We start from the raw sequence: 61,174 nt of genomic DNA on the forward strand, positions 1-61,174 counted from the left end.
AAAGTTTTTGCAGTAAAAGGCAATACAAGAATCTCTGTATTTTTAAAGTGAACTAGTTGTTTGATACCCTTGAATATTACAGCAATGTTTATATGACATAATTTATGGTAAAGTGAACAAGTGGATAGGAATGAATTTTTTTAGATTTTTTAAGTTTTTTAGTGCTTGCCTATAATACAAAAACATTGACAGTTAAGGGCCATAATTCAAATAAAATCTTTGACAGAATTACCTTCTCCTGGACATGTTTGGGAATCATGATTGTAAACAAGTATTCCAACTTTCAAATTAATATCTCAAACAGTTCAGTCAAAAAGTGGACTGGTACTAAAAACTTAACCAAGATTCTAAGTCGATAAAAGGCCTTAATTTTTTAAACAAATCCTTGACAGAGTTACCTTCTCTTGCGTACAGATGGGGGTAATGATGTGAAATAGCATTAAAAGTTTCAAAGCAATATCTCAAAGGGTTAAGGCAATAAGTGGATTTTACCCATATTCAATGTATTTTCTAAGTCAAAAAGGGGCATAATTCTGTCAAAAACCTTGACAGAGTTATGTCCTCTTGTCTGTTGATGAAGGTCGTGATGGTAAACAAGTATGGTCAGTTTCAAAGCAATACCTCCAATGGTTTTGAAATAAAGTGAGGTGGTACAAAAAACTTAACCAAGCTCAATACACTTTCTAAGTCAAAAAAGGGCCATAATTCTGTCAAAAACCTTGACAGAGTTATGTACTCTTGTCTGTAGATGGAGGTTATGATGGTGAACAAGTATGGTAAGTTTCAAAGCCATACTTGTAATACTTCTGAAATAAAGTGGGGTGGTACGAAAAACTTAACCAAGGTGTGACGCCAACGCCGACGCCGACGCCGACGCCGGGGCGAGTAGGATAGCTCCCCTTTTCATAGTAAAGTCGAGCTAAAAAGGAGATAACGATATAGGTTGTGTTGTCGCTATCGACAACGCAGTGCGCAGTGTACCAAATCAGCCACCATAGATGAGTCACTTTTCATTCTCTCTCATAGACAGTTCCAGTTAAATCGAGAAAACAATAAGAAAGATGGTTCGACTGAAGCAAATTCAAGTACTAGTTATACCATACAGTTGATACATATGAATAGTACACATACCTTTCTGTCCGCATCCAAGTCTGACTTGTTTCCGACAACAATGAAGGGAAATTGCTTAGATTTGCCGGACGTGATTTGCTCAATAAAGTCATTTCTTAATTTATCTAAAGCAATTAATGAGCCTGGTTGTGTTATATCAAACACAAGTATACACGCATCGGCTCCTCTGTAGAAGTCAGTTCCTAAACTTCTCCTTGCCTGTCGTATCCCATATCTAAAAATATTTCAAAATTTCATCAGTTAGAGATTATATTTTGACAAGCCGTTGCGTCAATAACATTATTCACATTGAGTGAATTCCATGTAAATAAATTTGAGTACTTTTGTAATAAAAAGCCTTTAGACATTGATTTCTGATTCTACCGGTGCAAATCAGACGTTCATTCATGATTCATTATGTAGTATTTGGTATAACCCCTATTTGTTCATTCAATATTCTTAACTTTATAATAGCAGATATACACCCATACGCGTACATTTAATATTCATTATTTTATAGTAGTCGGTATACACTCCTGCCTGTTCATTCAGTATTCATAATTTTATAGTACTTGGTTTACACACCTACGTGTTCATTCACTATTCATAATTTTTATAGTAGTTGGTATACACACCTACGTGTTCATTCAGTATTCATTATTTTTATAGTAGTTGGTATATTACGTGTTCATTCAGTATTCATAACTTTTATAGTAGTTGGTATTCACCCCTACGTGCATTTAGTATTCATAACTTTTATAGTATCATTATTTTTCACATCAAAATAAAGTAAATGTAGTCAATATTTACCAATACCTGTCCTTTAAGCACTAATTGGCAAATTGATTAAAAAGGGGTCAGTACTCTCGATGCCTGAAAGGGCGGATGGAGCCAAGATTACACACACACATTGATTATAAAACAGTACCTGTTGTGTGACGACTGTACTATCTTCCATTTCAACTCTTTTAGTGAGAGAAAATCTGCTCCAATGGTAGATTTGTAGACTTGAATAAACTTAGAACATACATACTGATTCAAAAGTGCTGTCTAAACAAATCCATATTGATCGAAATTTATTCTTTAATATTTCTTTCATACTGTTTTTTCATCTTTTTTAAAACATTCTACACTGTCAAATAACTTTATAGCGGCGACCCACTTCACTTATGTCCTCGAATATCCACCATGATATCAGCCACTAATCAACTATCACACTGCCGTCTTACTTGTACTTCCTTCGACTCTTTTACAACCGTTTACCATACCTACTATCACAAACAAAGCATACTATATAAAGACCTGCTTACATTCATATTTCTAAATTTGTTGCTTACATTGTCTGGTGATATACATCAAAATCCTGGTCCAGTTCTTTCTAACGATCACTTTCTGACTCCTCTTCCCAACAAATCACCAGTTGTTGTCTTAGCCTTATGCATTTAAATGTTCAAAGTCTTAAGCCAAAGTTAGATATTATTGAGATCGAGGCCCAACAATATGACATTCTTGTATTTATGGAAACCTGGCTTTCTCCTAATACTCCCGACGAAGACCTCAGAATTGCGAGCTTTATCCTCCCATATCGTTGTGATAGAACTGCAAGAGTGGGCGGGGGCGTCGCAATATATGTTCGAGATGGGATAAACGTTGAATTTCGAGAGGATCACCATATTAACAGGCTTGAGGCAGTTTGGGTTGAAATTATTATTCACTCTAAAAAACTTCTTGTCGGCGGTATTTATCGACCACCTGACTCAAACAATGAATACTGGCAACTCCTGGAAGAAAGTGTCGACCGCGCTTTCTCCGTACAGACATATGACACAATAGTTGCAGATGATTTCAATATCAATACTCAGACATCATCCTCAAATAAGATGACTAGACTTATTGATTCCTATAATGCAGAACAACTTATAACCTCTCCAACGCACTTCACTGAACATTCTTCTTCCTTGACAGACCTCATATTTGTTAAGTACCACCAAAATGTTATCACTAACTTTGTAGCCGATCCATTTATTCCTGATCCCACACGTTTTTATTGTCCTGTTGTAGCAGTTCTTAAATTAAGTAAACCAAAGCAGAATAATTTTAAGAGACGTATTTGGCTATATGATAAAGGGGATTACGACACTTTCAGAGATAAACTAAGGTCATCAGACTTGCATTCTCTTTTATCTAATGACAACGTAGATGAGTCAGCGGACATTTTATCTAAAACAATTATCCAAGTAGCATCCGAAACTATTCCTAACAAAGAAGTAACAATAAGACCTGGTGACATCCCTTGGATGAATAACGATATCCGTAAATTAATCAGAAAACGAGCCAAACTTCACAAAAAGCCAAACAAAACAATACCGATTTTCATTGGTCAAAATTTAGAAAAATTAGAAACGATGTCACTACACTAATACGAAAATCTAAATTAATGTATCAAAATAAACTAATTGAAAAAATCAACTCAAATAATGTAAATCCTAAAGAATGGTACAAATGTAGTAAAAAATTAACAAAGAAGCAATCCTCAAATTCAATACCTTCACTAAATTTCAACAATATCATTGCATCATCCGATCAAGAGAAGGTAGAAATTCTAAACGATTTCTTTAGTTCGCAATCAAAGGTAGATGATAAGGACTCAATACTTCCACCCCTTACTGAAACAAACATTCCTAGCCTATCAAACATTAACATTACGCAGCAGGATGTGCTTGACTCATTATCCTTAATAGATCCCTCAAAAGCATATGGCCCAGACCTTGTAAGCCCTAAATTACTACGAGAAGCCGCGCCTGTTATAACCAGTCCACTCGCAACGTTTTTTAACAAGCTTATTTGTTCTTCTTCCTTTCCTACACCCTGGAAACTTGCTAATGTAACTCCTATTTTTAAAAAATCTGATCCAACACGTCCCGAAAATAACCGCAACATTTTTGTATCTTTATCTTGAAAATTACTTTTACTGGAGAGGAATTGATATAAGTATTGTTATACTTGTTTTCCAATCCAGTCTGAATTACATTGTTGTGCAATGTTTGTAAATGTCATTTATGTACAATTTATTGAATAAATAAAGTTTAAACTAAAGTGCTGTCTTACCAACCCTGTAATAAACGAGTGAGACTAAATACAGTGTTGGAGCACCACACTAAATATCGTATTCTGGTATATACCAGACAAGGCGCTTGAATGAGTAAATGCTAAAATCTCACCTTTTCACACACCGAAACGCACTTTAAAATGTCTATAATTTATCTTTTACACCGATTTACGTACGACAATGAATGAAAAAATGTAAGAATTAACGTAAAAAGCTATATTTTTCCACTTTGTGATCATGATTTCTGCACGTGTACAATATTTCAATGTAAATAACATTATGTAGGAAATAAGTGTTTTGACGCATGTGTTTAAGTCCTAAAAATTCTTAGAAAAATGTGATGTTTTTTACTTAAATTCTTTACCATCAGAAAATACAAACAAGAGGGGCATGATGGCCCTGAGGTCGCTCACCTGTATAAAGGCACCCAGAGCGGGGCCAGTTTAAACCCCAGGGCTTTTATTTGAACAAACTTGGAAGCCACCCATTAGAAGATGTTTCACGATGTTAAGTTTTTGCTACACACATATAATGAAAAACAACGATCTACCCCCTCCTTCCGCCCCCCGGAGCAGGGCCAATTTTAACCAATGACACCCCTGGGGCGGGGCCAATTTTGACCCCAGGGCTTTTATTTGAACAAACTTTGTAGACAATTACTAGAACATTTTTCATGCTTAATATCTTAACTCTAGCTATTTGGGTTTTTTCAAAGAAGATTTTTAAGTTTTTGCTATACAAATATAAAGAAAATCAATAACACCCGGGGCGGGGCCAATTTTGACTCCATGGCTTTTATTTGAACCAACTTTGTAGACACTCACTAGAAGATGTTTCATGCTTAATATCTAAACTCCAGCTATTTGAGTTTTTTCAAAGAAGATTTTTTAAGTTTTTGCTATATACATATAAGCAAAATCAATGACCCCCGGGGCGGGGCCAATTTTGACCCCAAGGCTTTTATTTGAACAAACTTGGTAGACACCAACTAGAAGATGTTTCATGCTTAATATCTTAGCTCTAGCTCTTTGAGTTCTTTGAAAGAAGATTTTTTAAGTTTTTACTATATGCATAAAGGGAAAATCAATGACACCCCTGGGACGGGGCCAATTTTGACCCCAGGGCTTTTATTTGAACAAACTTAGTAGACACTCATTAGAAGATGTTTTATGCTAAATATCTTAGCTCTAGCTCTTTGGGTTCTTTAAAAGAAGATTTTTTTTAAGTTTTTACTATATGCATATAGGGATAATCAAAGACCCCCTGGGGCGGGGCTAATTTTGACCCAAGGGCTTTTATTTGAACAAAACTTGGTAGACACCCATTAGAACATGTTTCATGCTTAATATCTAAACTCTAGCTATTTGGGTTTAATCAAAGAAGATTTTTAAAGTTTTTGCTATACACATATAAGGAAAATCAATGACACCCGGGGCGGGGCCAATTTTGACCCCAGGGCTTTTATTTGAACAAACTAGGTAGACACAAATTAGAACATGATTCGTGCGAAATATCTTAGCTCTAGGTCTATGAGTTCTTTAAAAGAAGATTTTTAAAGTTTTTACTATATGCATATAGGGAAAATCAATGACCCCCTTGGGCGGGTCCAATTTTGACCCCAGGGCTTTTATTTGAACAAACTTGGTAGACACTCATTAGAAGATGTTTGATGCCAAATATCTAAGCTCTAGCTCTTTGGGTTTTTTAAAAGAAGATATTTAAAGTTTTTTCTTTCGGTTGCCATGGCAACCAGAGTTCTGCATGGAATGGAATTCTTTGAACAATTTTGTTAAGGCTTCACACAAGGAACATCCCTGTGAAGTTTCATTATGATCTGCCTTATGGTTTCAGAGGAGATGTCGTTTTAAAAGTGTGAACGGACAACGGACGACGTACGACGGACGACAGACGACGGACGAAGAGTGATCCTAATAGCTCACCCTGTGCATATGCTCAGGTGAGCTAAAAACAAGTTTAAGGTTCAATTCTCTATTTATTTTCTCAATAATAGTCTTAATTTTAAGTTTCATAATAATACATGTGTAATAATAATAATAATAATAATAATAACAAATAATTTCCTTATTTACTTTTTCGAGTGTCTGTGACCAATCGGCTAAAATGGTGATTTTAGTCTTACTACGGAAATTAATGAAAATTCTATGGATAAAATAAATACACATCGAGAGTAATTACAAAAGTAGTAGATACTTAAACGAAGACTGTCTGATTTACTATGTAAACAATATAGTTAACCTAAAGAAAATGAAATACAACACTTCTTAAAATACCCTTGATTGTCAAAATGACTGTGATTTATAATGATGCATGCATGAATGGCTTTTACATGCAAATATATAGTACCGTTCTGTAAAATAATTTACTACAATGTACCATATTATGTCTTAGACTAAAATAAAGAGTAGCAAAAGATAGAAATGTTATTCCTGTCACAATAGAACTATGTATCAAAAATTGCACATTTTCTTGAAAATTCACCAGACTCTCATTTATTAAACAAATTTTATTTTATTTTCATCGGGAAAGTCATACATCCATCTTTAGGGAATAGTCATATCTTTTTAAAATTCAAACTTAGAACTCCAGGTGAAAATACTCATTTAATACAACCTAGAATTATTATAAAGTATATAGTTGTACATTAATTAAATTAACTATAAATACAACAATGATAATAAGCTTCCTCACTTTAATCAATCCATTGCCTCTGGTGGGTTTCTAACCTGTGAGGGTGAGTCTTACCACTCGACCATGGACGCCAAAAATTTATACAAATTACAACAATACGCAAGAGAAATGGAAGAAACTCATTCTTCCTTCTTAAATGAACGTGTATGCAATGACATGGTACATTATTTAGCAACAGTTATCCGTCAAAATCGATATCAGAAATAAAATTAAAAATTATAAAACCATGGATATTCAATCATATCTCCAAACCTTGTATTTCTTTCTATCTACCATGTAAGTTAAATTTGACATTGAGGTTAAATACACTCGTATTATTTGAAGTACAAGGCAGACTCACCGTTCTGGCCTTAAGTATTTTAGACATCTTATCAGTGTATTCTGCATTCAATACGTACAAATACACTAAATTATCATCTATTTAGTTAAGTCCGTAACATTTTCACATGATAAAATAAATAAACGTTTAAGTTATTACACTTTCATTTGAAAAGATGTGTTTTCTATAAAGCATATTTATACGCAGCACAATGATAGTCAATATTTTATTCTCCGATTAATCGAAATATACACTCGATAGTCACGATATTGCTGTTAGTGTACATGTTTGTATACATCAAATGTATATTAACCATCATAGAATAACTTTAAATGAACTCCACTGAGATTAAACTAAATTAAAAGATAAAATTAGAAGTTCTTACATAGATCAGCCTGAGGAACTTAACACTGAAAGATACGCAAAGTTGATTAATAGAAACAAAATTGAAAATCGTATTTTTTTTTTCTACTTCAGCTGATTTTAAATGAAAAGCATTACCAAATATTTGATAGTTTACTGTACGAAAGACCGGCGAGGACATTTTTACATCAAGAATTTGAATTTGACAATGAAGCTTAGATCGTGAATTTGTACAATTTTGTTCTTGAAGTTGAATATCGGTGTAATAAGTTAAAACCGTTAATTAATGCATGTAATTGAAATCGTGACGGTTTAAACGTTAATATATAAAGGTGAATACACGCTAATAGTTTTGTAATATAGTGTATACAATTCATTTCCGTGCTGGTCTTTCGGAAGCATTGATTTTAATCCATTTAGATTAATGAATTGGTTAAATTCGAGCCGGAGGCGGTTGAAGGGGGGGATACAAATGCCTAAGTACAACCGTGTAAGAAACGTTCACCATTTTATTCACATTCTTCGAGTCTCAGGGTTTACTATTTAGTTCATGTTAATTGTTAGGTGTAATTTTACCATTGTTCTTATAATAATTGAGTACCATTAAAATTCCATGACAAAAGAATGTTCAGTATAGATGATCTTAAGTCACGGAATCAATTTTAATGTAGCAAAACTGAATTTGTTAAAGAAACTGTGTGTTGTATTTTCGTAACAGAATGTACATCTACGTGCGATATTTTATGGTTTATTCATTTAAACTCATTTAAACTATTGATGGGTTAAAAGAGTTGATTTGTTTGCTTTGACTGATTTGCAAACACTGACACGTTGTTGTGCTCATAAAAACATACAAACAATGCTCGGATTTATTTTTCTTCAAAGTTTACTTATAAAACAATAATCGAGCTCAAAATATACAGTTATTCACATTTATCATCATTATAGAAGAAGAATTAGTGAATATGTTGTTGATGTCCATGTTTATGTGTTCTGGTGTGTTCTGGTATGATGTTTTGATGTGTTGATTCATTCATACAAGAATTGTCCGGTAACCGTATGAGAGGGGTCGTCAGGAAAATCTGTGAAAAAATAAAACCGTACAGAATTCCTGAATTTTTAATTAAATCAAACAAAAAACATTAACAAACAAACAAACAAAAACGAAGCATGTAAACCTCATGCTTTATGTTTACAAAGAGGATATGCTAAGACTATTTTTTATTATTAAAGCCACAACAAAATGATTTAGTTTGACCAGTCACGCGGATGTCAGACTTTCAAATTGCAACATAGCGGTCTAAGATTTAAAAATGTATCGCAATGCGGATGAGTGCTACAGTTCTACACATGACAAATGCCAATCAGATTTCTTTATATACCATAGCGTTTAATTACGAAAATGTTATCATTAGTCTAGAATACCGTGAGAGTAAGTAATAGAAAGAGCATCGAAACACGAGGTTATCTGATTTGTACGAGGGGGCATAGCCCCCGAGTATTTATCAGATTGCCGAGTGTTTTGATGTTCTTTCTCTTTTGCATCTTAATCAAACATAAAAACACGTTCCCCGTTGTCACAATATGAAACCCCAGAAATGAGTAACCAATGAACGAGCATCTGAATACGATATTTCTTTTGCTATCTCTTTCTCTGCCGTCACAATAAGTAAACCTCACCAAAATGAGCCAACCAATGGGCATGCTCTGGAGTGTGAGTAACTGATACCTGCACTCCAGAAAACGCACTGTGCAGGTATATGTACGAGTATACGATTTAACTCGGACACGTTTTCAAAAGAAAGGTTCCCAAACTTTGATACAATTTCTGATATCTAAGCTCCGTATGCAGAAAACTAATATGCATATATTTGGCGATATATGCTGGTAGAATGAGCTTATGATGCGGAGTAGACGAGAAATCGGAGAAGTGGAATCTGGTTGTGATTTTAACGATCTGTCTTGAGTGACAAAGGAAGTCGCATTGTGCTGTTGTTTCAACCAAAGCAAAGACAATGTTTTTGACATAAGCAGACATAAAATATACCCTGTTTTACTTACCAAATCTTTTAAGCTTTTTCACAAAAGTAATTTATTGATTTTGGGCATTCTTGTGTTTGCCAAAGGCCGATCGGGTTTATTAAAACACACTTTCCAGATGAACCTGGTTCTTCTATAGCCCAGTTAGTGTAGGTTAGGTGCCTGGTTCGAGTCTTTCCATGTATATGTATTGTTTCGCCTTCGTCAGATAGTCCAATCCATGCACCCGATATAAACCAGTTGATTATATTTTAGATAACTGATTACATTGTATTTTTATCAGTCAAATATTCACTACATAATGTCGAAAATATAAAATGTGTCCAGTATTAGTTATTATCTGATAAGAGAAAATATTTGAGCTATTACATGTTATACAGAATAAATAAAAATGATTAATCAATCTGTACATATCAAAGGACATTAATCTAATATTAACATTAAATTGACTACAAAATAAAGGTCTAAAATTCTGTAACACAAATGCTTGCTGTAAATCTACGTTAACTTTACTAATAACAGGAAAGTTTCGTATACATGCACATTCTAAAAACATATCAAGAATTATGTTTAAGCTTGAAGGTTTGCGTATAAACTATGTGACTGAAAACCCTTATTGTGACAAATATATAATTACGTGTAAATATATGTGCATCATTCAGTTATACTCAGCCAACGTTTTAATTAATATGATCGTTATAGATATGTTCTAATTAATATATTTAACACAATGTGATGGGTATATATCTTCATTTAAGATCTTGTAACACAATTTGTTATGGTTTTAAATCATAAATATGATGCTCAAATTAAGATTTATCAATATTGTAGGTTCCAAAAAGCATTATTTAAAGATATTTTCGAATTTAATATTTCATGTAAATAAAGGGAGGTAATAAAAAAATTATTTTCTATAAAGTTTAAGTCAAATTTTACAATAAGAAATGACTGCATATATTTAAATGATTACATATAATATGCACAAATATTTGCAGTACATATTTTACATATTCTTCAATGGTTGAAAATTGTTTTATTTGCATAATTATGTACATATATATAATTTCACTTAAGTGTGGTTAACCACTTTGATCACAACATACAGGATCTTTAACCTATCGTTATAACGTTTTATCTGTTAATTCCACAATTTAGATATACATGTGTGTTGTTTTTATTACCTAATATAATAAAGTTACAAAAAGCATTATTTGTAAAGATATTACCGAATTTACATTTCAGGCTAATAAAGGGAGGTAATTAGAAATTTATTTGCTATAAAGTCTAAGTCAATTTTTTCAATAAGAAATGAATGCATAGATTTGAATGATTGCCTATAATGTGGACAAATATTTGCAGTTAATATTTTAAATATTTTTCGGTGTTTGACAATTGTTTAAGAAGCATAATTATATGAACAGAACAGAAGATGTTGGAATAAGTCACGTGATAAGTAATGGACGTGTTTTTTGTCGCTCTGAAGAAAAAATAGAAAAAATTGATTTTAAGTAGTTTTTATCATTGTGATTTGGATTAATACCTTGATAACCGATGTGTAATATGAATCTGGATATAAAATGACGAAAAAGAAATCTAAACGTAAAAAAGGAAGTGGTACTGACGATGAGTTTTTCAGTTTGAGCAAAGTGTTTAGAACAGGAGGCCCATCAGATGTCAAAAGGGATGAGAACATTAACGATTGTGAAACAGTAGTAAGTAAAGTTTTAAACGAAACAAATACAGTGTTATATGATCAGTCATTTCCCGTGTTTGAGAACTCTTTACAAAACCAGATTCTTTTGTCGATTTAGTAGGTATATCGAGCTCTGTAATCAATTCAGAAACTTTAACATCAAATAACATGGCTTCATCTTCCAAAACTGTAGACGTTAACTTGGATTCCGATATAAATATCCGGTCCACTCAACAAAACGATGTGATATTGACATTTCTAAAGAAAATTGATAGTCGGCTAGAAAATGTAGAACAGAAACTTAACAAATTAGATGTATTAGATCTAAAAGTGGATCAATTTGAAAAAGAACTTAAATCATTGTGGTGCATGGTGCAAGATAATGCCAAAGTTGCATGCAATAAAATCAGTAATATGGAAGATCGTGTGGATCATATTGAATTGTCTGAGACTGAAACTGTGTCCAAGATCCAGCAACTTGAACGTGAAAATGCCAGCTTAAAGGACTCTTTGTTGTATGTTCAATCCCAAAGTATGAGGAATAACCTGGTATTTGGTGGCATCAGTGAGTCGGCCAATGAGAAGCCTACAGAAACCGAAGCTTCATTGAGGGCGTTTATGGTAAATAACCTTAAGTTAGCCCAGGATATTGTAGACAATATAAAGATCGAACGTGCGCACAGGATGGGTACCCAAAGGGAAGGTGAGAGGCATGTTGGTCGTAATATAGTGTGCAAATTTACGTTCTTCAAGGACCGTGAACTCGTTCGAACAAGCGCTCCGAGCTCAAAGGTACACGCTTTTATGTGCACGAACAATTTCCACCAGATGTAATGACCAAGCGTCGTCGGTTAGTTCCCCTGATGAAGAAGGCTAAGGAGGATGGCAAAACCGCTTGGATTTCATATGATACGCTGTACATCAATGGCAAGCCGGCAGAGGTCTAGGAATTACCAGAGAGTGGACCAAAGGTTTTGGTGTGGAATTGCAATGGTCTTACTGATGGAAAATTAAAAGATATTGACTTTGTTGCTAAAATCAGAGATAACGATATAATTTTTTTTTGTCTGAATCTTGGACTGATGAAAATTCGATTATTGAATTGAATGGTTTTACTTGTTATAATTTTTACAGGAAGTTTAGGCATAGAAGGGCCAAAAGAAATAGTGGGGGTATTGTTTTGTATATTAGAAATGCAATGAAACAAGGAATATCAATAGTAAAAAATCATTTTGACACACTCTTATGGCTGAAATTAGATAATGACTTTTTTATCTTCAACGTGATATATATTTGTGTGGTTTATATTTGTGGTCTGACGATTCTCCGGCTGCCAATGTAATTGATGAAGACTCATTTAATATTCTTGCACAGGATATTTTTCACTTTGAGCAACATGGTAGTGTAATAATTGCTGGAGACTGGAACTGTCGTGTAGGAAACAAACCTGATTTTGTTGAATGTGACCGAAATGTTAATGATATTGACTATAATGATTATATTCCCGATGTGTCATTATGCAGGGCCTCTCAAGATTCTTTGTGTAATGCAAGGGGGGGGGGGTAAGAATGCTTGATTTTTGTAAAAGTACAAATATGCGCATAGCTAACGGTTTACTAGGATCAGATTATAATTGTGGTTCATTTACTTATAATAGTCGCAGTGCAAATAGTACAATAGACTACCTTCTTTTGAACGAAAATGATTTTCATTTGATATGCTGCTTTGAAATTGGTCAATTTAAATCATACAGCGACCACGCGCCGTTACTTTTTACATTAAATGCACGTAATCCCGTTGATCCGAGCGAGCATAGTGATGATAGCTCACATACATATCACAAATGGAAACCGGAGTTAAACGATCAATTTTAACGGGGTATTATCGGCCGGTTAACAAATTTTAATACCGTTATTTACGATGCAGTTTCGTTGTCACATGACTGTATTGAAAATATGATTTGTAATTTTTCAAACATTATTTGTGATGTGGCTGATCCTTTGTTCAAGCATACTTATAACAACAAGCATAAGTCGAATATAGATAATAAGTGGTTTAACGCTGAATGTGTTAATGCGAAGCATTTATATAAACAAGCACTTTATCATTTTAACTGTAATAAATCATACGAAAATCGAATAACTTTGTGCGACCGTAAAAAAACATATAAATATATTGTTCGCAAAACTAAGCGTGCCTTTATTTGGAAACAGTCACAGGAATTGATTAATCTACGTAAATCAAAACCTAGAGATTTTTGGAAACACTTTAAAAAGAATAAGTCAACAGTTGCGGGAGCCATTCCGTTAAATGATTTTAAAGACTATTTCTCAGAAATGTTTAACGATATAAGAGGCACATTAATTGATGATGTGGAATCTTTTAACGAAGAAAGTAATTTAAACATCGATAACCCAACATTTGAAGAATTAAATATACCAATATCACAGACTGAAGTTAGGAACGCCATAAAGAACTTAAATAGAAACAAAGCCTCGTGTCCAAGTGATAATCTTTTGAATGAGTATTTTATTGAATCTCTTGACATTCTTGTTGGCCATATTACCGATATGTTTAATAAAGTTTTCGATGCCGGATATTTTCCTGAAATTTGGTCTTCAGGTTTTATAGTACCTTTACATAAGAAAGGGGATCGTAACGACCCAAACAATTACAGGGGAATAACTTTACTTAGTAATTTTGGGAAAATATATACAAGTATTCTGACGGCTAGGGTAGATAAGTGGGCGGAAGATTACAGTCCCCCTAGATCATTGCAAACTGTTGCAAAGTGACAAAATGAAAGAAACGAACATAAACATTTCAAATTGTTTGATTTGTTGTAAGCGACTTTGGATGCCGACTTTTTCACAATACTTTTACTTAAAGTACAAACATTTATAGAATACAAGACAAGCGTTATCCTCTTCATTTCCAACAGCATTAACAACATAAACATATGTAATACAAAAATCTTATTAACTTGGCGCAACTTCATATCTTACAATTAGCTAGATATTAAAATTAGAATTTTCTTCACTCATTATCGTCGGCTGTCCTAGCGCTGAATGAACACGTTGTACATTATACCCGAGAAACTCGTGCGCTGCACAACGCCACCTATTGCAAACAATTACAACGAAACAGGGGGAAATAATTATCTTCTAATTCACTGCGTTCAAACGCAGAAAATTATATTCCCCCTAGATCATTGCAAACTGTTGCAAAGTGACAAAATGAAAGAAACGAACATAAACATTTCAAATTGTTTAATTTGTTGTAAGCGACTTTGGATGCCGGCTGACCTCAAAGAACGGGCAAAGAAGAGAAACTAATTGCGCCAAGTTAAACGTTGCGACATCAATTTTACAATATATACATAAACTAATAGCATTAATACTATTATAAACCTAAACTTTGAGATACTAACAATCTTTCCTCCATATTGTCTTTGATATAACCGTCTTTAGCGTTTTCACTAGACCAACGACCGTGTCTTTTAAACATTCGGTCTTTAATGCCGCGGTTAGCTGCGGCTGAAGCTCCGCCTGAGCGCAGGGAATGTAAACAGAACTTAGAAACATCTTTGACATGTGGAGCTTAAGCTTTATGAAACAAATCTCTCAAAGAAGAATAAGAAATGTGTTTATCAACAAGTTTAGGTTTATGCCCTATTAAAGTTGCACTTAAACCACAGAAAATATAAGAACTTGAATCAGTGGAAAAATTAGCCCATGAAAAATATTTTTCCAAATTTCCAACTGGGCACAACTCTGTACCAGTTCTTGCTATAACAAGCCAAGCACCGTCCCTATATCGGTCAGTTTTGCTTGATTCTATGAAAATATCCATATGAGTATTATGTAAAACAACATCATTATAATGTAAATTCAAAGGTTCCGAACTCCTTAAAAAACCGGAGAACGATAAAAGTAATGCACAAATAGTTCTCTGTGTAAAAACATTTCCTTCTTCGAACAAACTGTGATACATAGACTGTAATAATTCAACTGTAATCGGTTCTTTTTTATTAACAGGTTTAGCTAAAATGCGTTTAGCTGCCTCTAATATGTTAAGAACAATTTTAGAATTAGTTGGAGAACTAAAGTTATTAATGTCATGAAACCACTTAATGCTGTAAAATGCCGTTATAATAGGCCTACAAGAATTAGCACTTTGTATCAATGACGTAAGATATAAAGCCACCGGAAAATCCCTTGCGGGCAAAATGTCCCCACTACCAAGACCGTTAGCTAAAGCCCAAACCCTCCATCTGTTGAAAGCATTTGTATAGTTTTTGCGCGTGCTGTCAGCTCTAGACTGGAGGAGTATATCCGGCAGTAGAGTCACTTTGTCCACCAGGATCTCCGGCAGGCTATCTATCTCGTCACGATGGCTCTGGAAAAATAAATGTATAATCATACTTTTAAATTACATGAAAACTTGATTGCGTGTAAAATTCATTATATATAAAATTTAGAAAACATCTCCTGAAACTTATGCTTAAGTGACGCAAATTAACCGTTTTTAAAATACCAAAACAATAATTCGAGAGACGAAAGTGTCTCTCTATTTATATACTCGTATAAACGTCTTAACTACAAAAAATATCAAAAAAACTAAATGAACAAAAATATTCTTAACGTATGTATGTCACGATAAGATAAATACCAATAAAATGCTAAACTTTATAAAAAATTAACGTCGTGTATGTTAAGCCTTAAAGGAAACAATTTCACAGTTAATTAATCTTAAAATTAATGGCTGCTATAAGCCTCATTAAACTATTCTCATGGCTGCTAAGCCACATTAAGCTATTCTCATGGCTGCTAATCCTCATTAAGCTATTCTCATGGCTGCTAAGCCTCATTAAGCTATTCTCATGGCCGCTAAGCCTAATTATAAGCTATAATATCATGGCTGCTAAGCCTAACTAAACTATTCTCATGGCTGCTTAGAGCCTCATAAAGCTATTATCATGTCTGCTAAACCTCATTAAAGTATAACCGTTAGCAATTCTCATGGCTGCTATGCCTCGTCAAAATATTCTTATGCCTTGCTACTAAGTATAAAAACTATTCTCATGGCTGCTAAGCCTGTTAAAAATCTAATCATTTCAAAATCTTATTTATGCTCACATAGGTCTAGATTTAATGTGATATTGAGTAACTGCGTGACGTTAGGTGCTTGTTTACTCTAGAAAACAATTTTTAGAGCAAGCATATCGAAAGATAAATCTTGATTGCCAAAAATACCCCTTCCGTTCGAACATTTTGTGTAATATTGCTTTTCGCGAGGTAAGATAATAAAATCTACTACTTCTTTACAAAATCTACCATCGGGACATAAAATAGGCCAAAAAGGCGCTGAGAACCATTTGGGAACAACAAGAATTCCTTGTGCTCTGTCTTGTTTCATTTTATGTAGGACCTTTATCGCCAAAGATATTGGCGGTACAAAAAGTCCAAATTTCCCTGACCATTCTTCTGAAAAAGAATCGACTCCTGAACAATTTTCGTTCCAAAAACGTGACCAAAATACGGGCAATTTAGCGTTATGATTAGAAGCGAATCAGTCTTCATCTAATAGTCCCCATTTTGACTGTAAAGTATCTAAAATAGTGAAATTGATTCCCCAATCATCATAATCGATAATTTTTGATATGTTATCGCTTTTCTGATTCTGAGACCTCGGAATCCATTCTACATCTATAGAAATCGAATTTTGTAAACAAAATCTGTATATACTAACAGCAACTTGCTGTAAATCACGTACCATGGACCCTTTTGGTATTATTTTACTGACTGCTTGATTGTCAGTAAACCATTTAATACGGTTGCCTCTAAGCAAATGCGCTATAGATTTTAAAACCCTGAAAACTGCGGTTAATTCTCTCCAAGTAGAGGAAAGTAGCATTTCCTCGGGAGACCAAATACCGTAAGTAACGCTTTGAATAGTTGTTATTTCGTAACCACCGTAAGCGTAACTACTTGAGTCAGAATATACTATTTTAGAGTATGAGGGGTTAATATACATGTCCCTAGCGCTTAAATTAAGTATTTCGTTTCGCCAAAACTCTAATTGTTCCCTACTTTCATGAGAAACTCGGACATAATAATTCCAGTGAGGAGCAACTAATATATCCATACTTATATATTTAGTCATGATAAGGGAAATATTTCCGAATACGATAGACATTGATATGATTTGACCTACGAAACTAGCTAATAAACGTACACAAACACGACTGTGTTTCTTTATAGCACTTTCGATCATTTCAAGTGTGTTTAAACACTTTGAAATTCTCGCTTCCGGTACGGAAATTATACCAGATTCAGAATTTAAGTTTAAACCTAAAAAATCCATGATACGCGTAGGTTCCCATATACATTTCTCTAATTTGGGAACAAAACCTGAAGAAATCAGATCTTGCTTAATCTCTGCAGCTACAGTGCTTATTTTATCATGGGTTTCGTCTGTAGCGAAACCATCATCAAGAAAACATAAAGTCTTTTTGCCCTCGCCCCGCCATTTTACAATTAAAGGGCGAAACACCTTACTGAAAACATATGCGCTCGTAGATAAGCCAAAAGGGAGAACTAAAAACTTATAAAAAGTTGAAACGCCTTGTAAATTTGTCCAGGAAAACCCCAAAAATGTAGTATGTGGCGGGAAAATCTCAATAAAATGATAGGCGGAATGAATATCAAATTTTATCATCCATGAACCTTTTTTGAGAAATTCAAGAGCAATTTTGATATCGTCATATTTAAAATACTGTTTCCATAAATGCTTGTTAACTGCACGTAAATCTAGAATAAGCCTACGTTTGTCATTGGAACGAACAGAAACAGTCAAAGGATTTACAATAAATGGTATTTCTTGGCAAATTTCTATCAAGCCCCTGTCTAACAATTCTTGAATAGCTTGAATAACAAAAGCTTTGTTTTCTAAAGCAGACTTATTATTGGGCAAATGGCATGATTCGGGTTTAGAGAAAAAAGGAATTTTATAACCCTGCAAAATCGTATCAATAACAAAATTATTTGTTGTAATCGATTTCCAAAAAATTAAATTTTGTCTTAATCTACCCCTTACAATTATTTCTTTCTGACCAGACTCATATTCAAAATAATCCTGTGTTAAAAACTTAATTTTATCTGTCATTAAATTTTCTGAGTCATTACATAAATACTCATCTTCTAAATCAACTGTATCCGAAATGTTACTTCTTGATTGGCTTGAAGCTGGTTGCTGAACTGTCTGCGACAAGAGGGCATGAGCGCCGGAAGTGGTCGAAAGATCCACACATGAAACAGGAACCGTAGGCGGTAGATCGTTGTTGATATGGGCTGGAGCCTCGAAAAAACCCAGTGCGTCGTGCTTGTGAGATCGGAAATGGTGCTGGTGATGCTGCTGCGCTTGGGAAGCGAAAAGTAGGAGGAATAGAAAGCGCAGTAACCGTAGCAGATGGTTGCCTGCGTGTTGTCTGAGAACGTTTGGCTGACTTAGACTTTCGACGTTTAGCTGCTTGATTTTCAGCCCTTCGGAGCTTTGCTTCATCGTCGGAATCACTAGCGAGAGGGTTTGATGTATAACAATCAACAGTATCCCACCCGAATTCGGACTGGTCAGCGACTTGAATTAGTTTCTGTCTGCGAGAGACTAAATCTACTGATTCTTGCAGGATTTCGCTGCAGTACTCGTACTTTTTGTTTTTAAGAGCCCAGTCCAATTGATTTAAATGTTCTAGTATATTACGGTTAAATTCATGCTGAATTTTATTACCTTTTCTCTTCCAGTCAAAGTCCAAATCTGCTTTTAACTTTTTAACTTCCTTCCCTACAGAAATATTATTACCCCGTACTTCTTCACGTAAAGAATTAACATCGTCGTTGTGCCTTTGTAACTGCTGTGTTATTTGCAATAACTGCTGTTGGATTAAATCTGAAGTACTGTTAGAATTTTCTTCACTCATTATCGTCGGCTGTCCTAGCGCTGAATGAACACGTTGTACATTATACCCGAGAAACTCGTGCGCTGCACAGCGCCACCTATTGCAAACAATTACAACGAAACAGGGGGAAATAATTATCTTCTAATTCACTGCGTTCAAACGCAGAAAATTATATTTTTTTATCTGATGCACAGTTTGGCTTTCGTAAAGGACGAAGTACAATAGATGCTATTTTTGTTTTACATAATCTTATAAATGATATATTGTCTCGTAATTTAAGATTATACTGTGCCTTTGTAGATCTTAAGAAAGCCTTTGATTCGGTGTATAGAAACGCTTTATGGTATAAACTTTTTCACATGGGTCTAGATGGCAAAATTCTCAAATCGTTTAAATCTATGTACTCTGTTGTTAAATCATGTATCAAACATTGTAATAATCTGTCTGACTTTTTTGAAATTTCTATTGGTCTAAGGCAGGGGCAAAATAATTCTCCGGCATTTTTTGCTTTATTTTTAGAAGACCTTGAATTATTCTTACAAGGTGAGATAAATAGTGGAATAACTTTGTACGATTTAAGTATAATTATCCTTTTATTTGCCGATGACATGGTTTTAATTGGTAAAACCCGAGAAGATCTCCAAAATAGTCTTAATTCTTTACACGAATATTGTTGTTATTGGGGTCTCGAGGTAAATACCATTAAAACAAAAATTGTTGTTTTTCGGAAAAGGGGACCGATAAAAATGTGGGAGAAATGGAATTATGACAATGAGCCCTTAGAGGTTGTAAACGATTTTAATTATTTAGGAGTTGTTTTAAATCATACAGGTACATTTGTTTTAAATAATCACTGTATTGCAGGCAAATTGTTAAAAGCTATGCAAGTTTTAGTAAATAATATAAATAAATATGATGTTAATCCATTTATTTCGCTCCAACTATTTGATTCTTTTGTTGGATCTATTTTGAATTACGCATGTCCAATATGGGGTTTCTCTAAATCTAAAGACCTTGAGAGAATTCATATTAAGTTTTGTAAAATTATACTAGGAGTAAAACAGAGCGCATGTAATTCTGCAATATATGGTGAGCTTGGGCGCTATCCATTATATGTTAACAGATATGTTCATATCATTAAGTATTGGTTTAAGTTAATGAATACAGATAATATTATTTTAAAAGGTATTTATCAAAATGCGCTAGAACAGTGTAATTTAAATGGTACAAAAAACTGGGCATACCTTGTTAAAAATTTGCTAAATGAATATGGATTTTCTGATGTTTGGAATTGTCCACAAAGATTTGAAGTAAAAACATTTATACCGATTTTCAAACAAAGGGTTGTAGATTGTTTTAAACAAAAATGGTTTGCTGATATAGCTGTCAATAATGTTTTGAATACTTTATATGCATATGTTAAAACTAGCTTCGGTATGGAAAATTACCTTAATTTATTATCTTGTAAATCTTCAAGAATTTGTCTCACGAAATTACGTATATCTGCTCATAAGTTAAGAATTGAATCTGTCAGGTATGGCCGGAATAGGTTGGAAAGACAGGAACGTATCTGCCAAGTATGTGATATCAACGAAATTGAAGATGAATTTCATTTTGTACTTAAATGTAAAGCTTATAAAGTATTGCGAACTAAATATATCAAACGTTATTATTATGTTCATACTAGTATGTTTAAATTTCTAGAATTGCTACAGTCAAATAATAAAGGCGTTCTGATCAATCTGAGAAAATACATAAGCTCAGCCAATAAAATTAGAAATGATTTAATGCAAAGAATTTAATAAATGTTTGAAATAAAAAAGTTTTCTAGACTAGACAGTATTATTTGAAATCGTATATGCATCAAGATTCTTACTTTTTTTTCCTTAAGTGAGTATTATCTTGACATGTTTACATCGAAGTTATGCTTTTCAATATGTTATATTTATGTTATATTTAAATATATGAAATTACCACATACGATTGTCAGAACGCGCTGGTTCTTTAAACACCAACTTTGAAGTTATTTCAATTATGATAATTTGTTCATTCTCTGTGAAACACTGAAAACATGTTTGCTTATCACGTGCTTATCATTGTATGTATTTAATTTGATGTTGTATTAACAAGATACATGTATTGTATACGTTAATAAAAAATCTGTTCTGTTCATAATTATATGCATACATGTATATAGAATTGCACATAAGTGTGATTACAACCTTAATTACAACATACAGTATCTTTAAGTTAAAAACAGTGTCTAAGTGTACCTTAATTCTGGATATTCTAAACATTGTTCTTAAATAACTTTATTGATTATTATCATCACCTTCAAGACAAGAAAGATATACGGCAAAAGAGGAATCATTGGCCTTATTTGAGCGGTCATTCTTAATTTAAAATAAGTAGAGAAAAACGGAATTCTTCAAAAATAACTCAAAAAGACAAAATTGAAAATGTTACAGACTCGGTTTGATTGAGCCTGTTCGTGGCCGATAGTGGTAAGTGCAAGTTACCGTTCATGTCCCCTAGTAACAGCTTAAGCAGAATTTAAAAATTAAACACGAATATGGTGAAATTTTGAATTTAGAAACATCCGCAATTGTGTTCATACGGCTGATATCATGGAACATTCAATGTGGCATTTCCGTCTTCCGTGCCATTTCACTACAAGAGCGATTATACAGTATACAAGTAGGAATACTGGAACCACCCAATTTGAAAAAGGTCAACTGGAAAATAACTCAAATACCACAAACATGTTCACTCAATAATAATGTCGTGCTGGATGATCTTCAAAGATCGAATGTATAACAACTTTTATAACAACATTGTTATATGTACAGGGCGACTTAACTTTGTAATTTCATTCATTTTAAGGGCGCGTTGTCCTGTCGTCGCTAGCGACAAAACAACAAAGTGCCAAACGGCGCGTTGTCGCGCTGTCCCCTGTCGTCCTGTCTCTAGCGCGGCACGCCAAACGTCGCGATGTCGTTGTAGCGATGTTCCACTGTCGCTTGGCTTATAAGCCAATCCTTCAATTTGAACCGAGCGACAATGTGACATCGCGACAACACGCCGCATTACAACACGCCGTTTGGCGTGCCGCCCTAGAGACAGAACGACAAGACGACAGCGCGACAACGTGCCGTTTGGCGCTTTGTCGTGTTTTCGCTAGCGCCAACGCGACGCACAAAAGCGTACCAAATCAGCCACCATAGGTTCATAGCGTCTGATTTTGAAAACGCTTCTTAATAGAAACAGTTAGGATCATAATGTGCCGAACCAGCTGAACAAGTATCTTGAAAATACAGAAAAAATGTTTGAAAGTGTAAGTTTAAAGTTGCAACAATATTACTAGCACAAAAGGCCGTTAGCAACGTGAACGATTAAGTGATAATCACTAATCAATGAAGTTCAAAGCATATATTTAAGAATGTACAAAAGAAACATTAGCCATTTAATGATTTAATATAAATATAAGGATCTTAGACGCGCTTTCCTTCTGACCTAATTTCAATGAATGTTTAAATAGTAAGTTGTCACAGAATTATCGTCTATGTAAGAAATATATCTAAAATATTGAAATGTGTGAATTATTTAATCATGCGACAATTATCTCGAATTTTAGTTTGAAAATGGCATTTAATAAATGACGAAAGCATTTCAATTGAAAAGAATAGTTTATGCAAAAAAAATTCTTTGACTTTCCTTCTTAAAGTATAACAATTTTCTTTTTAAAGGAGACCTTGATTTAAACAATGGTCTGTCTCGTTACTTAACTGGTGAAAATGAAACATAAATATTGAATGTAAGTATATTAAATTTAGTTTTGTGATAAAATATATAACAAGAACTGTAACCTATAGAAACGATAAAGTTTGATTGATATATGTACATGTATATGTTATCAGCGCTTAAATTCACCTGAAATAGGAAACAGGATTTCTTCTTATTCAGTACGTAATTAGGAGTGAGTAAACTCTTAAATCGAATAATTTTTTTCCGAAATAATTAGTTTATTTGCTTTTCCCTTCATGAAAGCGGTGTTTTCCTATAATTAGGAATGTTTAAAACTTTTAATCAAGGATAAATGTTACAAAATAATGAATACTAACCATGGATAGTGCATGTTCCTGTCTCCGATTCTTCTGACAGGAAATAAAATGCAAATCATAGAACTTCGTATTTATAATAACAATGTTATTTTTAATTTAACAGTTAAGTATTTTATACACTGTATTGACAAGCCCGTCGCGTGACTATAGTGGGTAAACAAACACAAACAATACTGTTGTTGAAAGTTAAAGAAAAAGAAAGGACTCATGATTTACTCTAAAGGTCACATTTGTTTCTACAAATGTACAGTTGCAGCATTTACTTGTAAATACAAATGTAAAGTGAAAAAGGGGCAATGAATAGGGAATGAATGTAAGAAAATACACTGATTGCCTCTCAATTTTGGAAAAGTCATGTTGAAGTATTTTCTTCCACAAAAGGTCTGTCAACGTTCACTGTAATATCACATTTACAGGGTAGATCTTGCATCTTACACATAAAAAAAAAGATTACAAGATAGGCAAGACATATAGTAGCCATGTACAAAACAGGTTTAATGATGAAATCCTTTTTGTGGTTATATTTATAAAATGAGCCGCTTCATGACAAAACCAACATAATGGGTTTGCGACAGCATGGATCCAGACCAGCCTGTGCATCCGCACAGTCTGATCAGGATCCATGCTGTTCGCTATCAGTTTCTCTACTTGTTATAGACTTTGTAAGCGAACAGCATGGATCCTGATCAGACTGCGCGGATGCACAGGCTGGTCTGGATCCATGCTGGTCGCAAACCCATTATATTGGTTTTGTCATGACACGGCTCATTTGTGAAAATCAAGGGTGTTAAGAAGTGATGAGGGGAGACAACTGCGTTCCAGTCTGGGCTTCTATTCGTCAACCGACTACATATCTTTCATAAACCGTCACGTACTCGTACTAAATAAATTAGCAAATTAGATCAACGCCTGAACCGCAGGCTAAGCTTTTAAATATAAGTTTTCTTTTTCATCTATAGGTCTCATTATGATATTTAAGCGCTTTGTCGTGGAACGGAAGTTTATTGTTGTTGTTTTAATATATTTTAGAATAATGCTCCTGGTAGGCTGAACATTATTGCCGTTCTTTTAAATCTAAAACGTATCGGCATGCGTCGAATTTCGTTAAAAAACAACAGTTGTGGGTCTAATAAAATCACGTGTACTGTAAAAAAAAACATTGTGTCGGTGCCCCCATTATATTTTTAGTCATTTAAACTGAGTATACATTTTGAAGGACGTTTAAAGAAAAAAAATATTTCAGTAATTTTTAAATATGCCGAAAATTGTAGCTATACTAAACGTCAAATTTTACATAAAATTGCCAATTTTCTTTCTAATTTTCAAACATTTTCCGGCGTAAATAGATAAATTTTATATCTCAGCATAAAGGAAAAATATTTTCTGTCGATTACTGTAGAATCTAAGATATTTTGTTTGCCGATGTAATTGTAATACCAGAACAGTTGCCAAGGATACACAACGACGTCATGTTCCAAAACGGGCTTTGGTGGTCAACTTTGACCTCATGTGCACAAAAATGACTAAAACTATTTGAATTAAATCAGCGGAATATAATTTGAAATATGGTCAACTTTTTACATGCCAATTTTCAAGACGCTACTCGAAAGTTCGCAATGTCAAATTATCGAAATTTGCCATAAGTGACATTATGCTCAATTTTTTTGGATCATTGATTATACTTTTCATGGTTAAATATATGATTTACAAAATTATGACAAAATGTAAAGTTTTTCTATAACCTGTTCACTGATCATTTACACTTGCATGGATATAATGTCATAATGTTTTATTTCCTGTACGGATTTGATTTATACTTAGAAGAAAGAACACATATGATTAAACTGGCTTATTGAATTATTCTGATTTGACCTGAAACTTTATTTCACCTAAATCTACAAATCAAATTTTTGAAACTTGCTTAAAATGTCACAACTTTGTTATTTATTCACAGATTTGATTTATCCTTGAACAAAAGAGCAAATATGACACAACCTACATGTTAGAATATTCTGATATGACGACCTTCATGGTCAAGTTATTGTCGTCACTTTGTAATTTATCTATAAATTGTGTTCATTCTTTGTCAAAAGAACATTTATTACAAAGCTGGCAATGATGATTAATTCAAATAATACATTGACTGTCAATATCCAAGATGAAATTTGAACTGTAATTTGTTGAACACAGTTATGATTTCTAGGAATATTCATTGCTGCTATATTTTTCTTTCTTCAGAGTAATAAGAAAACGTTTCAAACGTGGTTGTCCTCTGCCGATTCATTTTGCTCAAAAGTGATACAGTGTAAGTGGTTTAATGCAGCTATCAAATATTCAAGAACATTTAAAAATGTTAAAAGAAAAAATGATCAAAGAATTATAACATCTGAAATTGCAATCATCGTGCTACATATGTCGAAGGTTTGTTTTAATGATCCAAAATATTTGATGTTGTACGATAGACCGGTGATATGAGGACATTTTAACCTTTACAGCATGAGCATATTGTGAAAATAGGCTGTTTTCATTGAAAAGCCTCCTGTTACAAGTTCAAACTGCTATGAAATTTTTTTAAAAATGCTTCAGTACTCAACAAACTTGCCACAAATGTTGACTGGATCATAGCCTTTGTTACAGCATGCTCAATTCTAAATTTCCTCTTACCACCATGTCAACGGGGGACATCTCTAAATTGCCAAAAATCACTATTTTGCGTTGTTTTCTTTTATCAAAACTGATTTTAAAGTGCTGCATCTGCTCAATGGATTTCGATAGAGTCAAAGGCTTTTCAGCGTTGGTTACACGTTACGTTAAGATCGACCTTAAGTCATTTTAACCTCTCACAACTCCAAACTTTTCTTGGTGATCGGGGGGGGGAGGGTCTGCTAACCCCCTTTAAATCTAAAAGCTGAAGGGACACATCCCCCTCTGACACCCCCTTGGTGTACCTATTTTATTAAGGGTGGCGCCAAAAAAAGTGATCACATTTTTTACATTTCTCAAAACACAAACAAGTGTTTGGGGCAAAAATATGGCATTTTATCACTATTTGAGGCCTCAAAAGGAGCTAGGTGGCTTAAAAGTCGTCTAACACGTCGATAGGATATTAAAGGTTAAGTTCAAGAATTAATGCCTTACATTATGAAGTTGAGATCACAAGTTCGTGAATTGTATATATAATGTTTAAAATGTAATTTATAAGTTTTTGTGTAGTTAAATGTACCAAGATTAAATGTCCAATAATGTCACACAATTCATTTTCTTTCTTTCTTGTCTTTCGGAAGCATTGTCTCTAATCCAGTTAGTTTATTCGGGGAGGTTGCGGGGTTATGATGACTCATTACAAACTGTGTACGAATGTCCTTTTATTGACATTCTGAGTGGCATATTTTCTGTTTGGTGTAATTTTACCATTGACCTTCTAATAACTTAGTGCTTTTAAAATTACTCTGGTACTATGACAAGAAAATATTCAATAAAAATGATCTGAAGTCACGGAATCAATTATAATGTAGCAAAATTGAATCAGCTGTTGTACCCCCGTACACATAATGTACATGAACGATATTTTATGGTTTATTCACTTAAAATATTGTTGGGGGTTAAGAGCCTATTTGTTTGCATTGGTTGATTTCAAACAATAATCTTTTGTTGTTGTGGGGTTTTTTTAGTCTCATAAAAACAAACAAGCCATAAAATAATGCTCTGTAAATTTATTCATATTTTCCAATTAAACAATAATAACTGAGATAAATAATCAAGTTCAAGATTTACATTTACTCACTCTTATCATGATTAAAGAAGATTAAGAATTAGTGAAGAAATACAGTTTCAGAAGAAACAGAGATAATGTTGTTGTTGTTGTCGCCATTCATGTGTTCTGGTTAGATATTTAATGGGTTTGTGGTTTTGATGTGTTGACTCATGGATTGTCCGGTACAGGTATTAGCGGGGTCGTCGTAAAAATCTGCAAAATATAAAGCCGTACAAATTTTTGCTTTCTTTAAAAAAAAAACAAAAAAAAAACAGACAAACCAACAAAAGTGAAGCACAGAATTCATAAAATATTGCTTGCTTTATGATTACCAAGTGGATTGGTTTCGACTAAATGATTTAGTCTGACCTGGCTTCACGAATATGCACGTATTTCTGACAATGACAGATTTTCAAATGCCAACAATTGCTGTCTAAGATACAAACATGTTTTGCAATGCGAATGGTTGCTACAGTTCCACAACAAGACAAATGTAAATCATGTTAATTCATATACCAAGGCGTTAAGAACATTTTATTTAGTTAACATTGGTCTAAATTATTTTAAGTGTTAGTTCTGATATCTGGTTTCAGTATGTAGGAAACAAATAGGTATATAATTGGCGATCGGTGTTTGTAGAAGTGGAAAGTAGTTGCCATTATTTTACGATCTGCCTCGAATGACACAAAAAGTCAAATTGTGCAAAGCATAATAATGTATTTGATATAAGTAGACAAAAAATGTACTCTGCCATAATTACCAAATCTTTTAAGCCTTTTCACAAAAGTAATTTCTTGCTTTTGAGCAGTCTTGTGTTTGCCAAAGGCCTACAGGGTTCATCAAAACACACTTTCCAGATGACAGTGGTTCGTCCGTAGCCCAGTTAGTGTAGGTTGGGGCCTGGTTCAAGTCTGCCCATTTATATGTATTTGTTCCGTTTACGTCAGATAGTCCAATCCATGCACCTGATATGAGGCATTTGATTATATTTTAGATAACTGAGCATGTGTATATTGTATTTTTATTAGCCAAATAAAAACCACAAAATATTAAAAATATTATATAACAAGAGCTGTCGGAAGGACAGCACGCTCGACTATTCTAAGTGCTTGATAGTAAAAGAGCCTTGATAATGTTAATTTTTTTAAGTTCACAAAAGGGCTAATTTTTTTTTTATAAATTCATGTTATAGGCCTTAGAGAGAGTCTAATTATACAGTATTGGCTTGACTATTCGGAAGGTAATGTCACAAGGGTGTTTTATTGAATATAATAATACTAATTACCTATGAAAAATAAATTTGACAGACAAGGTACAAAGGCTTGTTATTAAGATGTTTTATCAAGAAATCACTGCTTTATTATTATGAATGCATAAAATTGTCCCAAAAAAGGCACAAAGTGACAAACCCTTCAGTAGTTATTGAGATAACAGCTTACAAACAAAACTTTACCATGAATTTCTAAGTTGAAAAAGGGGAGAAAAATCAGCCTAAATACAAGATAGAATTATGGATCTTTGTCAGTGACCTACAATTATAACCCTAAATGCATATGTGAAGTTTTAAATAAATATCTTTAATAGTTATTGAGATATGTAAAACTTGCATGTAAACATTAACCAAGAGACTAAGTAGAAAAGGGGATATGAATCAGCCTTAATGCAAGATAGAGTTATGGAACTTGGTCAGTGACATACAATTATGACCCTCCAATTATGACCCTAAGTGCATGTGTAAAGTTTCAAGTAAATATCTTTGAATACCTTTAACCTTTAACCAAAATTACTAAGTTTCAAAGGGGCAAATAATACTGCAAATATTGCAGGCAGAGTTATGCAATTTTTGCACACTGATGTACATTGTTACAACAAAAAAGTATTTTAAATTTCAATTGAATATCTCAAGCAATAATTTAGATATTTGACTTTACAAAAAAACTTTAACAAAAAAGTTCCAAACGAGCATAATTCTGTCAATATTGTAGGCAGAGTTATCCCACTTGTCAATCTGATGTACCTTGTTACTTTAAATAAGTATTGTAAGTTTAAATTGAATATCTCAAGCAATAATTGAGATATTTGACTTTACAAAAAACTTTAACCAAAATTTCTAAGTTAAAAAGGGGCATAATTCTGTAAATATTGTAGGCAGAGTTATCCCACTTGTCAATCTGATGTACCTTGTTACAATAAATAAGTATTGTAAGTTTAAATTGAATATCTCAAGCAATAATTGAGATATTTGACTTAACAAAAAACTTTAACCAAAATTTCTAAGTTAAAAAGGGGCATAATTCTGTCAATATTATAGGCAGAGTTATCCAACTTGTCTATCTGATGCACCTTGTTACTATAAATAAGTATTGTAAGTGTCAATTGAATATCTCAAGCAATAATTGAGATATTTGACTTTACAAAAAACTTTAACCAAAATTTCTAAGTTAAAAAGGGGCATAATTCTGTCAATATTGTAGGCAGAGTTATCAAACCTGTCAATCTGATGTACCTTGTTACTATAAATAAGTATTGTAAGTTTCAATTGAATATCTCAAGCAATAATTGAGATATTTGACTTTACAAAAAACTTTAACCAAAATTTCTAAGTTAAAAAGGGGCATAATTCTGTCAATATTGTAGGCAGAGTTATCAAACTTGTCAATCTGATGTACCTTGTTACTATAAAAAAGTATTGTAAGTTTCAATTGAATATCTCAAGTAATAATTGAGATATTTGACTTTACAAAAAAACCTTTAACCAACGCAGACGCGGACGCGGACGCTGACGCCGACGCCGACGCCGGGGCGACTACAATAGCTCTCATATTCTTCGAATAGTCGAGCTAAAAATGCGTCCAAAATTAGTTTTTTTACTGATAAGAGAACATGCTCGTGTTATTACTTTTTGTATAAAGCAAATTAAATGATTAATCAGTTTGTAAGTATCAATGGACGTTAATCCATTATCATTAACTGGTTGGCTTAATTATTGTAACAAAAATGCTTGCTACGTTAAATTTATTGATTACAAGAACACGTAGACAAACATAAATTATAACAGGATTTAAGCAATAGAGGCACTTTTCATATACATATATAAACTAAGGGCAGATCAGGAATTATGTTCAGCTTGTAAGTTAAATTATATACTAAGTGACTGAAAACTCTTGATTGTGACATATAATACATGTACACCATTCCGTTCTACAGTCCCAATGTTATTGTTAAAAGGACCGTGTTGTAGATATGTTCCAATTGATACATTTCAAAAAAATTAATAGATATAGATCTATACCATTAATTATTAATCTATCTTTACAACGTTCTAATTGTTAATATCACAATTAAAATAATTATGTGTTGTTTTTTTTGTTGTTTTTTTGTTGTTGTTGTTTTTTTTTAATTTTTTTTACATGTTAGCGGGTACTTACTCATTGAGCTTTCCCTTAGATTTTTCAGGAAGTTTAACTCTCCTTCGCTTGTAATCTCTGCTAAATAGCCACCTTCATCAGAGCAGTCAGTCTGTTAAATAAAAATAAAAAACAGTTTCTAAATGTACGTTAATTCTGGATATTCTATGAATTGTTTTAAAATAACTTTATTGGTTATTGTCATCATCTTCAAGGTCTTTTCGGAAAAGAAACATATACGATAAAAGGTCTGCTGTAAAAGTATCCCTTCGACCAATGGATTAAGCTCGTTTTTTATCATGAACGCCGGAAGAACTTGAACGACTTTTAGCTTGCTTTTATGTATATAATACTATCATATTGAAATCTTTGACACAATTGAGTCATTATACAGCGATTTTCCTCAGGTTTTATACTGCTGGGAGCTTATGTTTTAATCCTAGAATCTTTTAGACTGGATAGGATATACGACTCAAAATTCAAAGCATGATACACTGAGTACAATAGATTTAGGGTTAAATGTTTTACCGAAGCTGCATTCCAGCCTAAAGATGAAAACGCTTCGTAGTAGTAGCAGTGAGAATCGTACAGTGTCCAACCAGCGGAACAAGGATCTTGAAAATAAAATAAATAACATGTTTGAAAGTATAAAGTTGCAACAATATTTACAAGAACATAAAAATCGTTAGCTATGTCAAAGAGTAATTGATAATCACTTATAAAGGTAGTTCAAAGCATTTGTGTAAATAAAGCGCTATTTAAAAAATACACAAACCATGTAAAATAGAGTTCAAGTTCGACTCGCATTCCTTCTCATTGAAATGAAACACTAAATTGTAATTAATAATAGTCACAGAATTATCCTCTTCTTAAAGTATCAAAATATGTATTTTATTTAATTAATTGACAATTTTTCCTAATCTTTGTTTGAAGATTACATCCAACGAATGCCGAATGTATGTAATGATCACTGAACTCGTTTTCAAGTTATGTACCTAACAATTAAAAAAAATGCAAATTTTAAATTTCAGTGGCAGACAATACACATTCAATGTTTCGCAGCAAAATTCCTTTTGACTGATAATGCATAATTCCCACTGCTTTGAAGAGAGAAATGTATTTGGTTTTCCTTTTTAACTAAAGGTGTCAAAAGAATATCTAGATTTTAAGAATAGTCCGTCTCGTTATTTTAACTGGTGAAAATGGAACACAAATATCGAATTGAAATGGAAATAAAGATATGTGACAATAGATAAAATGAGAACTGTAACCTATAGTTAAGTAAATATAGGTTTGTCTGAGTTATGTTCATGTTATCGGCACATTAAATTGCCTAAAATAGCAAAACATTCAATATCAAGGGCAGATAACTCGAAAACGTCAAATTAATATTTTCCCTTCAAAAAGGCATACTTTATATTTACCTAAATTGCATATTTAATCCTTATCATAAAGACATTACAAGTATATACCTTCAACACACGAGGGTGTTTCCCATCCATCACCAAGGCAGGTTATTGTACTTCCCATTGCAGGGACAAGCGCTCCAGGACATGTAACGGTTGCTGTTTCTCCATAAGTAGTGGTTGTGTTAGAGTTAACTAGTACCACTGTCATATTGGCAAACGATGGAGGCCCACAGTCTTTAAAGCAGAGATATTAGAATATATTGATTTATTGTATATACATATATATTTACATTAATACGCTTATTTGATTTCTATTTATTCCTTAGGTAATGTAATTATAAGCAAGTAAACTCTCTTACCGACTTACTACCTCTGATATAGTTTGTTTGCATGTTTTTCTCTCCAAGTATTTTCCTATTATTACTAATTGTTACACCAAGATAAGAAATAAAAACGATTTGCAAATGGTTGGACATAAAATTATTGAACTTCCAGGAGAATGTTTTAAACTTTAAATCAAGGATAACTTTTACAAATCAATGAATTCTAACCATGGATAGTGCATGTTGCTGTTTCCCAGGCTCCTGAAGCTAGACAGGAAATAACAGCAACACTTTCATCGTAACCTTCATTGCAGGTTACTGTTGCATTGTCTCCTAGTAAAGTGCCGCTTATAAGTGTAGCGCTCCCAAAATCTATTACTGGCAGTATGTCTCCGCAATCTGAAATGACACATTTCTATCTCTTTTAACATTACTTTTACGAATATAGAACAATGAAGCCATATGAATAGATTTATTTTGAATTTAAGAATATTTTTGATACATGAATAAACATATTATCCCCATAAATTGTTTTTCCATCATTGATTGGAATTTAAAAAAAACACACATGCTCACCTCTTTGGCATGTGGCAGAGCCCCATGATCCTGTCGACAAACATGAAATAGTTGCGTCGGATGAACCATAACCATAACTACATGAAACATTAGCAGTCGATCCATAAACAGTATTTCCATCGGTAAGAATGTATACCCCATTTGTCAAATTGCCAACGGACCCACAGTCTAGAAAAATAATATTGCTATATACAATATCTTGATTTAGAACTGAAAACATAACTTTGTTGATCTTTGAAGGAATACAATGTGTGTGTTTGGTTAATTATTCAAAGACACCGTAATGAACCATGGGCGAATATACATTACATTTATAAATTGTGGTCTTTATTTTTTTATAATGGAAGTTAAATCTGTGCTTGGTGAACATGTGAACCATAACCCACGTCTCAAAAACGTTCGTGTGTATGTACAATAAAATGTAAAATAACATTGCACTTCATTGTATGATTATAACATCTGGGGAACCGTGTCTCTGACTTTTTTTATTTTTTTTTTTATTTTTTTTTTTGGGGGGGGGGCGTTATTGATAGTTGTCAGGCTACGCGCATAGCATGATTTTCAAAATTCAATTTTGAGCATAGCATATTCATTAAACATTTTCACATTAATGTTATGTTATACTGGAATATCTAAATCTCTATCTAAATCTCTATTTAGAACACTCAACACTAATATAAAGATGTACCCAACTATTGGCTATAGGAAATATATTTGTAAAGATATCTTCTTTTTTATAATTAACATTAGTGCATATCATGTTTGAGTCTACCTTGATAGATACATATGGAACATGTATAATGTAAACGTATATACCAATTCGGGTATAAGGTATCAATTTAAACACGGGACATAACAAGGGAACGTGTACATTATAGGACATTATAAACCTTTATTGATAAAAATACAGTAGAGCGAACTTCTGATAAAGACCACTTGTATTTAACCCATTACGCGATATACACGCCTTTTAACGCCTTTTTCACCCCTCCCCTTTTTTTTGTTGTCTCTAATGTTGAAAAAAATGAGGCCCCCAACACTTGTTTTTGTTTTAGAAATGTTGTTAAAGAAGTGACCTTTTTTTTCGGCGCGGCCCCCAAGCAAAGAAATTTTTGGACTTGTGAGAGACTATAAATGACCCCAGATTGATCATAATGTAACGTGTAACCGACGCTGAAAAGCATTTGACTCTATCTCAATCCATTGAGAAGTTGCAGCAGTTTGAAATCAATTTTGATGGAAAAAATCAAAGCAAAATAGTGAATTTTGGCAATTTTGAGATGTCTCCTCGTTGCCGTGGTAACAGAAAATTTAAGCCTGAGCATGTTGTTTCAAGGGCAATGATCCAGTCAACATTTGTGCCAAGTTTGATTAGTGTTGAAGTAGTTTTTATAGTATTATAGCAATTTGAACTTGTAACGGGAGACTTTTCAATGAAAACAGCCATTTTTCACAAAATGCTCATGAAGAAATGGGTTAAAGGGGATGTTTGGTGTCTCCCCTGGATGGCGTTAAATCTCAGGTTGAACAGTACTTACGTTTCACGACCTTCTAATAGGACCACATATGAATTCACATTCAAAATATTTTTGTTAGTATCTCGTGTGCGGGTAGCGTTGGTCAACATTTCATTGTTGCATTTCATTGACTGATTGCAAAACTTTACTTAAGGTTGTTATTACTATGTACATATGGTTTATAATAACTTAAATCTTAATATAAGAAAGGTTTGTTTAAACGATCACAACACTTACTTATCAGTCTTATTACCTTTGATGTTGCATTTCGCTTTTTCCCATTTCCCTGATGCTAAGCAATCAATATCCTTTTTGTTTCCTTCATATCCAGCGTCACATTTAACTACTGCTGATGATCCAAAAGTCGTACTACTCACTTTGTAAGATCCGTTGTCTAATTTATCGGGGCTTCCACAATCTGAATAATAAAGATGATATAGTATATTTTCCCATTTATTATGCAGCCAGTATATTAACGTGTATGAATTGATCAAAACTTTTAATTCAAATAAATCATTTAATGTTGAACTAAATTAACGAATTTGATAAATTAAGAAGAATTTTAATTTGTTACAAATATTTTTCTCATCTGTTGGGGTTTTCACAATCTGAATAATTCAGTAAATTTCCCGTATCAAAATGAATGTTTAAGACAAAACGTGAAACATTAAACAAAACATTATTTTAATGTCTTTAATACACCGTGAATATATTTCAGTTGCCTCTAGACAAACGTGTAAACTTGTAAGGTAGGTCTAAATTACCTTTAATCACACAAGAGGCTTTCTCCCAGTCACCTGAGGGAAGACATGTTATTGTCGATTTTCCTTTTTTAGGCTCATATCCGGCATCACATGTTAAAGTGGCTGTTTCCCCAACAGTTGTCGCTTTATTCTTATCAAGTTTTAAAGATCCTTTTGGTACTTTATCCAATCCTTCACAATCTAGAATGACAAACAAAATGTTTGAACAGAAGTATTCTCGTAAAAACTAAAAAGGTTATGTGATATATCGATTCAATATTAATCATACTTTTATACTTTTATTGCATACTCGTCTCGTGGAAGAAAAAAATCTAGTAAATACAGTTATTTTCTTCCAACAAGCCGTATAATTCAAGTGTTTCGGTTGTACTTTGGTTTGAATACTGACCTCTGATTATACACGTTGCCTTTTCCCATTTGCCTGTTACTAAACATTCAATTTCCTCAACATCTGGATCGTATCCATTATCACATGTAACTTTTGCTTTTGCACCAGCCTTTGTCTTCTTGCCTTTAAGCTCATATTCTCCGTTATCCAAAGATTTAAGTTTACCGCAGTCTAATATAAATAAGCAGACGATGCACAAATCACGATTTAGAAAAGAACATATCATTATTCATCATCTTATATACATTTCTCTATATATGCTATTCATTACCGATAGATATGTCTATTAAAACTCACTCCAGAAATTGCAGTTGTTTTCAATAATTCAGTAATAGTAATCACTGCAATAACTATGAACACTACTTTTGATTTTGGAATAAAGACATTTAAAGAAATTATATTATTGTAAATATAAATGTTACGTGTAAAATGTTCTTATAAATCTTCCGAATAACATTATATTTTTTCTCAATTAAAAGTGCAGGTTACGCTACTATAGTGATTTTTGTTTTACTTTTAAATGCATATAGAGGATATTCAAGTTTTTTCTATAAATACAGAATTTAAAAGAAAGTAGTCCGGCAAGACACCAGTGAAAATACGGAAAATATGTTTCACTGCAGTGAAAAATAAATTTTTACAGTGAAAATACGGAAAATGAAAATACGCATTTTATTTCATCAATATTTCTCAATATTTCATTTCGAAGTATATAATAAAAAGAATTATTCACTGTTAATAAACACAATACTTTATTCCTTACCTTTGACTTCTTCACATTTTCCAATCTTGCTCCAGTCCTCAGAGGCCTCACATGTTATTGTAACATCGTTGTTCTTTGCGTAAAAATCTTCTTCGCATGTCAAAGTTGCTGTTGATTCATATGTCGATTTACCTTTTTTATCAAGCTTATAAGCCCCATCTTTTATCTTCGGTACAGATCCACAGTCTATGAAAACAGGGAATTTTACAGATACCAATCTATATGTGGAAACGGGTTTTCACATTTTTGAAAAAAGGAGAATAAAAGCATCTGAAACTTTCTGAACGCCTCTTAGCATCAATCTATGCTCAAACAACCTTACGTTTCTTTAGACAAATTATGTTAGCCATTTACTGCAACATTTTGATTGATCTGCACTGTGGAATAAGTATGAAATAAATTAGTAGATGTGAAAAGCTGTTTCAAAATATTTTCACTTCTATTTAAATACATTTGTAATGTATTTGAAACATATTTTAAAACTTTTTCATACCTACGATATCACAACTGGCTGAGAGCCAGTCACCAGATGCCTCACATGTTATTTTCTCACTTTCTGTTTTATAACCTTTGTCGCATGTCAAGGTTGCCGTTGAACCAAACGTTGTTTTCTTTTCATTGTCAAGAGCAATAGAACCGTCTTTAACCTTTGGCAATTTTTTTCCACAATCTAAAAATACAATGTGCTAAATTTATAACGTGGAAAGCTTAGTTTAACACGATTTAACTCTATTATATGTTATTTAGCTTTTGGAGTGATATATGTGGATATATTACCTGCCAAGATTTTATATCACCCGAACCGTTATGCGAGGGTGATATTTTATCTTGGCAGGTAATATATTCACATATATCATTCCAAAACCAAAAAAAAAAAATTATTACCCTTCCCCTGCCGAGTAAGACAGTAATTCTTGTTTCAAATGAAAAGTCGAAATAAGATTCCCTTTAGGGTACCCATTCACTGCAAAATGACGTCATCGGTACTTAACGAATGTTAACAAGAGAAAAAGAGTAGTCTGTTCGAGACACATTTTGTAAATAATATCAAGCTGTCTATTAAATACTGATGAGAATATTTATCATGACTCCATATTTTGGTAAATATTTTCTTTTTATTTTACATTTGTATGTAAAGCAAATGACGACAAGTCAAAGTGTTATTACACTTGTGTACTATCGTTTCTATTATTACACTCCGCGCCTTCGTTTATGTGATAGTATTGTATCTGATGAACATGGTTACCTATAGCTTTGCATTCTGCCTCTTCCCAATCGCCTGACTCTTGGCATTCAATTTTTTTTTTACTTTCTTCGAATCCTTTGTCGCAAGTTAAAGATGCTGTGGCTCCGGAAGAGGTATCTTTCTTGTTGTCAAGTTTATAGGATCCATCTTTAATCTTTGGTAGTTTCGATCCACAATCTGTTTTAACATTAAAAAAACGGTACATTTATGAATATCTATTTATATCTACAGACTTCATTCAGTTTTTATTTGTGTCTCAAATGTTTGATATCATTTTGTTAAAATACATTTTAGAATTATTTATGTTACCCAAGCCTGAGAAATAAATGTTTCTGTCTGTATAAAGATCACACTAATCTAGTCTATGGACGCGTAAATAACAGAATAATTCTTTCCATAGTTTAACTTTAAAATTTACTGAACGTGTTTGATTTCACTTGTAGATTACTAGAAACTTTGTCCCACAACATATCTATCGTCAATTTACTTTCAAAATACCTTTCAAGCAAGCAGGAAGATAATGATAGATATTTGAGAGAATGTGTAGGCATATTCCATGTAATTATTTATCAAAATAACTGATTCATATACCGTCTTCAGAAGACGAAGGCCAAAGACGATAATAAGATTTAATTTACAGAAAGACAGAATGCGTATAGGTTCTCATAGGATGTACGGATTGTGTGACTTGTATATTGTCCTGACAAAAGGAAAATTGAATGAAAAAATATTATATAACATCAAAATTTTAAATAGATGTTCTGGAGAAAGGGGATCCCTAAAGATATGTTTGTTTGTTTGTTTGTTTGTTTGTTTGTTTGTTTGGGTTTGACGTGACACCGACAGAGTATAGGTGATATGGAGGCGTTCCAGCTTTACTGGCGGAGGAAGACCTCAGGTGCCCTTCCGTGCATAATTTCAGGCACGAACGGGCACCTGAGTAGAACCACCGACGTTCCGTATGCTAGCTGGACGCCCCTGGTCCATAAAGAGCTAAGATAACAAACATTTAAACGTTAAATGAAAATGAAAATCAGAATTTAATGGTTATAATCAAGACACAATTTCTGTCTGCAAAGTGTCAAATGTTTCATGGTACAAAAGCATATACATATGTATTTAAATTAGAATAACGGTCCACCTTTAGAAGTTATTAAACAACTCTAGTAACGTCTGTTCAGAAAACAACGACAGAAACAGAAAGCATTAAAATAAATGTAATCACGGAAAATTTGAAAATAATGTCTTCAATACCATATTTAAACTTCCTTAGAGAGTCCAAATATCTGTGTGTTTATATAAGATCTGGCTTTTTTAACAGTAACCTTTTTGCTGCATTTACTTAATTACTTAATTTTGTAATTGATTTATATAAAATAAATATCTTATATTATATATCGTGTATAATCAAATATCTTATATTCTATTAAGTCTAAAATATATTATATATTGCATCTTATACAAAATAAATACCTTATAAATAATATCTTATATAAGATAACTATTTAATAGTTTATATCTTATATAAGATAAATTATCAAATAATTATGAAACATTATAGAATTAATGGAATTAAAATAACTTTTTTCACATTTTTTGACATTTAACAAAGGTATACATACCAATTCCTTCGCATGTCGCCTTATCCCAATCGCCTGAGTCTTGACATTCTATTTTGTCTTTGCTTGCTTTAAATCCCTTGTCACAATTGACTGATGCTGTGGCTCCAACAGAGCTGTCTTTTTTGTTGTCAAGTTTATAAGAGCCATCGTCAATTTTGGGTAACTTCTTTCCGCAATCTAGATTGATAATGAAAAGAATGAAAGCCTTTAATTTAACTCAAAGGTAATTTTAGCTTGAATATACGAAAGAGCTGTCCTACTTCTCAAGGTATCAACTTCAAACTTCAAATGTATTGTTTCTTATAATCAACCAGACCTAATCTTATGTGACATGGTTCATTACTCAAGACACAATATTTCTAGAAATTACCTTAACTAAGTATTTTTCTTAAATTATCATTTCTACGATTACCCCTTTATCTCTTAAGGGATCAACTCCTAACTTCAAATATATGTTCCTTGTTTCCAGAATTGTCCACCCATGAACTTTCCTTTGAAAATGTTATGTTTTACTGCTCTTTATTTGTAAAGGAATCTAATACAAATTTCAAATATGTGTTCCTTAAGAGCAACCGCATCATATGTGACAAGGTTTTTAACCCTAGCTAATCTTAAAAGTTTCCCTAAAATGTATCTTTTACTGTAACTTCTTATGATATCTTTTTTCAAACTTCAAATAAATATTTGTTTTCATCATCTACATGATAGGTGACAAGATTCATAATCCTAACACATTAGATTTTTCCTTAAAATACTGAATTTTTTATTTTTACTTCTTTCTTTCCTAAGGACTTTTCTACAAACTTTCAATATATGTTCTTTATCATCACCCACTCAGAATTACTCCCCCACCCCTTCCAATTTTTGTGATAAAAATGTTGTATTACTATAACTTCTTTATCTTTAAAGTGTATACTTTACTTTAAACCTTTGTTACTTATTATCACCCAACACATCATGTATGACAAGATTCAATACTCTAAATATAATAATAAATTTCAAGAATTCCCCTTTAACTAGGATTTTTTTAATAAAAATTGTGATTTTATACTCTTATTTCTATATTTCTTTAACTTTCATACCAACTCGCATATAATATGACAAGTTTCATAACTCTAGCATCAATATTTGCCAAATTATCTTCCTGTTAAACTTCATAAGTATGTTTGTTATCAAAACCTTTGTCATTAGGCCTACTAATATTTTACAGGACAAAATTTATAACTCTGGCATCTTTATTTCAAGAGTTATTTCCTCTCTGAACTTATTATATTACTGTAAGAAAATTTATACTTTTTTGTTACCAAAGGATTTACTTCAGATTTAAAATTGTTGTCTTTTCCATTAGAGCATAGAAATGTCAGTTTAACTTTTCTTTGGTCACATGCAAATTATATGGTGCAAAATTAATGAGCAGTTGGATGCTTTCTTGATACATGTACTTATACAATAATATTTTTTTCATAGCTGTGTTTTCATTTACGGTGTCTAGTATTTAGTTAATCGAGCGTCACTGTCTCCTCTGACAGCTCTTTTTGCAGTATTTACAGGAAGCTTAAGCATAACGAGGCATTTTATAATATATGAGCATAGTTTCCCTTTGTTTAACAATTCTGTCATTTAATTTCTTTGGGTTTTTTTTTCATCGTGTAATTAACATTGATTACACAATTGTTTTCCACACAAAACATGCGCCAATTTGTGTGTTTTCACTATTTTCTTTTCTTTGTTTTGCATGTCATTTGTGCATGTTGCAGATGTTTTGGCCACTGCTTATAATATGTAGAACGTATACTACGTTCTTGCAAGAGTAAACACTGAAAATTACAAGTTAATTGTTTGACTTTTTCATAACATATTTCTGTGAGGTAAAAGATATTTTAAAACTGATGACCATACCAATTAAATCACATGTCCCTTCATGCCAGTCGCACACAAAAACGTTACAATTAGTTCCCATTATTTTTAAAGTTTAATTTGTTTAATTTTTTTACGTTTAACGCATGGTTAAATAACATTTTAGATGCTTATCAACTGAAGAAAGAAGCACTTAATGTAAAATTATTTGTCATAAAAGTATCAAAATATAACCAGAGCAGCATTTTGACTTCCAAACAAAATACGACATTACTAAATTTTATTGATTACCAAGAAAACTATTAGCGAAATATGGTTCATGAGGTGAGTAACTGTATTGACTATATAATAGGACACGAAAAATAAAAATCTTCTTTTAAATGTAAATTAACTTATTTCTGGGACATTATGTGCTTTTAAGACAGTAACATCAAACGTGATCAAAAGTTTAATTTACGGCCGTTTTGTCACAGTTTGTCACATTTTGCCATACGTTTTGCCTTGTTTAACTTGCTTCGTTCTTAGCATTATATTTTTCCTCGTTTGATTTGACAATCTTCATATGACATCATGTACTTCTAATTCTATACAAATTTATGAGTATTGGCCTTCATAATCATAAAAATGATGAAATACATACCAAGTGAACCACAAGTCGCCTCTTCCCAATCGCCTGAGTCTTGACATTCTATTTTGTCTTTGCTTGCTTTAAATCCCTTGTCACAATTGACTGATGCTGTGGCTCCAGCAGATGTGTCTTTTTTGTTGTCAAGTTTATAAGAGCCATCGTCAATTTTGGGTAACTTCTTTCCGCAATCTATATTGATAATGAAAAGAATGAAATCCCTTAATTTAACTCAAAGGTAATTTTAGCTTGACATGGAATGAATAAAGTGAAGTGAAGTGAAAGAAAAAGATATAAATTTATCAAATTTGCATTTGAAAGAGTAATGCTTTTTCTTAACAAACGCCTTTGTTTCAAGTTTAAAATGAATATCTTTGACATTTAACATGCAAATGAAGACTATAATGAGCTCGTGTATGCGCCACGTCACAATTTTATAGTTGCTATCCGGAACACAGCAAATGTGATATTTTCTTGTGCAAACACAATTTAACCGTTTAAGCTTCACGGTGCACTAAACCTGGGGTTCAGTAAAAGTAATCATCTCGTTTAAAGATTAAATTTGTATGAAAACATCCGTTACAATACGGAAATATACCGTTAAATTAGTACTGCCACTTATAGTCATGTTTGTTGATTTAATACTGTTGTACGGATGATCCGAAGGCGGAGTTTCTCATGCAAACAGAATTTGTACATCCCATTTTGCCACAATGAGATTACCTATGTTTATGCTAATAAAACTCATTTCGGTTGTTTGGACACTAAAATAAGACCTGGTGTCGGTATAAAACCCAATTTATTAATGAAATGTCGCTATTGAGTTTTTTATGAAATTTATTAAATGTAACTTTAAATATTTATGGAAAGGGCAAAAAATAGTTTTATAATGTTGCATAGCATTTTGGATGCTTATCACCAACAGAAAGTAGCTCTTAATGTACAAATGTCTACCATAAAGGTGACAGAATGTAAATTGAGTAGCATATTCACTTCCATACAAAATACAAATCACAAAATGTTGATAAATATAAAAAAAAGCAAAAGATGGTTTAAGTAAGCAGCTTGTAGGTTAATGGTTTATGTAGACCAGATACAAAAATAAAAAATATGTCCGGAGCATTATGTGATTTTATGATACGTTATGTCAAACAAATCCTTGAACCAAAGTTGATTTTCCGGGCATTTCGTCACATTTTTGTCACAATGTTTGTTCTAAATTCATTGGCTTCATTCTTAGCATTATAGTTTCTCCTCGTTTGATTATACACCTGGGAAAATGTACTCTTCATATATTATCAGAGAATAATGATACATCAAATCAAAGGAAAATTTAAATAACTTTTTTTGACATTGAAAAAAGTAAACATACCAATTTTTTTACAAGTCGCCTCTTCCCAATCGCCTGAGTCTTGGCATTCTATTGTTTCTTTGCTTGCTTTAAATCCCTTGTCACAAGTGACTGATGCTGTGGCTCCAGCAGAGCTGTCTTTTTTATTGTCAAGTTTATAAGAGCCATCGTTAATTTTGGGTAACTTCTTTCCGCAATCTATATAAAACAAAACATAATAAATAAATTGAAAACTTTAAATAACTTAAAAACCGAGAAGGTTGCAATCTCGGTCTCATTGATTATGTTCATAGATGCAAGTGATTAATTCTTTATTAAAATATTTGTACTAAAAGATAAAAACTTGATTGATTCACAGGTCGCCTCATCCAAATCGCCTGAGTTTTATCATTGTAATTGGTCTTTAATTGCTTTAAAGCCGTTGTTGTTGAAAAGATACTGATGCTGTGACACCAATAGGGTTGTCATTTATTGTCAGGTTTATGAGAGCCGTCGGCAATTTTACATGATTTTTTCCACAGTCGTAAACAAATACGTCTCTCTTAATCAGTGTTAAGGTATTTTCATGTATTTTCTATAGATTCTAAAAGATTTCCTAGATAGGCATATATGTTTGCGCGAAAGTAATACTAAGTATGCACTACTAAAACTGCAAATTTCATTCTTCATAATCACAAACAGTCATAAAGTGTTTGGTACTCTGACAAAATATGTTATTAAATACACAAATCATAATAAAATAAATGATTAACTTTATTTAGATAAACATACCAACGTCTTCTTTTGTGTTTTCCTCAATCCATGATTTTGAAGAAACAACGCTTACTGCAGCTTTATACGTTACACTACAAAGACCACCATCTAGTGCGAATCCGGATATAACAATATCTTTTTTTCCGGAAGTACCAAAGATCGGAAGTCCATTTGAATACTAAAGAAATCGAATAAACATAAGAAATATTGAAATGTTTTCTTTACATAGCACCAAATGTTGTATTTCATTCAATAAATTTTTGTTCCATGTCTGTAATTTAAACATAGAATATGAACCAGTATATCTCTTACACATAATAGACTGTAGTTAGCGGCTGCATTAAACGTATTTACTTCTTCAATATTCATCACAGTTCAATTATTCATTATTTATTTCGTGGAAATCATATGAAGTAGATCCGGACCGTTCAGGCAAAAATTAAACAAATATATCAGTGAGATTAAAGTGATGTACCCACCGTGCACTCAGCTTCAGATGTGAGACATTCTTGAGACTTAGCATCGAAGCCGTCTAAAGGTTTGTTACATTTCTTTGCTTTATCGACCTCGAAGGAAATGTCAGTAAATCCTAGAAATAAAAAAATACCCTCTGAGAAACATAACGATATTTATCGAACTATTCCTTTCATGTTATAAATTTAAGAATAATCGATTCGAAAATAAAATAGCATTTTAAGTGATACCCACCTTTCTTCCCTGCTATATAAGCCACCCGGTTGTAACCTTTACTACTGCCAGCTATTCCTGGAAATTCGGTTTTCTCTTCTTTCTTTACTTTTGTCGTCAGTAATATTAACGAACCGTCATCACTCTAAATTGTAAAATAATCAATCAATATACAATATTTAGTATGATATGATATATCAATTATACTCGTACATTGTTACTACACTAGTAATATCATTCTAAGTGTTTTGACTCGTTTAGAAAGTTTTTGACAATGCGAACCTAAATTATCTGAGACTTTTTTTACCACATTGCATAAAGGAGAATTATTATGTGGATTAAAATAAAGCTTGGCAAGATGATAGGGGGAGGGGAGGGGATGGGGACATTTCACATTTTTCGGAAACGTGTGTTGTAAGTGGTGTATGGAAACAGATTAAGTTACTCGTTGTTCCTGCTGCTGAAGTTCTATTTCTGGTCCTTGCCCAAAATGTTCAATGTTTCTTTGTTTTGTCTGTTTTTTTTGTGTTTTTTTTTTGTATTTTGTTTTTGGTTATTTTTTCACACTTGACATAAGAAATTATATATCAGCACGTAGGTATAGCGGTGTTTGTTTCGTTATACATGTACTTAGATATCAGTTTTCTAGATTAATTATTAAAAAAGTTATGTTGTATGTTTTAATCATAAATATATGTCAAAATAATATATAAAAATACGCACTGTTTGAACGGACGAAATAGTCCTAGTTTCGCCACTCACACTAACTTTGTATTTTTTCAATGACCTATAAATACAAACATGTCGTTAATTAAGTAGTCATTCAAAGAAACATAACGTGTGACAAAAATCTTAAAAACCCGTGTCATAATGCCACAGAACTAATTTCAGATGCAGTAGTTCTAGGAATCTTTTCAATTAAAATGTGTGATAAATGATGAAATATTTTACTTAATATAGCTTTTTAGGCATATAAACTCGGAAAGACTTTCCTAAACGCGTTTGAATATTTATAATATATCGGTCTTACTTTGTGTTAACACAGCCTTCCAGTGTAAGGACAATTTCTTTACTGACTTGAACTCCCTGACATTGCACGTTTTTGCCAAGTTTAATATCTGCTATATAGTCTGATCCATCTGATACTGCGCGTGAAATTGTTGCCGAGAACACTGTGCTGAAAGTTCCTGTAACATATATAGATCATGCATTAGAAAATTGTTTGTGTGACTTGTATATGTAGGGACCAGTATCTTCTGTCCCGATGTGTTCAATATTAACAGTATCATAACAGCGCGTGCTGTCTTAATTTGTCCAGTGATTACATAATCATACAACGCGCCGTTTGTTGTACTTCCGTTAGCGACAGGGCGGCAAGGCGACAGGGCGACAACGCGCCGTTAAACGCTTTTTCGTGATGTCGCTAGCGACAACACGACGCACAAAAGTGTTCCAAATCAACCAACGTAGTCGTGTTGTCGCTAGCGACTGCACGACAAAGCCTCAAATGGCGCGTCATGTCGTCCTGTCGCTAACAAACCACGCCAAATGGTGTGTTGGCGTGTGGTGTGTTGTTGCGATGTCATATTGTCGCTCGGCTCAATTGGAAGGATTAGCTATTTGTATATTTATTAGCCAAGCAACCGGGAGACAACGCGCCATTTGGCGTGCTTTGTTAGCGACAATACGACAGTGTGACAACAATATAAGTTGTGTTGCCCCTATCGACAACGCAACCCGCAAAGTGTTCAATATCAGCCGTCATATTTGACAGTGATTTCAAATGTAACATATGAATAAAATCAAGAACAAGCCGATTAGGCATATGGTTAATTAGTCTAACCCTTATTAAGTTTTTATCGAGGAAAGAGTCTAAAAGACTTTTCTCCCAACATTTCCCAAAGTATTGTACTAAGGTCAATCGCCACAATTCGAACATTTCCGTTATGGTGCGTTGGCGTGTGGCGTGTTGTTGCGATGTCGCCCGGCTCAAATGGAAAGATTAGTATATTTATAAGCCTAGTTGTTCCGATTGGTAGCTTACTGGAAATAATTATACCTTAACCATTTGCGAGTACACATTCGAAATGAATATGAGCTCGTGAATGAATGAATTGTTAATTAAACAGAAAAGCATAGATCGTGACAAAATACACCTGTATCATAATGCATCTGCGAAATAGGTGCCTCAATTGATTTCAATTTGTTAATGGAAAAATTATCATAAAACTACACCAGAGAATAGAGATTTTGTTAGTTGCACGGTTAACTCGTTTAGATATAATTGAGCCGCGTAATGACAAAACCAACATAGTGCGTTTGCGACAAGCATGGATCCAGACCAGCCTGCGCACCGCCTAGTCTGATCAGGATCCATACTGTTCGCTTACCAACTCTATTACAAGTAGAGAAACTGATAGCGAACAGCATGGATCCTGATCAGACTGTGCAGATGCACTTGCTGGTCAGGATCCATGCTGGTCGCAAACCCATTATGTTGGTTTTGTCGTGACGCGGCTCATATTATTTATATATGTATATATCTGTATCGTAACTGTTGCTATGTATCAATTGCAGTCGAAAGACATTACAGATTTGTCTCCGATTTATTACAATTTATTATATTTATATATAATTATGTAAGTGTTAAAAAAAGAAGTAGATCTAAAAACGTAATTTAATGTGAGGAGTGAAACTGAAGTAACAACGTCAAATATTAGTTACATAAATAAAAGATACCAGTTTTAGTTTATTAATTGTTTATTTATTTATTTATATTATATTATTTATTTATTTATTTATTTATTTATTTATTTATTTATTTATTTATTTCCCCAACAAAAATGGCTTCCAGAAAACAAGAACGTTATGTTTTAATACGGAAACTTACAACAATGTGACGACTAATATAAAATCAATTAAAAAATATTGTCAAAATAAATAAACTTATAACATAAAAAATAGTAAAATGATAATTTAAAAAGTCAATTAAATTTTTTCAGAAAAAGTATATTTTTCCATGTTTTATGATATTTTCCCACGTTTTTTTATACTTAATATTGGACAATTGCATATCTAAGTATTCGAATTTAATTATTTCTATATTTTCAATTTAGTTTACAATTTTCCATTTAACTTAAATATTAAAAAGAGTTTGTTTGTTTTTGTTTGTTTTTTTCGTTTGAGTGAAATAAGGAATATATTTTCTCGAAATATGATAAAATTCCATATATTTTCACGAGCCTGAACGGCGAGTGAGATATATAGAATTTCATCATATTAAATGAAAATGTATTCCATATCTTTATTGAAAACCGAAAAAAAAGCCTTTTAATTTTATTTTACGTTTAAGGAAAAAAGTTCTTTACGTAATAGAAAGAGCACCGAAACACGAGGCTATCTGATTTGTACGAGGGGGCGTAGCCCCCAAGTTTTAATCAGATTGCCGAGTGTTTTGGTGTTCTTTCTCTTTTGTATCATAGTCAAACATAAAAGCACGTTCCCTGTTGTCACAATATAAAACCCCGGCAAAAATGAACCAATGAACGAACATCTGAATATGACATTTCTGTCGCTTTCCCTTTCTCTGCCGTCACAATATGTAAACCCCAGCAAAAATGAGCCAATCAATGGGCATGCTATGGAGTGCGGGTAACTAATACCCGCACTCTAGTTAACGCACCATGCATGTATATGTATACGAATTAACCCGGACACATTTTCAACAGAAAGGTCTCCAAACTATGATACAATGATACACATATTTGCCATGCAGTTGCAATTGTACATCGCGCAGTAATACATTTATTAATTATAGGTGTGTGACGTGGTTCCAATGCAATACACAATTTATCACAGTCATCTTGAACCGTTTGGAAAAACATAAGGAGATAATTTCCTATGATGAAATGAAGAGCTGAAGACACTGACGGCAACAGAGAACAGTCTGAGTAGGTAGTCCCAAAAATAAATACTTTTATATTAATTTGTTTTACAAAAAATTGTTGGTTTTTTTCCCCACAAATATGATATATATTTGGCTGATATAGCACAATATTTTATGGGTAAAATGTAATAATAAGCAATATTTTGATTGTATCAATACGTTCTTGATTTAATATAAGTGATTCAGTAAATTTCACTTGTGCTGTATAAAGTGCCTATTTGCAAGATCTTTATTTCTTTTATCCATGAATTTATTTACATCATTACGTATAATTTAACAATGGATGTCATTAAAACACTGCAGTAATTACATCAGAATGTATAGCTTATTAATATATATATATTAACAAGATTCAAGATTCAAAATTCTTTATTAAGTAACGTAAACAAGTTATGTTTCTTGTTACATGATACAATTAACATATATACATATTACACATGACAAATACAAAAAAAAGACATGAATGATTAAACTCACTGAAAACAAGTAAGCATAATATGAGCATATACAAGAGGATGAACTATGTACAATTACAACAATATGTGAGCGCATGAACATATGATAATTATTTAACACAGACATTTTTACAATACATTTACACCACAGTATCAGATAATTATTATACAATACCAAATAACGTAGAAATTGTTATATTAAATTAATACACATGTAAGTGATTACAGGAAGTAGCCTTAATTACTTCTAAGTATAGTTGTTTACAATGTTTTGTCTTATTATAAATGCTTCTCGTATAAATTTACATAGTTTAATTACTACATAATAGTTTGCAGATTGCATAAGTTCTATAAATTTAACAACACTTGGTCTGTAAAAATAAAATTTGTTAATATAACGTTTTCGAATCTGATTGTATGCTGAACAGATACAAATAAAATGATATTCATCTTCTAGGTCACCACTGTTACAAATCATACAATGTCTTTGGTTACGTTCAGTTCTATTATTACCATAGCGACCTGTTTCGATTCGTAGTTGGTGAGAAGATAGCCTTAACTTAGTCAATGGAATACGAAGTTTAAGCGGAATGTTATCTAAATAATATTCAAATTTAAAAGAATTTTTAAATAATTTATAAGTACATAAACTTGAACTAACAGACAATGTGGCAGTCCATGCCTGAACAAATTGGTCCGTTAGTCTTTGTTTGAATAACAAAGGAAACGTTTTAATATTAATAATATCAGGATTGTTCCATACATATAAAAATCCATTATTTTCTAACAAAGATTTTACTTTAGATACCCAATTTACCTTGCCTCTTTGACAATCATTTAACATTATTTCATACATCTTTTTAACTATAATATTTTCACTGTTTACAATTTTTTGCCAGTATTTTACAATCCTTACATATCTGTTAATGAACAGCGGGTATCTGCATAGCTCTCCATAATAGCCATATTGCTAGTACTTTGTTTGACAAAGAGTATTGGCTTACATAATTTTAAATGAATTCTCTCAATTTCTTTGCTGTACTAAAACCCCATATCTCGCTCGCATCATTAAACACGGAGCCAACAAATGCATCAAATAATTGTCAAAGGGTGCTTGGCTTTAATGACATGCCTTTGGTATTAGCAAGCAGTATATTTAATGCCTTTAAACCTTTACCAGTCAATGTTTCCTAATTTAGGTTAAAATTTCAGGTATAATTAAAAACTGTGCCAAGGTAATTAAAGTTAGAAACCACTTCTATATGCATATTGTTATAAGTTCATTTTTCATCATGCTTTAAAGGCCTGCGTTTTCTAAAACCAACAAATTTACTTTTATCCAGATTTACATATAATCCCCAGGTACTACAATACGTGTAATAATTAATCAAGATTTGTAAGTCAGAAGTATTTTTTCCAAAGGTGACCACGTCATCTGCAAATAACATCATCAAAACTAATACCAGAATTTATCATTTAGGGGAAATAAGTCTAAATCTTCTACAAAAAATGCAAAAGTAAATGGGACATTACCTCCCCTTGTTTTAATCGTATTAAACATTCGAAATAATCTGATAGGTTTTACAGCCTCTGACATACTTCGTAAAATATTGAACGTTTTGCCACCAACATTATAAGCTTAAACCACAGACCATTACGATATACACTATCGAATGCTTTTTTAAAATCGATAAAAGCACATGGCAGTCTTTCATTTTCATTTAAAATGTTACTCACAATAGCATTTAGTACAAATATTGCATCAATAGTTGAACGATTCTTACGAAAACCGAACTGGGCATCACTTACAATATTGTTATTTTCAACCCAATTAGAAATCCTTTTGTAAATATCTTTGAAAAACAACTCACTGAAGTAATACCTCTATAATTTTTACGTCCCATGGGTCATTTTTCTTAAATAAAGGAACGATAATACCATTCATCCACTGATCTGGAAATACACCGTTATCCAATATACCGTTAGAAATTTCTACTAAATGTGACATCAATATATCCGAAGGTTCAATAATATATTCATTTAAAAGATGATCACCCGCAAAGGATTTACATTTCTGCAAATGACGTATAACGTATTCAATTTCTACAGCCGTTATTGGAGAATCTAGTTCTTCAAAAATACATTCCTCATTTACAAAATTGTGCTGCTACAGAATTGTTCAACATTATCATTTGTAAACATCAGGCAAATCATCACTCAATTTAGAAAAGTATTCATAAAATTCCTGAGTACTAATTCCGCTATTTTCATGTGAATTCTTTTTCTTAGAAAAAAAAATCCAGAAATCTCCGGGTTTACAATGGCGCAGGCGCTCTATTTCTTTCATTTTACCTATTTTATATCTTCGTTTCTTAACTTTAACAATATTTTTATAAACAGATTTATGACTACACATCAATACTCTATTTTCATCATTTTTACACAAATTGTATACATTTACAGCTTTAACATATTCATTCTTTGCAATAGAGCATTCATTATCGAACCATTTCGCTTTTTTACAACTTGCATTTTTAAAGCGAGGCGTATCATATACAACATAATGTTTGTGAAACAGTGGTTCTGCAACATCATTTATAATATTCGTAAATTGTTCAATACAATTGTTCATTTCTGATTTATTTCTGAAGTCGGTATTATCAGTAATGCTATTCATTTTCGGTAACATAGAAATAAGACTACGCCTAAAATCATCACTGTTAGATTTGTCATATATTAACAAGGTGATAATCTTTTCCACATGAAATTATATCATAATGAGAGATTACATTAGATTAGTAGTATATTTTCATAATTTATATTTCAAATGAGATTTTCATTCATAAAATGTCAGTGAAACAATTTAAAAAAAACAAACTAGATAAATGAAGATAAATTTTGAAATAAAATATCAAATTAAAGAAGCACATACCTAGAACCAAGATTGTGATGAAAAACACAGGAAACGTCATGGCTGAGCAGTCCAACGTGTCTGATGCGCAGTTGCCGTCTGCGCGATCCTTATATACAATAACCATCACCTTCAGGCAATATAAGTGGGTTACATATTAACAGTAAGTTCATAACCTTCATGTCATAGTTGAAAATAAGATAAAAACTTAATTATCAATTACAATTTTGTTACAAAACATTATTGATCTTTACAACTGATGCTATCATTTTATCAATAAAATATAATTACATGTTTATACGTATATTTTACATATATCTATATGTGCAATAATAGTTATTAAGAAAAGCTAGTAATTTAGAGAAATGAATATCGATAGTGTTCAACCAATTCTTTTAATGATTATCGAACTTTGAAAAGCAGAAAGAATGATATATATATAGACAGAAAAATTTACATACTACTATCACATTTGTAAAATTATTTCAGATTGATTTAGAGTTATTTGATTATTATAAGGAAACACCTTTCTATCTCCTTTTATCCACTGTGGATGATCACGTGACCCAGATCGTACAATGGGCTCAATTAATGGCTGCCGGGTCGCTTGTATAAAATATTAAAATTGAGGTAAGCATACATTAAACGGTCAATCTATACCTGAAACGTGGTCGCACAGAAACCCTGTATGAAAAACATATACGGTCATATACTTTGTTAACATCTGAAAGTCAAAATGATGAGTACAATGGACAAACAGACACATATTGTCGTTGTTCTCGGAAAATTAAACGCATGTATAGCAATTATAGCAATAAAAACTTTAATGTGCAGAATTTTAATGTTGCCATTTATGAAACACTCCAGCTGTTTGTAAAGTTGCATAATACAGTTTCACTTCAGTGTTGTTTTATTTTTCTGGTTCTTCGGGATCATTGATTTCAACACTTGAAGCAAAATGATTACGATGGTCGGACGATTTAATTGCCTGTCACATCTCTTCAAGTCTCACATGGAATTGTTCTTGTTTTTCAGATCTAGACCTAAAAGCCAACAAATATATTAGACTTCACAGGAAGGTGTTTGTATTTTTTTGTTTTCCTGTTTTCTTGTCACTCGCGATCATTAATATAATGCTGTTTCGAAAGCACGAGAGTACGTCAGGTTACAAGTACATTTTGTATAAATATTGGGTAGAAATCATTTACCAACTCATTATTGCCTTCAAATATTTGAAAGAACTTACTGACTTTATCATCTTATAATATTAATCAATGTTATTTTATTTATTTTTTTATTTCAGATTAAGGGACAGAGACAACTGCTACTTTATCAAATGACATGCATATTTATGTATTTCTTATTTTCTATGGAATATCATATGCCAATAAAATCTTATTTTAACACGTTTCTTGTTAAATATCAATTTTCCTCGACTAATTATTGGTTAAAATGAGTTTTACAATTGCAATAATGCTTGACGTTATGGTCATAGTTAATTAGTAAAGTTAACGTCAACCAAGTTTCAAAGTTTTATTTTGTACAAAGGCCTCCGGCTCATATACAACATTTGTGCGGCATATAACAATAACATATGAGATTTGCAATAAGATGAAATTAATGAGAAACATACATGTATATAATACAGTTCTAATACAGAGGAAAGTACTTAGGCTTAAAGTAATAAATAGTTAAATTAAGGTATTGGATGCATAATTTACACTATTTCAAAGGGCATTTAAAACTTTATATTAATAAACTGTACTATATGCTGGACATAAAAACAAGAAAAAACAAAAGTTACCATCTTGTTTGAAAAAGATTGACAATTGATCTTTATGAAGTATAACTTTTGTATCAGTTTTATATAACAACAACAGAGAATATGTTTTTACTATCTGTAGAAAAGTTTTGCTAGTTTCATATTTTTCTTATTGAAAAGTATACATAGTTTTTTATATCTCGAATAAAACCAATGACAAATGTCTTTGAAAATATTTTTAGTTTATTGAGAAAGGACCTGAGGTACTTTATATTTTACATCAAATAAGAAGAGGATGGGGTAAGAAAACCTGTTAGATTTGTCATATAGAATAGGGGCATCAAAATATTTTTAGAAATGGTTATCTTGATACAAATCTAAACATTTCTGAAAAATTGAAAGAATGTTTTCCATGCCAATCTCAAATCATAATCATTTAAAGTTGTTTCTGTATCCAATTTCACACAATTCACAGTAAAAATTATGCATAAAACTTAATATTTTCTTAATTTCAGATTTTATATAAATAATAACAAAAAAATCAAAATCTGGCCAAACAAAAAGAAGAAAAAAGCCAAAAATTGAAAAAAGAAATGCCTCTTCTTGGGTTTGAACCCACTCCCTATCCACTCTTTGTCCTCACTGAAAATGAAGACTCTTCAGAAAGGAGATTCTGCATTAGACATCTAATGATTAGGCTCTCGCATTGTAACAAGACCAGCGATTGGCTAAAAAAAAGGTGCAGAAAGTCTCATGAGATTCATAAGTCTCTTTGATAATTTGTGACTTAAATATTTGCATTTATAAAAGTGTATGCTAGAAAAATTACCTCTTTTACATGAAGGTAGAATTAGGGACCATTTCCAATGGGAAAAGCAATGTGAGTGTCTGACCTTATACCTCTTACACTATCTGAATGGTAAAAATTCATTGCAATCTTTTTATTACATCTACGTTTTGAGTAGCAATCAACGTTTAAAATTTATGCAAAGAAGGGTTAGATGTATATATTTTGATGGAATATAAACTTCTCTGATGTCTTTATACAAAGGACAAAGAAATTTAAAAAAAAATGATATTCATTTTCATTTTCAATAGTATCTTTACAATATTTACAAAGACGCAAGTGTTTAGATATATTTGAATTTCTAGCAGTTTCAATGGCGAGATTGTGAGAACCTCTTAACTTCACGAACATTTTGCGAACATTACTAATAGTTAAACAATCAATATAAGTTTCTTCTCCAAAGGCCTACTTAATATAAGTATAAAAAGAATTCGGTGGTTTTAAATTACTTACACAGTCTTGTCTCCAAATTTCTAAGTATTGATCTTTAAACCTTAAAACATTTTCTACTTTTTGGCTTCCCAAACAAAGCCAAATACATTCATATACAAATTAGTACGTATCTCTTTTTCTAAAACAAATTGTAACAAAGTTTAACGTATCTATCTTCAGGAAGCCTTAACATTTTACAATATTTTAACCATATTTTAGCAGTATAAATATACATAAGATATCTACCTCTTCATTAACATATCATTAACTAGAATAAGAAGTAAAATTGAAGTTCCTGACAAGTTCCTGGCTACTTGAATAATCAAGGTTGGACTTATTTTAATAATTTTTACATTTCGTTATATTATTTTTAGAAACTTGTCCTGTCCAACTTACATATACCGGTTTGAATATCTTTTTTATTTCTTTAAATGAATGACGAGAAAATCGACACATGTGAGTCATCTGACCTGCACTGTTTATTGTATGTGACTGTTATTTTAACAAGCTATCTTTTTTCTTTATCGTATGTACCCATAATCCTATTAATTTCCTTACATGTTTCCAAGTAAATTATTATCAAAAAGAGACGATTCTCTAGCAAACGTGTTGTTTAATCATAAACACCACAATACAAAATTGGACCAAACATTTTTAAGGGAAAAATCAACTATACAAAATATTGTCATGTATTCTCGCGGCTTACTTTTGTTTTTTAGTTTACCTGTCTTAAGAGGTCTCATCACGGTAAAGAATTAAACCCAACTTTTGTTACCTAAGAAATAGTTCTTTTACTTGAAAACGTCTGATTTTTTGACTGGTCATATTAAGTGTAGCTTATTTACTGTAAAGAGTATTGAATAGAGTGGACTAAGTCCATAAAAACAACACACAAATATTAAATTCATTCCTTTCTTAATGATTGTGAAATTTTCAATACGTTTTGCATGTCAATGTCCTTGAAAGCACATAACTCAACTTTGTTGCCCTTTTTACAATTCCGCATAGTGCTTATTAGAGGGACATACCTCAAAAGCATGTCTAAAGCACAGTATGCACTGTGGGTTTCCCACTTTCTCTACTTTTTTTCTTAGCAAGTGTTGGAGGCATGCTTCCTAAACTTTAACTATTCTGAAATTACAAATGATTCATTTTAGTGAAGGTCTTGAGCGCTAAAATACCCTTATTTGGTCTTTACAACCTACGATAAACAACAAGTAAACATACGAGTACGTGTACTGGTATGGAATGAAAATAGTGCAACGCGATTGTGTCTTTTAAATATGAAGAAAAAGAACTGATTAAATATTTTAAGATGGCCTGAGTCAATTAGTTCTTAATCTTAAAAAGAAGAAAAAACACACAGGACCATTTACATTTTGTTATCAAGTTGTTTACATGGTCTACTACAGAGCAGGTATAATCATTAAAAAAGTCGACAATGTTATATTTGTATAATTTGTTCAATACATTGTCTTTTATATAACATGTTTTGAAAAATACAAGTCTCGAAAATATATGAAAAATATGTACAGCCGTTTTTCTCTCTCTTACTTGTTATAATTTCGTTTTATGGTGGAAATGATTTTGCATCACGTTTGCCAGATGTTTATTGTACTGTCTTTATTTTCGAATTATCCACGCGAATTTATTTTTATCAAAATGTGAAAAAGAGATTTTTTATAGGGACATGCGATTTAAGAAAACAGATAACTTGTATAACAAAACCTGGCAGCACGCTTCTCTTTTTAAGTGCTGGGTAGTTCAATAAAATCAATATAAAAGGGGGCATGATTCTGCAACTGAAAATAAAGTTAACGAAAAAGTTCAAAGTCAAAAACGGGGCATTACTGAGAAAACAATGATTGATAAAATTACCTGCCCTTTAGAAATGCATTCCAATTTAAATATATGTAACAAGTATTCAAAGTTTGAAGTGATTACTGATAGTGAACATGTATATAAGTTTGAAGTAAAAAGCTTTTAAAGGAAATAGACCTCAACAAAACGTTTAACTTGAGCTTAGTATCTTAGTTGAAAAAGGGATATAACTTTGCATAAAATAATTTTAAGATTATCTGCCCTTTTAAAATGGCGTCCTGACAATAAACTAAACTAATATGCTGAGTTTGAAGTGCATAGCTTTCATTGTTTCTGAGAAAATGGTCCTTACCGAAAAGGTTAACCAACGCCGACTACAGAGGGTCATGACAATAGTTCAAAAAGTGGAGCTAAAAATCCTGTCACTTACATTCAGCAGTAACATGATAAAAGCCTCTATAAAATCATGTAGCGTTATAGACAAGATCATGTTCAATCAATTTGATTGATTTGATATGTAATGTCGTACAAAATAGGTGCGTTGCTTCTGATGAAAAAGATATTAATCCTAAATATTTCTTAAGAATAGAGTCTTGCTGGTCAAATTTCAGTCAAAACATAATTTCAGACAATTGGAGTAACATTTTGACAATTAATTTTTTATCCTGATGAAGGTTATTATATGACCGAAACCGGTAGATAAATAAATTAACGTAAACCCACTCTGGTGTTCCTGACGTGTTGTTCTTCATCCTTTCCTTGATTACTTAATTAATTGTTTAGTTTAACCAATATTTATCTGTAATATTTTCATGTACACAAGTACATAAAATATGGATTGTGTAGAGATCTTATTAAAAAGCTTTTTTGAAAACTCTTTTTCGTAAGTAATCGTTTGATGTAACCTTGCTAAAATGCTAAAAAGTTCTTTGGAAACTCAGTTTCAATGAAATATTTGCTTTAATACCTCATATGCATGCATCAGACTTTGCCATGTTCTCATCATTTCATTCAATGTATATCAAGGGGTCAACGCGAAACTAGTCTATCTGACATGTTTTCTTGAAACGTCTTTTTTGCAGATTCTGAAAAGTCTTTATAGTCCCCAGACTATATATTAAAATCTTCCTTTTCCTGTACATAGTTACGGACACAAAAATATTTACCATACTATTCTATCTCAAAAGGCTATATTTGTTCAATGCGAAAAAAGTCTGTCTGCAAAAATTTTGCACATAGACTAGTTTAGCATGAATATTAAAATCTCTTTTGAAAGTCAGGTAGCTTACTTGAATAAATTTATATAATTTCTAATGCAAATGCATTCTTTAAATCAATTGAAATCATTGAAATTATTTCAAATCAGACATTGTAGTTGGTAAAGGCTTGAATTGAAATTCTGTTTGAACTATTTTTAAATAATTTTTAATTTTTTGGTTATTTCGGGCATTATTTTTCTTTAATTACGATTGATTTCAACAGATTTAAAAGGCAATCTGAAAACAAGTGGAAATAATTTATGGAAACAACAAATTAATTTATTTAAGTAGGTTTAAGGTATCATTGTTTTTCAAAAACTGACTTGTCAGTTAGTCCACATACAGGTGACCAACTTTCCTGAATAACTTAACAGTATGACCATTATTTTTTTTCAAAAATGACCAACAACAAATCTTATCCCACATGATTACTTTATTAGCAAAAAGAGAAAAAATAAACTTAATATCTGAGATTAATTGTCCGACAGCAATTTCACCTGGCCTGGGAATAGAACTAGCAGGAGTCAGATGCTCAATTTTAACTAAGATTTTTATTAAAATTGCTAAGTAAGTTTAATGATTTCAAAACCATATGAAACTTGGAACACTTGCATATCATGTCAAAAGAACGATAAAAGACAATGGCACAATCATGAAAGCAAACTTTTTAAGAGTTATGCCCCTTTTCAACTTAGTTATGTTCCCCTATAGGATAGAATCTAGTTTACCCCAGAAATAATCATAAATAACAAGAATAAAGATCAAGAAGGCAAAGGCAACGTTTACAGGACGCCGCCCCCGGACACACCCAAGTGGACACAAGGGCAAAGGAGCGGGACATGAAGTGTGAAATAATATAAACAAAAACAGGCCCATAAGGGAATAAAAGGGAAAAGGGCTGTACGGGTGAAAAGGTGGGGGGGGTAAAAATGGAAGAGTGTGGGGGAGAAAATACCTACCGTCAACGACAATCCAACAAGACAGACATCACAAAACATGTAAACATCCAAAAAACGAGTAACAATACAGACAAAAAAAAACACGTGAAGGAACACAAAGGGGTACCGCCTTGGAACGGTCAGTGGTAGTTAAACTACTGGGGAGTTTAAACCGGTTTTAGGCCCGGTATCAAGTTCACATTTGTTTCTGTTTCTATGCTGTTATTTTGTTACTTAAGGTGCCATTCTGTGCTGATAAATATTGTCTATCCGGGGGATCCGCTAAAATAGATGTTTTGCATAGTCATTGCCCATAAAAGATGAGCGTCAACACCAGTTGCTGAGTTTATTACAATATTTAAGTAGCGAAATAATGCCATATTATAGCCACTTAAAATTTAAGAAAACAATGTATTGATTATGTTCTTCAATTTTTGTTTTCATTTTTCTGCAACCAATTGTTTGCGTATTGTGATACTTGTAAGTCATAATGTATACATTGCAAAATAAAATACATTTTGCCATTTATAATTTCTTTCTTCATCAAGAACAAACTGAATGACATCTTATGATGGAACGATTCATCAATGACTGGTAAACAGGCTTCTGTGTGAGAGAAGGAATAAATTACCTTTGTATATTCAAAAATGATTGAAGATGACTTACATTTCCTTGAGGATTGAGTATTATTTAAATAAGAAGAAAAAATATCAAATTTTATTATTTAGGATATAATAAATGAAAGAGCATAAAAATGGTGTTAACTTAATTCATTAGCTAAAGAAATGATAAAACATGAAAATTTTTAAAGGTCTGTGTGTTTTAATTGATATAACTCTATCAAATAGAAAAAGAAAGGGAAATAAACATTTAATTGCCATACATTCATATCCTAAATATCACTTAGACAGGTTTCGCTGAAAATATCTTGTCAGTTTTTTTTTTTCACAAAATTCAGTACGAAACTAGTCTATGTTATTTTTTTATAAAATAATTAAAAACTGTTTTTCTATATTATAACATACCCTGAAGCATTAGTGTGTGTTTTTTTTATAAAATTACATAGAATAACTTTGCATTCAATCTTGAAGTCATATATGACAATATTCTTGCGCGAAACTATTCTATGTGACATTTCTTGCTAAAACATTATTTTTAACAAACAGATTTTTAAAACTGAAATAAGTATATATATGGTTTAAGTTCCCCTAAATATATACTATATCTATATTGAAAAATTCTGAAAATGTAACAACTGAGAAAGATTTTTCCTCCTCCTGAACATGTTTTTTTTTTTAAAAAATGCACATAGACTAGTTACGCGTTGAGTCCTTGATATCTAAGCTGGAAATATCAAGATTATATAGCGAATTGTCAAAATTATCAAGATACAGTTAAATAGTGAAAATAAGAATCCCTAAAGGAACTCCAAAACGGCAAAATTGAAAATGTTACAGGCTCGGTTTGATTGCGCCTGTTCATGGACGGTAGTGGAAAGTGCAAGTTAAAGTCTACGCCCCTAGCGACGGCTTAAGCAGACTTAATGAGATTCGAAAGAAGAAAAAGAATAGTTTTTTTCTTCTTCTTCTTAATGAGATTGGATGGCAATAAAATCGTTCGACCATTGTATTTGTGTCGTCAAAAGATAAGTAACGTTGTTATGCAATTTTATAAAATGACTGAAACATTTCATGATAGACATTATGACAATCCTGCACAAGATGTATATATTGCTATAAACGCGTTTAATTTTCCGAAAACAACGACAATATATGTGCCTGTTCGTCCATTGTGCTCGACATCTTAAGCATTTTTTCTGACTTTAAGGCGTAAACAGAGTGAACAAAAAAGCTTAATTATTCAAATAACCCATCTTTATTTCCTCCATACATGGAGTGAAGGTAAAAATATTAACAATACACAATGTATTAAAATAAATGTATAGAGTTATTGTTTAAATATGGAAATTTATATAATTGATAAAGCAGTGTTCAAACAATGGCTTCTGGGGATCTGCAAGTACAATATTGTCAACACAAATATAATTATATTACAGGGAACGTATTTACTTGCAGAAGGAGTGATGATAAATTATGATAGTCTTATTTATTATCTATCATTTCTTATTATCCTGAACATCAAAAAATGTTTTCAATAAAGATGAATGATGAATTTCTCTAAATGAACGACGTTATATGAGTTTTATACCTTGAGGACATATTTCTTAATGTTCATAAGATGTTTTTATAAGTACTTTACTGAAATATAAGGAGAGAAATTACCTTTTGTTCAAATACTGAACTTCCTAAATACATTGTAAACTCGTTTGTAATATATTTT

At 32.2% G+C, this 61,174-nt stretch overlaps 1 protein-coding gene and 1 pseudogene across 3 annotated transcripts; both read right to left on the bottom strand.

The window, feature by feature from the left end:
• The window catches only part of LOC132714990 (ras-related protein Rab-7a-like), an 11,286-nt pseudogene extending 8,910 nt beyond the window's left edge, over window positions 1-2,376 (bottom strand).
• Window positions 2,377-27,119: 24,743 nt separating this feature from the next.
• Window positions 27,120-51,932, bottom strand: LOC132714980 (sushi, von Willebrand factor type A, EGF and pentraxin domain-containing protein 1-like). Of its 3 annotated transcripts, XM_060697934.1 has the most exons (22): window positions 51,797-51,932; window positions 45,494-45,650; window positions 45,187-45,250; window positions 44,485-44,608; window positions 44,256-44,365; window positions 43,795-43,954; window positions 43,045-43,221; window positions 41,688-41,864; window positions 39,191-39,367; window positions 37,569-37,745; window positions 36,816-36,992; window positions 36,323-36,508; window positions 35,560-35,730; window positions 35,172-35,351; window positions 34,661-34,825; window positions 32,891-33,058; window positions 32,543-32,713; window positions 32,055-32,225; window positions 31,111-31,196; window positions 30,604-30,694; window positions 27,936-28,140; window positions 27,120-27,388 (listed from the first exon to the last, which is right to left on the bottom strand). In XM_060697934.1, exons 1-21 carry the CDS (start codon window positions 51,900-51,902, stop codon window positions 27,944-27,946), a joined length of 3,192 nt encoding a protein of 1,063 aa, XP_060553917.1. In that variant the 5' UTR covers window positions 51,903-51,932; the 3' UTR covers window positions 27,120-27,388; window positions 27,936-27,943. The 3 variants fall into 3 exon arrangements, with proteins under 3 accessions (XP_060553917.1, XP_060553918.1, XP_060553919.1); XM_060697935.1 differs by lacking the exon at window positions 43,045-43,221; XM_060697936.1 differs by lacking the exon at window positions 41,688-41,864.
• Window positions 51,933-61,174: the final 9,242 nt, after the last annotated feature.

This window comes from Ruditapes philippinarum, unplaced genomic scaffold (assembly GCF_026571515.1).
Source record: "Ruditapes philippinarum isolate M1 unplaced genomic scaffold, ASM2657151v2 ctg355_1_1_1_1, whole genome shotgun sequence".
Classification (NCBI taxonomy): Eukaryota; Metazoa; Mollusca; class Bivalvia; order Venerida; family Veneridae; genus Ruditapes; species Ruditapes philippinarum.

What these genes read in the sequence shown, in the direction of transcription:
- LOC132714980 (XM_060697934.1), bottom strand. Translation starts at nt 51,902, where the DNA reads ATGGTTATTGTATATAAGGATCGCGCAGACGGCAACTGCGCATCAGAC. An exon ending in TTATATAGCAGGGAAGAAAG is followed by an intron (nt 44,366 to 44,484) that starts GTGGGTATCACT and finishes TTTTATTTCTAG; the next exon opens with GATTTACTGACATTTCCTTC. An exon ending in AGCGAAATGCAACATCAAAG is followed by an intron (nt 33,059 to 34,660) that starts GTAATAAGACTG and finishes TTATTTTTCTAG; the next exon opens with ACTGTGGGTCCGTTGGCAAT.